Below are 72089 nucleotides of genomic sequence, written 5' to 3'. Positions count from 1 at the left end.
ATTTACAGGCTTAGTATGCCAGGTTCGCAGGTGTTCAAACTACCCGTGAATCATTTGGCCTATCTTTCTGGAAAACATTATTAAAGATTAAAAACAACAGATAGGGAACATGTTTGATGGAGCAACTGCTGAAAGACAAGGCAACAGACCAGGGGCGCCTTCGAGATAACATTTTGCACCCACAAATACTTTTTGTATGATGTCTCTCTGTTTGTTTTGTAGTGCATTCATGTTTGGTGAGTAAGTCGTCCAGTTATCAATATGAGTTGTTATTTGCAGGTAACAATTTCACTCACAAAACCAGACTCGATGGAGGGTTGACTGAAAGTCAGACTCTGAGACCAGACTGATGTTCCAAATAGGTCGTACAGGTAATTTGTTATCGGAATATGTAGGCATGTGTATTTCCTGTGTGCTGCTTTGCAAAGTAACCACTCATGAATGGCACAATGACTGGAGGTTACCCAAAGTTCATTAGAGAGAGGAGGGGACAAGATAATGGCTGGGCTATTGGGCTGCCTTCCTAGCCTGCTTGAAGACTGTGGTTCAAATTGTTGGGTCTCAGCTGTCACCTAGAGCAATACATTGTTTTCACCAAACATTGATGTTGATTGGTTTTATTTGTTCCCACTAAATGAGAGAGAACACCAAGGAATCCACTTATAACCAATTTCTAAGGCCCTGATCTAACACTAGTGAAGGCTCCCATTGAATCCAATAGGCTCTGGATTCTTTTCTGTTCTATTCCAGTTCTTATACTGCCCTTATCATCATAGAATCTGACCATCTTCCGGCAATGCATTAGGTGAGGAGACTAACATCTGTCACATGTGGTTTGTTTTTTCTCTCATTCTCTCCCCAGAAAGAGAATTGTGTGTGCCTAGATAAGTTCACTAGATAAGTTCATGGAGGATAGGTCCATCAATGGCTATTAGCCAGGATGGGCAGGGATGGTATCCCTAGCCTCTATTTGCCAGAAGCTGGAAATGGGTGACAGGGGATGGATCACTTGATGATTACCTGTTTTGTTCATTCCACCTGGGGCACCTGGCATTGGCCACTGTCAGAAGACAGGATACTGGGCTAGATGGACGTTTGGTCTGACTCAGTATGGCTGTTCTTATGTGGAGTGTTTTCTTCTGGTTTGTTATTTACTTGTTCTGTATGTACATGCTGTTATGCATTTTTATTGGAGAAGCAAAGGCTGTAGAAGTGTGCAAAGAGAGACAATGAAAAACAGGATTTATAGGCAAGGCCCTAAAGGCCCGCAGCACTGAAAGGACAGGCTGGACTCCTGGCTAAAGCCCTAGGGCTGCTCATCCAGTGCTGCTCTGTTACAATTGTGATTGTTTTTAGCACTGTATTCTGCAGCATCCTTTATTATGCCCTTCCTGCACCATCACACTGCCCATTAGGTACTTCATTGTGGTCTCTCTTACTCTGGTGTAACAAAACATGAGTTACTTTAGTGAAGTCAGTGGAGGACCAGCAGTACAAACCCTGGCGTGAGAACAGACTCACATGCCAGGAGTGAGAGTTCAGACGTTCTGCATACATGAGCACCAAGCAGCAGGGCTACCTGTGAAATAAACACGCTTGACCAAATTGATCTTCTTTGGATTTACAGCAGGGATGCATCTAGCCTCTGGAGGTCTCACTTTCCAGGCACTTCCCCAGGGCCCCAAACATGTCACTAAAAATAACACGAGCAGCATCCCTGATCCAGAAGCCACAGTCATGATGCAAAACTTGTCACAGCCTCCTCTTTCTGTTTTTGACAAGTGCTGGATTTACGATATATGGAGAGAGGAGTATTAGTAAATACCTTTCCAAATATACTCTTGGGAATCTGTTGGGAACTGCCTTCACTGTTCTGCTCTTTCCGGCCAAGTCTACACTAAAAGGTCAGGTTGAGCCAGCTACATCGTACAGGGGTATGAAAGATTCACGCCCCTGAGCAACGTAGTTAAGCCAGCCTAACCTCCAGTGTAGACAGCGTTGGGTCAACAGAAGAATTCTTCCATCGACCTACATACCCCTTCTTGGGGAGGTAGATTAACACTCTAGTGTCTACACCGAAGTGCTACAGTGGCACAGCTGCAGAGTTTCCAGTGAAGACATAGCCTCAGATGTCGATTTATATCTGTACACGTTCCAAGGGGCATGGAATAAAACTAATAAGTGACTTAGGAGCCTAAGTTCACTCTTAAAGTGACCTAGGGACAGATTTTCAAAGATATTTAGGTGCCTAAAGATGCAGATAGGCACCTAATCTTCTTTGACACTTCTGAAAGTCCTATTAGGTGCCTAACTCCCATTAATTTCATTTTAATTTAAGCACTCTTAGTCACTTAGCCATTCTTGAAAATTTTGCCTGAATTTCTTTGCCCATATTTCCTACTCTACGGAAATCCAATTATTTTGATTTCTTTAGAAAAATATGGATTTGCGATACTGCCCTAATTGATGTTTACAGTGTATCCAACGTTCTTTTCTTATTTTTTGTCAATAAAAGTAAAAATTATCAAAGGCCAGCAGCACTTACTGATGACAATGTGTTGTGTGTGTACACAAATGTATAATCAGAATGAAATGGAAGGCTATGTTACTGCAAAAGATAAAATAAAATAAACTTGATTGTATATAAGCCCCTAAGGGTATAATATCGTATATAAACTTTTTGAAAAGATATTTAATCCTTGTGTTAATCAGCATTTTTTTGTCTAGAAAAAAATAAAGAATAAATAGAATTTTAAAATGACTGCACAAGGAGCTAAGGAAATGCACAGAGATTTTCCCAACATATCTCAGGATCTTGGAAGTGCTACGGCTACACTGTAGTTTCTTTGTTACGGCTCTGTATACATTTATACAAAAGAGAGATGAAAGGAGGAGAGAGTGGTTGATATGGGTTGTGAGAAGTTGGGGAAATTAGATGGCTAGGGGTCAGGTTACAGACAATGTAAGCCAAAATGGATCAAAGGATATGAAGCAATGGACTACATCAAAGTCTAAGAAGCCAAGTACAAGAATAAAAGAGTGATAATTGTAGGCAGGGAGAGAAAATACTGGAATAGAAACATGATAATGGTATGACCTCATGACTCAATCTTTTTACAAGTCACCAGTTCTCTCACACACCACACAGGCTAGAGATGGCAGGACTGGTGTGCGGGGGGGAGAGAATTTGAAATCCACTCAAATGTTGCATGTTCATAAATTTCCCAACAGGATTGTGTTTATTGTGCTGTTCCCTTTAAGGGTAGCTGGCATGGAAAAGGGTGTTTGGATGACTCAGGTCTGAAGCTGAAAAGGGAGCCCCAGGAGCACTGTGGGGGGGTCGAGAGGTAGCATGACTGGATGGTGAAGGCAGAGATAAACGAGCCGAAGAATAGGGCTCGTTCTCCTCTCACCAGAGTAACACTATAGACTTCAACTGAGTTGTTCCTGATGTACACTGGTTTAAGTAAGAGGAGACTTGGCCCCTGTTAAAGAGATATATTGGACCCTGGAGGCTTTGCACTACTCTGTGACGAAGGCACAGGGACTGGGAAAGCTCTGGGGCTTCAGAGAACACCCTCGGGGATGCTGCTACAGGTTTCTTTACAAAGGAGAAGGTTGGCATTAGCAGTTCACTTTGGTAGGAACCCAGTAAGTCCCCCGAAAAGGATGAACTGCCCTGTAACAGCTTGATTCCAGAGACCCTGCCCTGCGCCCTGAGCACCCAGCATGGCGTAGCAGAGGCTGTGGCTCCCCCAGTTTATAGATGTGGCAATGCGGAGACCTCAGGTCATTGACAGCGCACAACCTTGGCCCAATGAAAGTCAGTGACATCACGCCCATGGACTTTGGTGAGGCCAGGACTTGATGCACAGTTTCTGGTGCCGTGCATCTGCCCGTTGGCGAGGTTTTTAATTGAGTCGTTTTAACAAGAATCATCCATCACCAGTATTCAATCACTGAGGTGCTTCCTGCTGTCCTGAAAGGCTGGGGCCAAGGCCGCACCAGAGGGAAAGCTGCTTTTGTGCATTTGTCAATGCATTTTGCTCCAGGGGTTGAACTAGGCTTGGTAACAAATGAGAACTGCCAAAGAAGGCCAGGCTCCTTCTCGATGACCACAGCATTGATTGCATGCCAAGACCTGAGCCAGTGCTCCAGCAGCATCAGGAAAAACTAACAGTTGATGCCGGGGAGTGAAAAGCAACCTCTCTGTTGTCTCCTCTGCAATGGAGACACGACATTCTGTTTTATCTGGCAGGCCCAAGAGACACCATTGTAGCTCACCCTCTGTCTTTACCCTTACAAACAGACGATGTACCCTCCATTCAAACTCTTGAGTTGGGTGAATAAATCAAATCAAATAGCTTGCTACATGGGCTGAGCCTCTTTTCCCACTTGCAGTAACTCCATAGTTTCCTCAGATTTATTTTCTATTGCAGCTCACACAATGAATTCCTTGGCAAGAATTTTTCTTCTCTATGGATAGGTGTCAGATAGTTTTGCCTGTACTCAGGACAAGATTATGGGATTTTGAATCTGTCACAAAGAGGCAGAGGGGAGCAGATTATGGAGAGGAAACAGATAGAGATTAGGGAGCTTTTTCCTTTCGGGGCCACAATACCTTGCTCAAGGCATCATTCCTAGAAAAATTAGACAACTGTAAGTTTTATTGGCTGGGTGCAAAATGCACTCTACACACAAAGGCATTGCGTGTATATGCACAGTCTTAGCTGTGGAGGGTGCGTTCATCTCATTTAACTGTCTCCAAGCCAAGTTTCATGCAATGGCAATGGAAAGCATGTTCCATCCTTGTAGAGTATATCATTTGTGGTGAAAATACTCAATCAAGTGGGCTTAAAAGTAGCTTTCTGTGATCATTCAGGCAAATGTGGTCACTGAGGTGTTTGAAAAACAAACGTTAACACTCATAGCTCATCTTTTCCAGCTTTCACCCTGTTGAATCTCCTTTATTATTATTATTATTTCCAATTTATACAGCACTAGGGTATAGTGACATTAACCAAGTCAGTGAACCAAAGCATTGTACAAACATAAGCGTCTGCAAGTAGCAAAGGACAGTCCCTTCTGCATATATCGGATAGTCTTTAAAAGATCCAATATTCCACCCACTTCCTGGCTGATCAAGCCATAAATAGAGATAACATCCAGAAACTAAACAGAATTGCTGGTGGCAAAAACAAAAACACAGCCACAAATTAAAAAAGAAATTTGATCTAACCCAGACCAAAAAAGGGACACATGGCTACCCTATTATGCAAGTCACTGAGGATTCATTTCACAGAACATCCAGGCATTGGTGTATGCTAGGTGTGCGCCTTTTCATTCCATAAACTCCATATAGTAAAATAAAGTATAAATGCAATATTGAAAATATAAAGAGTTTATTTTCCATCGGCAAGTCCTGTATCAGTTTTTTCCCAAACTGCAGTATGATGAAGATCATAACTTGAGCATGGAAGGTTAGATAAATAGATTAGATTAAAACAGACACAGTCTGTCATTGAGTGGTTTATTTTGCTAATGCTTGTGCAAAACCTGCTTCTGTTGCCATGCTTTGACCCAAAGTTCTGGACCTGAAAATCTCTAGACTTTGAAGGAATAGAAATTTACAGCTCAGGGTCATCTACTCCGTAATAGAGAATGATACTGTGCTGGAATTTGTCTCTGTAATAGTTTGTGCTATTACTAATTGCTTTGAGTTCTGCATTTAATTTACATATTGACCGTGTCTTTTCCTCCTTCCGGGAGAAGGTTCCTAGGGAAGGAGAAGGCAAGTCTTGTGACAAGGGCACAGAACTAGAGTCTAAGGATTCTAGTCATAGATCAGCTACACATTTCCTGTGTGACCTTGGCAAAGCTCCATTCTTAGTCCATTCAAGTTATTCAGAAGTGCAGTATGTACTCAGTATGCTGGAACCAAAATCCAATAATGCTTTGCACCTTCTTCCATGTCACCCCTAATAGGACTGATAAATTTTTTCCAAATTCAAATTCAAATCAAATCTCAATATTTTGATGAAATTCGTCATCAACATTTAAAATGTTACAACAAAAAAGGGATGCGTTTTTTTGCAAAACAAAACAAAAACTCGTCCCATTTTTCAAATGCTATAGAGCTGATCAAAATATTTGACAAAAATATTGAAATGTTGATGGAGCAAAAAAACCCAACCTGCATACAGTTTTTATTAACAAAAAAAATCACTAACATATTTTCCATTTTTTTGACTGTCTACAGTTGGAACAGGTTTTCCCTTCCCATGTGCCCAGCATGCTCACTCAATAAATATTTCTGTTCTTCAATAAATGTTTCTGTTCTGTATTTGGAGAAAAACAGATGATATAGTCTCATCATATGGTGATAATAACACACTTTCCATTGCATTAGTATCTCTGGAGGATGTTAAACAGAAACTACTAAAGTCAAACGTTTTTAAATCAGCAGGCCTAGATAACTTATACAGAGGAGGACATAGAGGAGCCTATGCAAGAAGTGTGGGCTCCACCTAAACCAAAATGGAACCAGGTTGCTGGCATATAACATTGAAAAGGTCACGGGGGAGTTTTTAAACTAAGGGCTGGGGGAAGCTGACAGGTGCACAGGTTTAGGACAGACACATCCCATAAGCGAGGATTTATTAAAGGGGATTCTCCATATCCTAGTAAAGATAGAAGTTGATAATGTACAAGTAGGAACTGAAGAGAAATAGGAAAACAAAAGGGAGCCCTATGCAATCACATCACATGAAGGCAGACAACTAATATTGACAAATTTTATAAGTGCTTGTATACAAATGCAAGATGTCTAAATACTAAGATGGGTGAACTTAAGTGCCTGGTATTAAATAAGGCTCTTGATATAATAGGCATCATAGAAACTTGGTGGGATGACAATGATGGGACATGGTAATGCAAAAAATGTAAAAAATATATAGGAATGACAGAGTAGGTTATTCTGGTGGGGCAGTGTCACTATATGGGAAAGAAAGGATAGAGTCAAATACAGTAAAAACCTTAAATGAATCAAACAGTCCCATAGAATCTCTATGGATAGAAATTCCAGGCTTGAATAATAAGAGTATAGAAATAGGAAGATTCTACTGACCACCTGATCAGGATGGTGATTGTGATTGTGAAATGCTCACGGAGATTAGAAAGGCTATAAAAACAGAAAACCTAATAATAATGGGGGATATCAACTATCTCCATACTGACTGGGAACATGTCACCTCCGGATGGGATGCAATGCAGAGATAAACTTTCCAGAAACCTTTAATGACTGCTTCTTGGAGCTGCTAGTCCTGGAACCCACAAGGGGAGAGGCAATTCTTGATTTATTCATAAGTGGGCACAGGATCTGGTCTAAGAGATGAATATAGCGGAACCATTCGGTAATAGCTACCATGAGGTAATTAAATTTAACTATCTTTGGGGAGTGAGGGGAGGTTCAGAGAAGAGCCATGAGAATGATTAGAGGATTAGAAAGCATGCCTTGTAGTGACAGACTCAAAGAGCTCAATTTATTTAGCTTAACAAAGGAAGATTAAGGGGTGACTTGATTACATTCTATCAGTATCTACAAGGGAAACAAGTATGTAATAATAGGCTCTTTAATCTAGCAGAGAAAGATATAACAAGATCCAATGGGTAGAATTTGAAGGTGGACAAATTCATCCTGTCAGTGGCGGATTAGCCAATGGGGCCCATGCCCAGGGGCCCCAACCAATTGGGGGCCATCTGGAAAAATGGGTGCCCCCCCCAACCCGCTCTGCCTGCCAGGCGCTCCTGCCAGGGACCCGGGCCAGGGCATGGGGGCTTCTCCCGCCCACCCAGCGCTCCTGTTAGGGAGCTGAATCAGGATGCAGGGGCTTCTCCCGCTCCCCAGCAGGCGTGCCGGGTGGGCAGAGCAGGGCAAGCCCCCTGCACTCCAACCCAGCTCCCCGGCAGGAGCACCGGGGGAGGGGGGCAGGGGGCACTGCAGGTGGAAGGGGTGGGGAGGGGCCCCCCCTTGCGCTGGCCCAGGTGCTCCATAAGCCCCTAATCTGCCTCTGCATCCTGTAAACAAGGCATAAATTGTTAACAGTGAAAGGAATTAACCACTGGAAAAATTTACCGAGAGTCCTGGTGGATTCTCCATGACTGATAATTTTTAAATCAAGATTGGATGTTTTTCTAAAGGATTGCTCTAGGAATTATTTTGTGGGAGTTCTATGGCTTGTGTTATACAGGAGGTCAGACTAGATGACCACAGCAGCCTTTTCTGGCCTTGGAATCTATGATTCTATGAATTTTCATATCTCTAGGAGCTTCCTTAATGGATGGTGGAAATAGGGGTATTGCAGCACCCCTTGGCTTGAAGTGGTTTCCATTATATACAGAGTTTACAGTTTGGTTCAATGGCTCTCAGCACCCACTCTGTACAAATTGTTCCAGCACCTCTGGGGAAGCCTTGATATTTACAAGCTGATCAGCTCTCTGACAATATCTTCATCCCTTCTTACATCTGAGTAGTGGTCTGTTACTTTATATTTGTACGAGTCAGAATAGGTGCTCTTGAGAGTGAAGATCTCTTCTGCCTACATGTTTTGAAAAGTGTTGTGTAGCTCTGCAGTGCTGTATAAGAAAGAAAGAAAGAAAGAGAAAATCTGCCTTGATCTGTGTTGGGAACATGAATGCCAACAATGCTAAGCTGGAACTTGCTTCCCAGAGCCATTTTATTACTCTGTGCATGTCACTGCCTGGGTTTTGTTCTTGCTGACAGTACAAAATCCCTCAATCCACGTGTCTAATTTCATTCTGGGTCCAACACACCAAATCAATATTTTCAACATTTTTTCATCAATGTGAATTCTCTCCAATGGCTGGGCTGACAGGATTACTGGGGAAGAGTGAAAGCACTACGAGAAGTATATTGGGGGATGTCAGGGACAGACAATGTAATTTATTTTCAGGGTGAGATGGACCACTGCTGAGCATATGTCTAATGAAATGCATAGCTATATGACCTCAAATGAGACAATGAACTTGACAAGAAGAGGGCAATTTTTCAGGTTTGTGACGTCTTTGGGTGCCTTGAACTTTTGGGTTCAAATCAGTGGGTTGAATCCAGCCCTGTGTTGTGCCGATGTTCTAGGGGAAGTCTCCTTTCACTATCTTCCTGAACCCAGCACATCTGTGGGGTAGAAGGAGTCAATTTCCTGCCAGCACCCAAGAGGGTATGATCTGCAGACTGGAGGTGCAGCATGCATTAGCCAGAGGCAACAGTAAAGTGCAGCTCACTATCTGTGGCTCCTTGCCCACACTGAACAATCCTGTCTTATGCGAACCCCTACAGGGCCTGCAAGGCTCTGCTTCCCCACGCCCAGTGTAACTCATGTGAGCACAGGAAGGCAAGTGAGTAAAGTCATAGAAACTTCCACCATCCCACCAAAAACATGCAACTGTTCAGAATTTAATATACAGCAGCTGTGCCTTAGGTTCTAAAACTGCTTCTAAAGCCTTGAGAGGGCACTAATCACGGCGCTGCAGACACTTTATGATGGCTCCACTGGCATAAAATGGCCTCAGAGCACCTGCAGTCCAGTCTAGTGAATTCCCTTGGGCACAGAACCAGCTACAGCATCTCTGCGGAACCACCTAGTTCAAGGAACAGCTCGGAAGTGTTTCATGGGTGGAAAGAAGAAAGATGCGACCGTTTGTCACAGATATTTAGAGAGATATCAAAGCATGCCTGCGAAGTTTGGGGGAAAGGTATGGTACATTGAATACTGTGTTAACATTACAAGCTACCTCTTTAAATTGAAAAGGGTTTCCTGGTCCTGCTTGCAGGCTGAGTGGCTCTGAGGGAAGCCATGTGATCTGGTTCCTCTTTGGAACACAAAGAGCCAGCCTAAAGGTGGGTTGAGTTGTGCCTCTCTGCTTTAGGGAACAGCCTGCCACATCTCTCTCTGTTTATGGTTTGTGTGTTAGGGTTCAAGAGTTTAAAAAATAAAATAGTAGTATGTTGCAACCTGTAAAATCTCAAGGGAAGGAGCCAGAAAGAAATATTCCCAAGTTTTAATCACCTTAAGTGCTGTGTCTTTAAAAGATACGAGAAAAGAGTTCTAAATTCTGTGTTAGAAACCCTGAGAATTCATATAGGCAAGTTATTGAGCAAGAGTGCTGAGCTTTCACTTTTCAGATAGTTTTGCCAAAGTCTTCAGTGAGATCTTTGTTAGGGCATGGGGAATAATATTAGTCACCACTCTATAGACAAAACCCAAGGAGAAGGCTTTGATTGGCTCTGATATTATAAATTAGATGTAATCAATTATTCTGTCTGGCCAATGGATTATTTAATCAGCTAAATCTGGTTATGCTGGTTTGGGTAAAATTTCTGTGGCTAGATATAACTAAAAAGACAGCCACGTCCCTGGATTTTTGCTTAGGATTTGTAAGGATTGAATATTCTCTGTATTAATTCAATGATCTAACTAAATGGATGATTTGATACTAATTCAATACTTTTGTTAATCCACTGGTTCATTAATTGGATTTTAGCAAACAGCTGCCTTGTATGAATCATTTTTTAGTCTGGTTGTTGTTTAGCCCTACTGATATGCTTTCTTGATTTTATTTTTGCAGTTTTATTGATTTTAATACACTTTTTAAAAGAATATTATGACTCATTTTTCTTTCAATAAGAAACTTGGATCAGAATCACTGAGAACCTAAGTAAAGTGTCTGGTTTACCTAACAGTCTCTTTAATTTAATCCTTTGCATCTCACAGTGGTCTTGAGTCCTTTGCTGCCAACCTCATAGAGACTATGGGAGCAGGGAATGCAATTTAGGGCCACCTTAGCTCATGCCCTGGGGTGAAGTGGCCCTCATAGCCCTTAACAGAGAAGATACAAGTAGCCTCCCCCGAGTCCATGTGTCAATGCTAGCCCAAGGTCACAAAGGAAGTCAGTGTCAGACCCAGGATTAGAATTCAAGGGTTCTTAACTCCCATCCCTGTGCTCAAACTCACTAGACCGCTTTATTATGAGAGGTTACTGCTCCTTAAGCAATGCTATGAGTAGAATTTCTTAATCTTCTTATAAAGATATGCAGTTACAAAAGTGTTGCTAGAAGATGAATTAAGGCAGTAATGCATGGAGAAATGATGCTTGGATCCTCAGCTCTTTCTCTGCCATGAAGGAATCTCAAGTTACAAAGGAATGTACAGTATTCGTAAGGGAACCTGTCAGTTCTACGCAGATTTGCCTCTAGAAACTCCGTGCTTTGGAGGTTTTCTAATATTTGTTATTTATATTAGTTGAAGCCTTTCCCAATAGTTCCACTGCTTTGAGAATTTCACTCAATGTACCTCTCAGTGTGGCTTCTGGTTTCTTAAATAACACATAGGACAGGAAAGTTTGACTGGGCTCACTCTTCTGTCTGTTGAAAATGAAATTCCCTTTTCACTAAGCTACATGGAAATGACTGCAGTCTATATGCAGAAGGAACATTGCAGAACTGCATTCTGGTTTGAGTCACCTCTAGCAACTAGCCCAAACCACAGCTTCTGAAAGTGTCCAACCCAAACCTCTATAAAGTTACTGACTGGTTTGGACAAAAAAGAAAAAAAGCAGCATAAAGCCAATCCCTCTTCTCTTCCCACCCATCACCGAAACCCCTCATTACAAATATTCTAGGCCAGTCATGCTTTCTATCAATCATTCAGCCAGCTCCAGATACTCAGCCACTTCAAAGGAGTGCAGGAGCAGCTCAATGAATGTATGGAGCACTCTGAGTGACTGAGGCGGACAAATTGCAAGTGACTGAGCAGACAGGCTTCATTGGAAGTCTGAAGACAGGGGATGTAAGGAGGCATGCAATTGCTCCAGACAACTGCTGCTGCCTCTTGAGGAACATGACCCAAAGGTTTATAAAGACTCTCTTAAACATGCTTCCCTTCTGAGACACTTGCTTCAGTGACATCCATCGTGCTCTAGAAACTTCTGTGCTTCCCCATTGGGGTCAGTTTTCATCACGGGCCTCCTGAGAAGCTCTGCTTCCTGCTCTCACGCTTGGGTCTTCTTTCTTCTGTGGCTGTTCCTTCTCACTTTCCACACTCCAAAGCAGCCCCTTGAGCCGGGGCAGAACTTTTGTACAGTGAGAGAAGCCAAAAGACAGGTTTATTTTGAATACAGAGGACAAGATACATTTGGAAAGTAGTGGTCCAGGCTAAGAAGTGTCCCAGAAGAATTTAGAGTCAGTGGGAGTCACTGTGGTGATTTTTGCTTCTGGAATCAACATAAGGTTAGATAGCAATCAGAACCTTTTCACGCTTTTCTTAGCATCTAGTTCTTTTGGGATTCATCCACTGCCGTTTCCACTGGGTGATTTTCTATGCAAGTTTAAAATATGTGGGTAGATGGCAAGGTGATTTAAGAACTGTATTTAATTGTCAGTTGTCCTGATAGCGACTTTTAGGTACTAATTCAGTGCCAGGCCATGACTTTATCATCTCACAAAACTTGATCCCACATTCCAAAATCATTTGTGACTATTAGTTAAATTCAATACTGTTGGCAGTTTCTGTTAAGCAGATCTGCAGCAGGCCTGACCTCATAAAAAGAATGAATCACTTGTCCCCTTGGGGCAGGAATGTTTCTTCCAGGAGAGGATTGAAGCTGCTCTCTCATAAAAGCAGTATCAATGGAGCACGGGGAGTTGGAAGCTGCCTGAGCCACACACCTGGCTTGTAGATTGTTTCTAGGCCTGCCAGGCATTTCCCAGTGGAAAATATACATGTTTCATCTACTTGATCTGAACTTTGTCAAAGTGTGGGGGTTTCAGTTGGAGGTTTTGGTTCAACCCAGGACAGAAATAAGGGCCGGTAGCAAAATACAGGATCAAGATTCAAGTCTGATCAATGCCCAAGTCCAGGAGTGTTGAGCTTGTGAGTGTTTGATTTAGGTCCATTGCTAGCATTTCACTAAGGGAAAAAAACAGGGAAAGTAAAAGGGTAGGAAGGTCAGTGAGAGGATAAAGAAGGAAGCAAGACTGATTCACCAAACGTCTTAAGCATGTGCCCAATTTTAAGCATATGAAGTCAAAGGAACTAGTCATGTGCTTCAAGTTAGGCATGAACTTAATACCATGCTGAATCAGGCCTAAATAAGAACACACTTTCTAGGTGTACATCCAGAGATAAAGTATCAGAGAGCTCAATATTTTTACATGCCTGATCCCTATCTTACTCCACGATAAGAAGCCTTTAAGCCATTTTTAGCTGATGAGACGTGAGCAGGTGGTCCAGTTGTGAGCACAATGTGAGAATCCCTTCCCAGATACAAAACCCCACTTAGAGAGACAGTTAAGCAAGGCTGATAGACCTGCAGTAGCCTCCAGCATCACCAGCCCCCAAATCTCTACTTTCAATGCTAACATTAACTCTAATTATGTTAGTCCTAAATCTGCTTCCAGTCTGTTTTCATTACCTTCACTCCAGTTACTTTGCTACCTCTTGCCCCTGCTTGCTAGCTACCCTCCCCCATAGCAGGGTCCCAGAGCCCAGGCTCCTGCCCAAGCCCAGACATCTATAATGGGCCTAAATCATCCCTGGTGCAATTCCATTGGCTTCCATGTAGTTACACCTGGGATGAATCTGGTTAAATAATATCTATCTATTTCCCAGGGGTGGTGTTTACAAGGCTTAACCAAGGATTGTAAAATGCACTGAGACCTTGAATGGAAGGTGCTATAGAACTGCAAAATAGAATAACAGCCGTTCATTATCCTTAAATTGATTAAAGTATTTACAGGCTTTTTTATAAGTACTCAAGACATATATAGGGAAAGATGACATTTTTAACACACTTTTCCAATGTAGTTGTCATAATTGTATCACAATGACTATATTCTTTGGCAAGAGGATAAGATGTTTTTAAAAGGATAATTATTTAACTGTTGTTCACTGAAGAACTCCCCATACCAGGGTTAGGTTATGTGTAGTTTTTATTGACAGGGTGTAACTTCATAGGTTTCTGATATTTAATAGAGCATTCAAATCCTTTTTTTGCAGCCATTTGATAAATGTCCAGACACTGCCCATCCTAAACACTTTGGAAGACTATTGCTACCAGTTTTTCTTCCATTGGCATCCTTAAATGGCTTTGAATCTTGGATGTTAGCTTTTAATTTCAGAAGAAAAGGTACCACCAATGGCACTAGGTAGAGATGTGGTTGTGAGTGTTTTCTATACATTACAGTCCCTAGGCCATAGTACAGTCGATGGCTGCCATCACCTCTTAGAATAGAAACTTCCATCAGAAAATCAGACCGGAAAGTAGCTCTTGCAAAAATAGATAAGAAGACAGAGTAACACCTCTCCTTTGCATCCAATTCCTGCAGAGAATAGGGGAGAAATCCTGGTCCCTATTGAAGTTAATAGCAAAACTCCCACTGGTTTAAAAGGGGCAGATTTCACCCTAGATGTTTAGCAAAGAGTAATGCCTGTGGCTTCTGGAGAAGGGTCAGGTTGTAAAATCTCCCATTCTTTGAACACTACATGTCAAGTATCAAAGTGCCAATTATAGCATCCTCAATGGAAGCTGTATCCTGCCCTCCAGGAACAAACCCAGGTCACTCGCTACATACCATAGGGGAACAATGATCCCAAGGGTCAGAATGAGGTACAAGGAGTCCATCTGAAGAACTGATTACAGGAGAGTGCTCGGTGGTCACACTCAGGCTACATACACACTATGAGCTGGGGGAGTAATTCTCACCTCCTACAAACATATTCTTGCTCGTTCCCATCTGAGCTAGCAGGCGAAAAATAGTAGGGTTACCACATAAGCAGTAGCTGAGCGGCTCAGGGCAGCCACCCCAAGTACAAACCCACCTGAAGCCCATGGGTACATTCTCGAGGAGGCTAGCCCATGTGGCCACTGCCCACTGCTATTTTTGGCTCCTCAGAAAAGAGCTAGTGCAAATATGTCTATGCAAGCTAGGAATGACACCCCTAGCTCATAGCATAGACTTAGTGAGATACTGGCATATCAGTAACCCATTGGCATATAATGGGCAAATACAATGTCATCTATCTTTTGATGCCCGGCAGGTCAGTTGCCCACAAAAATAAATGTCTTCAGAGCAAACACCTATGGTATTTTAGATAGATAGCTAGAGTTAATTTTCACCTGAGTTAGTTATCTCTATAGAGTTTGTGTTGTTTCCTGTGAAAATAAAAGCAACACCTTGTTAAAATTACAAAATCAAGCCAAAATGAATACTATCCCTCACATTTGTGAGGAGGAAAGGTAAAGTTTACGAGAAGCAAGTATTTTAAAAATGTGAATCCAAGTGCCAAGGCAGCTCCTCTCTTCTTCAGACTTTTTGTGAGCTTCAAACCGACATTCCTCGTTATGCTGTTTGGTCGGTTTGTACTGGGCCTAATTAGCAGCACAAAAGGCATGACTTAGGACCTGATCCTGAGAGCTGCTGAATGCCTCTTGCAAAGGTGCTGAGCAGCCTCAACTCCACTGATTTTCAGGTGGTTGGCCCCTTTCTCGAGTTGGCGATCCAGGGTAGGGGAGTAGTATTCAGTGTTACTTTTGAGAGAGGATTAATGCTGTAAACAAACAACTAGCACAGAGGGAAAAATTGGCAGATGATGTAGAATTTCAAGCATCCTTGAAGACATAAGTAAATATGCTTTATATTAGCTAAGATTAGCTATGTGTGTGTTGGTCCTATGGAGCAGTTTTCACTGTTTGCAGTGTTCATATTTCTGTGTAAATGTGTGTCTTACAATTAGTCTGAGGATGTGCTTACAGTTGCTTTTACAAGTTCTCTCTCTTGACAGTTTTACGGATGTTTGCACTAAGTAGCTTTTAGAGGCATACTGGTGAAACTAGGCACCTTGTTTTCCTTTCTAAAGGCCCTTGGTTCTAATACCTACAAAGGCTAATCCATTTGCCTCAACTAATCCAGTCTAAAAGTAGTCCAGTGCACTTGAAAGGATGTCCTGGAAGCAAAACATCTCACCTTGAGAATGGGGGAAAACTTGTTTCAGAGGCTACTTCTCTCTGAAGATGCATCTCCAATTGGCTAATCTATTTAGCAAAATTAATTAGAGGGCCATGGATTGAGTTTCATGGCAGACTAAAGCCCAGCTTTCTAAAAGAAAGGAATTCATTGGTGAACCTTTGATGGTCTAAATGAGGAGAAGTGCATTCATATGTTTTAGGTAACTCCCTCATCATTACCAAGATGAAATAAAAAGGCTTTAAGCTTTCTTTCACCAATCACCCCACAAGTTGGCAATTATATGGGATTACCAGTATCCCATAGACCTGAGTTACCAACAGCTATTTTATTCACCCATGTAAGGTATTTTATGTCAATCACAAAAGAGCACTTCAGGCTATGTTCCATATGAGTTTTGAGGGAGGTTTTTTATTTTTGTTTGTGTTTGTTTGTTTCTTATTTTTGTTTGAAAGAATGAAATGAAAGGTTTCAGTCTTGTTCAGTTCTCATCTAATCAAGTCTAGTCTGAAATTCACAAGCGCTTAAGGGGAGAACATATCTCAGTGCTGGAAGGCAGCACTTTTATTTCTAAAAAATGTAAAGCAATATCCTTTTTGGCTTCAGATAAAACAGCAAAAGAAGCATTTTCCATTTCTTAGGGTTTGAATTAATACTCCACTGACTAGCTGGTTTTATGTTTATTGGAGGAATTTTTCTAGAGAGCTGAACAAATTTCCAATAATTTGACGGTAAGTATTCTGGTCTATTCTGGATCACGGTGAATGAAAAATGTAGGATGAGGAGGTCTATCAACAGAAACTAAAATTCCATCTCTTTTCTGCAAAATTGCGTCCTAAAACCTCTTCAGAGCATACCAGTTCTTCCTATGTGCCATTTTCCATTATATCTTTCATGCCCTAGTCCAGGGATGGGCAACCTCTGGCACGCGGCCCGTCAGGGAAATCCGCTGGCAGGCCGGGATGGTTTGTTTACCCGCAGCATCTGCAGGTTCGGCCGATCGCAGCTCCCACTGGCCGTAGTTTGCTGTTCCAGGCCAATGGGGGCTGCGGGAAGCGGTGTAGGCCAAGGGATGTGCCCGCCGCCACTTCCCGCAGCCCCCATTGGCCTGGAACAGGCCGCTTGCCAAAGGTTGCCGATCCCTGCCCTAGTCCTAAATGGCTTTGTATTATTCCTGTGTGCTGTTAATCAATTGCCATGTTGGACTCCAGAAGCAGATGCATTTCAGTGATGAGAGTCCTGGATCCTGGAGTCACCTGATGACACAGCACAGGAAGAGAATCAGGGGGACCCCATTTTGGGTTACTAAGGGCCCCAGGTTGCCTTAAACTGACACTGGATGCTATTGTGATGGTTCCCAATACTACCCTAGATTTCTGGGGCACCTCACTACCACTGGCCCTTAGCATGACTTGTCTGTGCCTGCCAGGATCAGCTCCCCAGCCACAAGCAACACAAGCAACTCCAGGCCTACTTGAGCTCTGCTCTCTCTCTCCAGGTCAGCAAGCCCTCCGAATGTCTGTCTGGAGTGACCAGCCCGTTTCCTTGGGCACTCACAGAATTCACAGATCTACTATTCCCAAAGGAATAGTACCAAACCATCCTATCAGTTACACCTCAGGATCGCCTCTCTGTTCAACTTACAGCACTTGGATATGTTTACGGTGAAAACAAGCCTAAGCTAATTTGACAAAGAATGGAGATTCGAGAAGAAGCAAGTAGAATTAATGGAAACAAAGTGCTATATGTAAAATAAAATTATAACGTGCTTTCTAGAGCATAAACTTATCTAACAAGGCAGTCTCCTAAATCATAAAGGTTAGCTCACCCAAAGTATCTCTCCCAGCATTAAACAGCCAGACTGACTGTGATCATCAATTCATAAGACAAGCCGGCTGGCAGCTTGTCCTCTAGATGAAGGACACCTGGGTGTACCTCTGCACCCCCAGATATAGTTCCAACAAGCCACTGTCTTCACTTGTAAACAGGATAACCCCTGCTACTTGTTTTTTCTTGTAGAGAATCTCCCCTAGAGACTTCACAATCTCTTGATTTGCATGATGATCAGTCTGTAAATGTGTATCCATGGTGAAGTATACAATACTTATTTTACATATAACAGACATATAGATAACTAACCCCAGTTCACAGACCTTACAGCATAATTTTCAATATTTATGCATCGCTCCTTACATATTATCCGTATGTACATTTTGGGATTATTATGATGTAGAGACCTTACATGACAACACTTGGTGCCAACTGGTAGAGGGCACAGAAGTGCATGGTATTACAGAGATCTGTAAAACTTCACAAATATATTATTTTAACATACTATATGTATATATTATATTTATATTTAATCCAGAGTGTGGACCCAGGTCTTTTTTCTGGCAAAACATCAAAACCGTGAACTGAATACAGAATTATTAATTTCCTCATTGGCTTTTCTATGGTGCTCTCACTACAGTGTCTGAGTACTTCACAAACATTCACAGATTCATAGATATTAAGATCAGAAGGGACCTTACGATCATCTAGTCTGACCTCCTGCACAATGCAGGCCACAGAATCTCACCCATCCACTCCTGCAATAAACCTCTCACCTATATCTCAGCTACTGAAGTCCTCAAATCATGGTTTAAAGACGTCAAGGTGCAGAGAATCCTCCAGCAAGTGACCCATGCCCCATGCTACAGAGGAAGGCGAAAAACCCCCAGGGCCTCTTCCAATTTGCCCTGGAGGAAAATTCCTTACCGACCCCAAATATGGCCATCAGCTGAACCCTAAGCATGTGGGCAAGATTCACCAGCCAGATACCCAGGAAAGAATTCTCTAAAGTAATTCGGATCCCACCCCATCTAACATCCCATCACAGGTCATTGGGTCTATTTACCATGAATAGTTAAAGATCAATTAATTGCCAAAATCATGTTATCCCATCATACCATCTCCTCCATAAACTTATTGAGTTTAATCTTGAAGCTAGATAGGTCTTTTGCCCCCCCCCCACCGCTTCCCTTGGAAGGCTATTCCAGAAATTCACATTAATGAATTGATCTTCACAACACCCCTGTGAGATAAGATGATATTATTCCCATATAGGGAAATGAGTCACAGAGAGATTACGGCCAAAATTGTCCACTAATGCTGAGTGCCCAATATGAGATGCCTAGAGCCTGATGGACAGTGTCTAGCAATATTATAGCTCTCCATAGATTCAAAGCACAGCTCCCATTGATGTCATTTGCAGCTGGGAATGCTCAGCACGTCTGCAAATCAGGATCCAAGTGTTTCCAATTGGGCACCCAGAAAACGAGGAACACACCATTAGTGATTATCTGTCAAATGGTTGGTTTAAGTGACTTGCCTAGCATCAGCCAGGTATTCTGTGGCAGAGACAGATTATCCAGTTCCCTAGGGCAGCATTCTGCTGCCTTAACCACAAGATCACGCACTCCAACGGTTCCCAAATGTCATTGATTCATGTGCCACCTTCTTTTAAAAAATGGTTGTGAAATAAATGCCTGGAACATCAAGCTCACAAACCACCAGCAGGGGTAGCAGTCCCCATTATGGCCTACACCGCATTTCCATAAAAGACAAACTGAAGTACAAATAGGCAAGACAAGCATCTGAAAGTTAGACTTCTTTCCCATTCCAAAAAGGCAAAACAGACCAGCTGCTAACATGTTGTAAAAGAAAAGTTCCTTTCAGATTTGAGGACAAAGCCTGATCTCACTAAACTCCTATTAACTTCACTGCGGGAAGGGCCATTACAGAGTCAGGTTATAAACAGCTGAAAATCAGGGAGATGCTGACAAAAGTTTCCCGTGAAAGAGCAATTGCAGCATCTCCTGAATTTAGAGACTCCAGCTTCTTTTGATTTCAACAACAATTCATTAAAAATAAACAGGAAAAACAAATAATTAACCAAGTCAGATGTCAGATGGGCTAGAGGGTAGGAATCTATTTCTAAGTATGTTGTTGCCATCATGTAGGTCAACACATGGTGCAAACATTTGTAGGATGTAGGGAATCATAATCTCTTTAATAAAAAAAAAACCACTGTTAAAACACAGCAAGTGTCCGTTTCAGAGAAAACCTCCCGCTATGTGTCTACCTCAACCACAGGAGCTTTTAATTTGACAATATGCACAGCTTCATGCCCAACCCATCTGAAACTGAAAAATTCCAATTCCAAAATGAAAACTGTATCAAATTGCCCTTGTTCACAGCATGTCCTCCGCCAGCAAGCGAGGCAAAATTAGGAGTTCAAAGTCAGATCTAGGCTACAAACTTCAACACTCCTGAAATGGCTTAATTTTTTTAAAGGTATACAGTCAAACCCGTTTCAGCTAATGCATTTATAACTGTGAAAAAGAAATGCCAGAGGCTGGTCTTTCTCACCTCTTTCTTCTCAGTTATCTTCTTTGGAGACCAATGGACACACGTTTGTGCTTGGATTTATCATTCATTCATACACAAGGGTACAGCAATGATTAACAGAACATTTCATGCTCATCGTGCCCTCTAGCCTCTCTATAAGGCCATCTGTCCCTCTAAATAGTTGCCAGTGATCTGTGGTTTATCACAGAGCTGTTTTAGATCATATCTGTTATACACAGATCTCAAATGTTAGATAGAAGGTAATGAAAATGAGATCTCAATATATGGCTACCAGGCAGACAAATTGCTTAAGTCTAACAATGCCACATGGAAAAGTGTAGCTTGGTACAGTATAAACAACTGTGATCTGCTCCATTTAGCGATGCACAATGCCTGCATTGTATGCCCCAAAACAACAACTGGAAGTATCATTTCTGGATTTTTAAACAAGCCTGTTGCCAAAGCTGAATGGGAAAGCCTGGGGAAAAAAGGGAGCATGTTTTAATGTGTTCAGTGAGAGCACTCCAGCAGGGTTATGGCTAACACGGTTTTAGGATTTGGAAATCAGATGGTGTGCCCCTGAAATTCTCATTTTGTGTCGTTTTGGAAAAAGTGGAAGGGAGGGGGATTCACACGCAAGCTATATACAGAGACAACTCTCACACCACTGGAGCATATGTTTAGATTAAATTTTACTTTTCTTTCCCCATTTACATTGTTGTAAGATTTCAGGCAGAGGAAATAGGTACATCAGGTACAGTAGAAAGTTCAATTCATTAATCTAAACCCCCTTCATTTTCCTTCTCACAAAATTCTGGGGGATAGCTGAGGGTGTATAAAAAGAATTGATGTTCACAATGGTAGGACTCCCGAACAGGAAGGACTGGGAAAAAATGTCTATTCTACTTTTGAGATTGGGTGCCCGCAGTACACCACATGGAACATCACTCAGTGCACAGGGACAGAGTTGTATCCTACCTCCTGTGTGACAAGTATATGAGGCCACTAAGGGAGTTAATAAGGAGAAATATGCCGCGGTGTCTTCAGTTAGCCAGTGATATCCAGCTTTCTGGCTGCATCTCCACTTGGAACTGAGCTATTAATAACTGAATCACCAGTGTAAGTACTCAGCGTGTAATATGTTCACACTACCCATGCTGTTCTCGCTGGCATTTTATCTCACATCCACATTTGTACTGTACTACAACACAATTGTCATTGCACTTCGCTCCAAATACTATTCCAGAGTTCTCCACACAGCTTCTCTGAAGCAGTGGCTTGTGCTAGATATTGAAAGGCCTTTTGGGAAGTGAAAGAAATTATGGGAGAAGAGACCAAATTCTCATAAGACCCAGGGAATCAGTACCATTTCCAACAGCTTTTGGCAAAACAGTCAACATGATTATTCCTCTCCTGGAAGAAAGGTTTCTGCTGGAAAAGTAGTCACAAGGTATCCAAGGCAAGGGCAGCAGGGTGGTAAAGGTGCTTTGGTAACACTTGTAGAGACCCAGAAACCAAGACCAGCAGTTCCAACAGTATGTTCTACACTCTAGGGCCCAGCACTGGGAATGCCAGCCTCTGGTTCCCCAACATTTTGCACAAAGAGTTTTATTTCTTAGAAATCTTAGTGATGTAGGGGTGGAAGGGACCTCAAGTCCCTTCCCCTGCATTAGTCAATAGTAACTGATTGAAAATAAGAGGGTACATAATAAATATATAAAATTAAGGATGGTCTACAGAACTTAGATTGGAAGCTTCTGTTCTTGCTGGCTCATAATACAAAAACAAGGGGACAATCAATGAACTTAAAGGTGGCAAATTCAAAAACAAAAGGAAATGTTTTTTTCACACAGCCTATTATTAGACTGTGGGATTCACTGATCCAGGAAGTTGCTGAGGCCGAGTACTTAGCAAGAGTCTAAAAGGGACACTTATATCGATAACAAGACTATCCAGAATTATAATAGTTAACATTATCAAAACATTTAGATGGGATATTAAACTTCATGTTTCAGGGCTAAAGTGAATCTCTATTAGAGATCAGGATGAGATGTAATGGCTGGGGGGTGGGGGAATTATTCCACATCTGCCTCCTACAGAAGTCTTAAACCTTCCTCTAAAGCCACTGTCAAAGACAAGATACTAGACTAGATGGACCTTAGGATGAGGAAGGTGGTCTGTGAGGTGTCTGGTCCCAGACCAATGAGGGACTTGAAAGTTAGGATCAGGATCATAAGAACATAACAACGGCCATACTGGGTCAGACCAATGGTGCACCTAAGCCAGTATCCTGTCTTCTGACAGCGGGCAGTGGATCATTAGAGGGAGCTGCAATCAAACAGAGTGGAGGGTACGGAGTACTGGTGTGCTGTGCTCTTTCATTGTTCCAGGAGGATGCCATTTTTGTTATACTTAAAGAAAATGGAATGCTGTTTGGTAAAGTGGAGAGCTCTGAAACTACAGCTGGGAAAGGGTAGAAATTGTCAAGGAGCTGAAAATTTTTACTCCACAAGAGTCAGAAGATGAGCAGCTCTTTAAAAGTAAATTGTAGGGCAAGACTATTGATTTGGACCCTTTCTACCTTTTTTGACTAGAGTGACAGTGTACTACAACCATATTAACTTATCTCATCTACATCCATTGCCTTCCTTCTTTAATTTGCACACATTTCATGTTACACATTTAATGTATCCAACCTACACTCAGAAGCCTGAACATATTCCTGTGAGGAAGAAATAAACATGGACCTCTCTGAATTATGGACCCATGTCTGTTTCTTCATGCTAGTGACTGTTGCCACCTGGGTTCCATAATATCTTTGTCAAGCTTACTAACTGCAGGCCGGTGAAGGCTGCCAACTGAGTGCCATCTCAGAGGGCATATCAGCCGAGTACATTCATCCAGACCTGGCAGGAGACTATTAGGGGGAAGTTACAGTCCTTGACTTCAGGGAGATAGTGATCAATCTGTAGATGTGAGGTGTTGTCTGTTAGGATTTGAATCAGTTCTGGAGTTCTATAAACTAATGCTGATATTGCCAGAGTTCATTGTAGAATATAAGTCATGTGGCCCACCATTCCCCTCCCATTAGATATAAATCATGGAACAAGTTCCTGCAGGGAAATGTGAACAAAAGCAGGTTTGACTGTGGTTATCAACAACTGTTTGACCCTGGGAGGGAGTGTCACATCTTCAACACACCTTTTACTTTTGTAAAATCTGGAAAGCAGCACAGGTCTATCTATCAACAGATCTGTTCCCTGCTGATAGATTAGATATTGAAGACTTCCACAGAGCAAACATTAACAAAACCTAAGTTCAAATGACAAAAAGGAAATGGACCCATCTATTATCAGGGTATCTGAAAGTTCAGCCACCGTGACTTCAAACCAATGGGAGAGTAAGGGCGACCATACAGCAATGGTTGCAAAATTCAGATTAAATAAGGCAGATGAGGCTTGGTTTGTTTTGGGTCCCACAGCATTACAGTACTTAGAGAAAGTTCTATGGTAGATTACTGGGTATTTTTCATAAAGTATCTTTGATTATTTTACTCCTGATTAGACCTAGGTGGAGAACGGAAATTCTGTTTCATGGAGGATTTTGAAATTTTGTTTTTGTTCCAATTTGAAACGAAACTCCAAAATCTCTAAATTGTCCATGCATGAAAATTCTGAGGGAAAACACCATTTCAAAAAGACCTAAAATATTTTGTTTCAATTTTGACTTTTTAAACTGTTGTATTATAATATAACATTTTTAAAAAAAAACTGAAATGAAAGGTTATTTTGAAAGGAAAAAACAAAATGTTTCATTCCAAAAATGGGGACAAATTAGGACATTTTGACATTCTCAGAACATTTTTTTTTCTGCAAAATGATATTTGGGCAATATCAACACAATTTTATGCAGCTTTTTTATTTCAATAGAACTGCATTTTCTGATGGAAATTGTTCCATCAAAGTTCTGCCATGCAGCTCTACCCCCAGAACAGCTCTACTCTTCAGTCAAACAGGATTATGGCAAGGAAATCTTTGAGGTGAGAGACTATTATGCATAATTGAAAAAGCTAATTCAGGATCAAATTCTGATCCACGCACAAAGCTTGGGTAAATATGCTGAACATGCCTCGGCTGAAAATCAGGCCACTTCAAGGTGTTTCAAGTTGGCCACCAAAAAGTAGAGCATCAATAGGCACTTTTCAAAATCTTGGTCTATATATGTATGTGTGTGACATACACATACTCTGTTACTATTCCTGGTATTCCTTGAGGGAAATTCTTCAGGTGATCATTTTAGGAATATATATGTTTTAATGCAACGGTAAATACACGTATGTTTTTCATATATTTGTACTGGCTTCTGTTTCTTTAATGTTATTTTTAAAAACAGCATTTTGTTTACATTGTGGAAGAGACTTTTAGAATCCTATGACCAGATTTATCAACAAAACTTTGATGCCAATGAACAGTATAATATTGGATATGCCAAGAAAATCAGCATATAGTTTGCCTATCTCTAAAAAGTTCTCCATAGGATTATTATGGAATGTTGAAATAACTCTCCGTTTATGAGATCATGGCAATTTGTGGATTACCCAGGTGCCCCAAGCAGTGAAGGGGTTAAGAAAGTGGCTGTGAAGCTAAAACTGCAATTTCTTGAGTATGATTAATTATCTCCACTCAGACAACTTTTATTCTTAGGAAGATGGTAAACAGAAAGATGTCTGTGTGTTACTGAATTTCTGAAACCCATAATGCCCAAAGATTGCCTAAGATTGTTTTTCTGATAACATCTTGCCACAAACTAGAACAACATGATACATATCAAAATATTGCAAGAGATAACTGTTTTGGGTAAGCAAAAGCCAGTCCTAAGAGATGAGAAACACAACAAGCTGCTGTGATTTAAGCTGTTCCTATAAATAAGATGCAATGGAAAGAGGTTGCCTAATTAACCTTCTGCCCTGAATAGACAGCATTTAATGTACCATCTATTTAAGATAAAATCGCTGTCAAAACTGGAGATTTTTATTTTATTTTTCATTTATGTTCGTAGCAAAATAAAGTCCTGTCTGCATTATTTCCCTACACACTGAAATTGACGGTTTTACCTGTTTTCTTGACCCGTTCTGCTATATTATGAATGGACCAGCTCTGTTTAAGAGATGTGGGATGCAGCTGAGGAACATTCAGCATCACTCATGATGTAGTAGTGCAAAGATGACTTTAAACCAATTCTGTGCTCCCCCTTTCTGGGGCTGTCTAGGTCCAGACAGATCACAGACATAAATAGAACAGCCTTCGGGAGTTGGGTCTGACCCACAAAAAAGGATAGGTTTGATCCACTCTTTTTAAATTAACTAAATTCAAGTTAAGAAATGATTCGTGATATTATTATTTATATTATGGTAACACCTGGAGGCACCTGTTGTGCTAGGAAATGTACAAACTCATAATAAGAGGCAGTGCCTGCCCAGAATAGTTTACTATCTAAATAGAGCAGACAGACAAGGGGAGGGGAAACACAAACACATTGAGGAGAAATGAGTTGCTCATGGTCACACACCAGGTCAGTGACTGAGCCAAGACTTGAACCTACAGCTCCTAAATGGTAGGCTAAGACCCTTTGTACCACACTAAACTGCCAGTCAACATGGGCTTCCTTGTTTGTGATCTATGTCATTGCTTGAGTATGCATCTGAAGAGCTCTATTCTAGAGAATGGCAAGGTTCTGAACCTTCAGGATAGCAGTTCCTTGGGTGCAGGAAAAGGAAAAGAAAAGCTTCTAGGTTGATTATTAAATAAGTTGACAAATTATGTAATTGTTACTCTTTTTTCTCCTCCCTTCCCAGCCTATCCAACATATGTTGTAATAAATATTTCTGTTTCATATATATAATTTGGAGAATAAATATTTATCCTTCTGAAGGTTCAGAGCCCAGCAGCACTGGATAATTAAAGTTCCTAATGTATTTACTGGCAGTGTAAGCCTAACCCATTGCTACCACATGTCTACTTCATCTTTGACATGGAGAGACCACCCTCTCCTATTCATCCTCCATTCTGGCCATCATGTGAGTGGAGAATGCCAATCACACCAAACTATGCTGGACTTGTGGTAGGGTTTGTGTTGTGGTGACAGCTATCCTCTGGAAGCAAGTAAAAGGCTTCTCTATAGGTGGTCTTCCAAAAAAAGGGTGGATTTTGTGGTAGGTGAAGGTATGTTTAGCATCCTCTGTGCCCAAATGACAGAAATATGTTTAAACTTGTTTTTAAAAATGGTCCAAAGGGACAAGCAGCAGATAATACTAATGTGAGAACAAAAGAGAAATAATTACCCACTAGAATGTCTTCTCTCCATCAAAAATTATGATGAGACCAGGTAATATTTCAGGATCTGCAGAAATGCAAAATATCCGACCATACCCTTAGCTGGTGTAAATCAGTGTAGTTAATGGAACTATGCTGATTTATACCAGCTGAGGGTCTGGGCCATTATTTACTGAGTATTGGTCATACTTGGTGCTATACCAACATAACAGAAAACTAGGGTCTTGCCCCTAAGGAATTTACAGTCTTAAAGGTTCTTAAATAAGTGTAAAGGTTCCTATGAAAAAATATTTTTCTGCTTGTAAAGAAGCTTGATATATGTCTCTGAAGTTCTGGTTAGCTTAAAACTGAAGCTGGAATTTAATCCAACAATAATAAATTGTCCTGTGAGAATTTCCTAGGAGAATTTTAGTCGAATCCAGATTATACACTCTTGCAACTGTATGTTCTTTCTTGAAAGTGGGCATTGTAAACTACTGGGCTTGATTTTCAATCTGCAACACCTGTTAAGTCAATGGGATGTGCTCTGCTCTTTTCAGGCTTATGGTAAATTAAAAATCATCTGTTATCCTGTACCAAATATCAAAGTAGCAATAATTATAATAAATTTTATTATTAAAAATAAATTTCACTTTTTATCCAGAGATCCCTTTACAATGTGGGTAAATATTATTACCCCCATTTTACAGATGGAAAAACTGAGGCACAAGGCGGTGAAATGACTTGACCTACAATGAAACGTGCAATCCATTTATTTATATACAGTAATCGCTGTCCTAAGAAATAGCTGACCATGTGATAGACATAGCATTTAACTAAAAGCAAACACAACTGTAATGGAAACCTTTGTGTTATTTTAAAGTAGGGCCTCTTGTATTTCACTATTCAATGACTATGGAATTTGCTTCAGAATCCACTGCCTGTTGTAGAATTTTGGTCTACTCTGTTCTATATAGGATCCTCTATCAAGCTCCATATAGGCAGTAGTACATCTGAGCACCTTCCAATAGTGCACTAAGCACTGCAACTAACATCTGTCACATGTGTTTTTTTCTCTCATCCTCTCCTCGGGGGAAGAGTGTGCAAGGAGTGTTTGTTTATGTAGGGGTTTTTGGTTTTGGAGTGCATTTGTTGTTTGGGTTGGGACTGGGGTTTATATATATATATATATATTGCTATATAATATATTGCTATGTGGTTGTAGTTGAGAAGGCAGAATGAAGAAGGTAGCCTTACACTTGGAGTGGAAGATGGTGAGATTTACGATGGCCCTTAGTGCCTGGGGGCATTCATTCCACAGCCTCAGGCTGGCCCACGAGAAAGCTCTGTCTCCTGCACAGACAAGATTTATCTTTATGGTAGAAAGTTTCATTGTGCCAGAGAAGCAGAGCAGTCAACCATGGTCTGCATCTCGGAGCTTTTAGGCAATTGTTTTGGTCCAGGTCTAGAATCTAAACTTTAAGTTTGAAAAAAATGGGTTTTTTTCAACCTTAAGGCTGTGAAGAAAAGCTTGCAAATGTGAAACTAATGTAAAACAATGCAGTGCTATCTGCCTGAGTCTTCAACCAGATCGTCTGACGCAACAGACTCTGAGAGTGGTCAACTGCCCCCTTCATGTCTGTGGGGCGTTAACTCTGAAATCTACTTGGAAGCTAGCTTTAGAGTAGTTACTTAAGAAGAACTGCCTATTTGAGGTAGCCGGAGTACAGTCTAAACACAACAAAATCACAGGCCCTCAGCCTATTTCAATATGGTATTAACACAAGCCTACTTTAAAAGCATGTTAAGGTTCCAAAGCAAGCATCCAAAAGCTAGGAAATGTCAGGATTAAGGTTGCCCATGCCAACCAAGACACAGGTGACGATATAGCCAGGCCAGGTCTACACTACCCGCCAGATCGGCGGGTAGTGATCGATCTATCGGGGATCGATTTATCGCATCTAGTGTAGACGCGATAAATCGATCTCTCTGCCATCAACTCCGGAACTCCACCATGGTGAGAGGCGGAAGCGGAGTCGACTGGGGAGCGGCCACCGTCGATCCCGTGCCGCAAGGACAGGAAGTAAGTGATTCTAAGTCGATCTAAGATACGTCGACTTCAGCTACGCTATTCTTGTAGCTGAAGCTGCGTATCTTAGATCGATCCCTCTCCCTCCAGTGTAGATCAGGCCTCAGTCCTTTTTATTATCAGGAATAAACAATATTGCCTTAATTCACTGGGAATATCTCTTGGAGTCAAACTTCACGCAGTAAGAGGGACAGTGTCAGGGAAAGGATCATGAGGGCAACTAACAAGATTTTGCATGTACCCACGCTAGTGATGGCTCAGATTCTATACCCATTTAAGCACAGCTGCAGTAGAGCTGGTTGGAACTTGGAATTTGGTTGAAACTTGGAATTGTCTGTGGAAAATTCCAACATTTCAAAATTTGTTTTCATTACAGATCAGAACAGAAAGTCAGATTTTCAAAATTTGCCATAAAAAAAGAACAAGTCTGAAATATTTCATATGGGAAAGACATCAAAACAACCTCAGTGAAACATTTCATTTCAATATGGTTGGAACATACTTTTGTTTACTAATATCATATCCTAGAAAAATTGAAATGATACTGCTGAAACAAAATGTTCTGACCTTATCAAAATGGTTTGCTCATATTGAAATCAAGAGTTTTGACGCTTTGCCATTGAACATTTCAACATAATCAACACGTTCCCATGAAATGCTTTGATTTAGTTGAATCAGCATTTTCTGTTGGCAAATTGTTCTGTTGGAAAATTTTCAATCATCTATAGTATGTAGTGTTACTCATTAAGTATTACCATTGAATTCTATGGAACTACTCATATGAGTAAAATTTTGCAAGTGTTTAACTGTTTGCAGGTTTAGGGCCTATGGGCACAATAGTAGAGTTCCAAGGCATTTAATATTTTTTCTAAATATATATAGACAAACTACTATCAGCAATCTCCCCTGGATATCTGCCTAATCGTGCTATAGGGAGTTTATCTGAGTAAGGAAGGGCTTCAGTATTTGGTCCGTTTATTGTGTTTCTTTTCAAGGTATTTGCACAGGAAGGTACCTGAGCTGTTCAGAAGATAATATCCCATTCAAATTTGGCTTGGTTAGCAAGTCTCCTAAGGGCACCCATTTGCAGATCATCTGTATCAAACTGTGAAACAGATGTAAACAACTACTTAGCTGCTCTGTGGCGCACTACACTGGGAAGTGCTGAAAAGTGAAAATTTTCACACAGAGAACTGATGTGAAGGGCCCTTTTTCTCCATTTTTGATTGTTCATCACACTCCACTTCTTTTGCCCTGTGCAGATTTATGAAGTTTCCATAAGCAGAAAGCAACTTTCATATGTCAGTCTGGCTATTTATGTTAAACTGGAAGGTAAGGGTGCTCATGTGGTTAAAGGAAGAAGAGAGAGAATTTCCTAGAATTTCATTGCCTTTTACACAGGATTTTGCCCCTTTTGACCACAATCCCCACTGTTGTTTTGTGAATTTCATAAACATTTTCCTTTTCATCATGGAAGTCTCATATTTTTTTCCTTTTCGCCTCTGGGGTCAAGGTTGGCTCTCCCACCAAAGATTCAGCAAAAGGACAAGCATTAGGATCACAGGGACTTAGCCACAATTACTTTTATTCCCATCAGTCTCCCCATATGACTTCTGCTTTCTGATTCACCTGTCCAGGTTTATTAACTAATATAACCCCATCCTATATCACAGTAGCCAGCTGATATGAGTAGAGACGATACAGCTCGTAAATAAAACTTGGAAAAGAAGGGTCTGCAGTTTGGATTGCACTCCATAAGGAAAGGAATACTTGTGACACCTTAGAGACTAACAAATTTATTAGTACTCCTTTTCTTTTTACGGATACAGACTAACACAGCTGCTACTCTGAAACTCCATAAGGAGTAAAACGTTCAACTCCCATTAACCAAAAAGAAAAAGAAAAAGAAGAAGCTTCCCATGTGATCTCCTTATCCCTTCCACAATTAAAATCCATCCTTAAGTTAGACAACCATGCCGCTTAACATGACATCATTTAGCACTTCACTACACTACAGCTATTTGCAGCTGTTGGACTGAAATGCCCTTTCATCTGTGCAATTTCATTCAATTGCCTAGCGCTGTAGAGACCCAGGCAAATCTCTATAAATACCTGAGCCTTTTAATGTCACTTGATGCAAATACCAGCCACTTTGAACAAGCTGACCTTTCTTGAGGGTTCTGACCAATCTGCATTAAAAGATGGTTGATATCTTTTAGCATTTTCCATGGTTAAGATATATAAAAGTTGCTAACTGTACGTGTGTACTCTGAGTGCTTTGTGGCCTGTTTAATCTGGCTGTGACACTTTGTTCTGTGGTTTGAAAAAAGGAAAGTAACATCCCAGCTAATGATTTTTGATGAAACCCATTATTCTCACAGCTATTTTTAAACACTATGGAAAGCAAATCAACGCAACACACCTATAAGACTAATATTTTAATAAACTAACAGAGACAGTGGTCTAAAACCTCAGTATTTTCTTTCTGAACTCCTGTTTTTAAATGAAACTCTGTGAGGTTACCTTGAAATTCCTCTGAGTGAAGAAAGCAAAGTCTAGCACATAAACTGCTTTTGGTGTCTCCTGAAATTCATCTTTAGCTCTAAAAAAAAAAAAGGGAGGGGGGCAGAAAGGCTTCAATTGCAATCAGTTAGCAACAGTTGTTATTGCATGAGGAATTAAATGGTTATAAGAACTTCTTCCCCTTCCTCACACCTGTCATCTGATATATTATGTGGGTTGTTTTTTCCCTGCCTCACTAATATCTGATGAAAAGAGTCAGTTCAGACCTGACCTTGACAAAAGAAAGTCCATTCATTCCGTACGTGCAAACTAGAATGTGGGACAAATTGTACCTAGGGGGGACCAAACTGAGGCCAACTGGTATCCACAGCTCATCACATATGCAACACAACTAGTGAACAGTGAGGTATGAAACAAAAAACAACAAAAAAAGCCTCACCAAAACCACAACCCTGGAAATAATCCAGATTATAGATTGTTCTAGAGAGACCACTTTTTCCCTCCAGAAATGGCAACAAAGCTCTAGAACATTTAGTATCCTGCAATCCAATTGTGTCATTGTTGGAGCCCTCACTTCTAGGTGCACTGCTTATGGAAATCACAACCCAGAAGATGGCAATTCCCACTATTTGAACATTCAGGACAAGGTAGCAAACTACTGAAATCATTTGGGCCTATTGATAGAGTGAGGTACTATTTAACATGAGCAAACACGGCAGAATCTAGCGCACAGTAAGCAAGCTTTGCCATGCTTCTTAAACCGCACTCCCTCATGAGAGTAGCACCGTTCAAGTATAAATGTTTGTTTCAATATGACTACCAATTTTAATAACAGAATGCCTGGCTATATGCAAGGTGCACAAGTGCACTTTGGGTTGATATTCACCAGTAATTATCTTTCCACTCTGGGTTCACGCTCTCCTGTCTTGCATCTTTTCATTTGCTGACTCACTGTTCCTTCAGGAATACTGCATGTTACAAGAGTGCTCACATCTGTATACATGTAAAGAGTTACTATAGAAGGTGCCAGTAGATGGTGCTCAAAACAGGCAGCATAGTTCCTTTGTTCTGAAGGACCAACCAAACTTCTTGTGCACTGCAAATGGCTTCCTCTAGCAACTCTTTACAACCACTCTTAAACTACATACAGGGAAGCGGATCTGTGAAGTACTTATCTGAATGGGGAGGAGCAAGATAGTGTGACAGGCAGCAAAAGAATACTTACCTACTGGCAGTTTAGTGGCTTGCTGAAGGTAACTAAATTATCATGGGATGCCTGAAAATCTGTAGAGAGATGCCTTTTTTGTTTCCAGATATGGTGGATGTTTGGGTCTGGGGGAAAGAGGGAGATCTGCAAAAGCCCCTCACGGGTTTAGAAGCACGAATCCCATAAACACACTGTGCTTGTTTTCACTGCAAAGTTAATTTGTGTTAACTCAAGCCCCTTCCACACACAACAACCCTTAATCCAGGTGTGGTGATGCTTTTAACTTGCCCAATTGGAGGGACAGGCTAAAATTCAAGTGAATACAACTCCGCTAGCTGTTAACACAACCACTCTGTACTGTGGATCCAGGCTAGCACCACCTAAGTGCTCCACGTTCTCCAAAGCCTTCCCACAATTCCCCTTGTGTGCCCAAAATGGACAGGCAACTTTCCCCCCACAATTCACTGGGAAAGAATTTATTGAATGGCTCAGCTTACTGCAGCACCAAGAACCATGGGATGCGCCCCCAGAAGTCCTAGAGCCAACCAGGGTTATTCACAGTCTGGCTGTTCTCTCTTGAGCTAGGCTAACTCACAGTTCTCCCTGGTGCATGAACAAATGACAGTGTTCCTCCGTTTGCCCCTTAGCAGCGAATAGATGAAGTTTTCAGATAAATTCCACAGCACTGTATTGTTGCAACAGCCAAATGCAGAAGTGGTAGCAATGCTCACAGAATGACCTCCAAGACCAGCCCCAGTGGCACTCACTCAATTACATACAGCATGGAGAAGAAGGGAGAGTCACCGAATGTCAATTAAAATGCTTCAGTGATTTAAGCAGGCAACTTGCATGTCCTGCTTTGTAACATTATACCATGCAGTCTCTAGTTAACTGCACTGCTCTTATAGCAACCAGGACTAGATGGATTTATGCAACCACACTGACCTTAAAGGGGGATCATTAGGCCATCTTCGTTGCCTGAAATTAGTGGCTGCATCTGCCTCCTCTGCAGGAGGGGATGAAACAAGGAGCGGGGAGAAGGAGGAGTTTATTGGCCACCCAGATTGAAGGAAGGATCCACAAGTTACTTTCTCAGATTAAACTATCCCTGGCCCATGTCTTAGGACAAGAGTAAGAGGAAACAGATGAAAGAAGGAAAGAGTTAAAGAAGCATTACCAGATACAATACCTGCAGTGAACAGCAGCTTTCTGAATCTCAGAGCAGCCACAGTGCATGAGCCAGGGGATCCTGATTCCTTGACTGACTGAGTAGTGCTCTTTAGCTTGGCACATGTCCTTTTGCAAGCAATGTGTCTCTCCTGTCACTGAATAGGAAAGACAATGGCTCTCTTTATCTTTGTTGAGCTGCATGTTGTCAGAATGTTCTGATGGCCATAGCTCTGATTCAAGCAGACACCCCCAGAAGCCAGACGCAGAACCAGCGCTCTCCACACCAAAATGGAACGAAATGCTACAAGGTTACATAATGCCAGCTAACAGTAAGCCAATGGTCATTTCAGCAGCTGCTCCTGTTAACTCATGGGAAAGGATGACTTTTGTCACTTTACTCATTTCAGACACGCTACAAAGTGAAGCTGAAAGCTTTTAATGGTCCCTTGACGCTGAGCCTAGAGATACAGACAGATAGGGAGCGTGACAAACTTTCAAAATATGATCCAACTGAGTAACACATCAAATGTGTATCTTAACTATACTCACTGTAGCTGAATGGAATCAGACACGCCATTTCAGTCCAGACCACACACAGCAAGATAATGTACATGACTAATTCTGATGACTGATTTCATATAAAATAATGCACCAAGATTAGCAGATGCAGTATAGTAACATCCCTTTAATTAACTTCTCATTAAGGCTCCAATTGGAAGTAGATGATTGAGAAAGTGTCCGCTTTCTACTGGTTAGATTAAGGGTACATCCTTTCCTAACTGCTAACGGAGAGAAACCGCAAACAACCTGGGGAACAGACTTTTTAATAAAGAAAAGGCGTACTTGTGGCACCTTAGAGACTAACCAATTTATTTGCGCATAAGCTTTTGTGAGCTACAGCTCACTTCATCGGATGCAGAGTGGTCACTTTGGATGGGCTATTACCAGCAGGAGAGTGAGTTTGTGGGGGGGGAGGTGGGGGGCGGAGGGTGAGAAAACCTGGATTTGTGCTGGAAATGGCCCAACTTGATTATCATACACATTGTAAGGAGAGTGATCACTTTAGATAAGCTATTACCAGCAGGAGAGTGGGGTGGGAGGAGGTATTGTTTCATGGTCTCTGTGTATATAATGTCTTCTGCAGTTTCCACAGTATGCATCCGATGAAGTGAGCTGTAGTTCACGAAAGCTTATGCTCAAATAAATTGGTTAGTCTCTAAGGTGCCACAAGTACGCCTTTTCTTTTTGCGAATACAGACTAACACGGCTGTTACTCTGAAACCAGACTTTCTAATGCCATCCAAAATAATGCTGGTGTTACTGCTGTTAACTAATAGGAAGCAAAGAAGGAAACAACAGGTGTAGATAAGGAGTGGGAAGAGTACAGTATTATGGTGAGCACATATTGTGAATTGCTATGGGAACCAAACAGTTTTGTTCCAGACCCATTTGCCACCTACATAAAAAGGGAATAAGACAAAGATAACTGTACAGCTGATTTCTGTTCCTCTGATGTCTGGCAATGTTTAAATGAACTCACGAAGAAAGTGTTGAGTAGTGAAAGACAAATGACCTTTTCCATCTGGGAAAGGTCTTAAAATCTTAAAGCTACAACGTCTGCCTTTAACAGAACAGAAAGAGGGGGGGAAAGTGCATGTAAGGGAGGGGGAAGGCCAAGGATTCACAAATTGAATTAAAAGAGGACGATGGTAGGTTACTAAAGAGCTAGTGACCTTGAAAAAATCAATCCCAGGCATTAATAGATGGCTTTCTGGAGAAATCTGCTAACTAACAAGTCTGCTGCTGTCTTGTCACGGTAGCAAGTGAAGAGGAGAGATTTTCTACCAGTCCAAGGGCAGAAATTTAAGCCTGACTTTGAACAAGACAACTCTAATGAAAATTGACTGTGCCTGTCATGCTCTCCGCAAAGCATTTTGTTACAAGAAGTCTGTGTCTGACTCACAGAGCAGCATAACATTCAATTGTTTTGCTTCCTGGAGGTACCCACAAATATTTCATTTGGTTTCACTCAGTGTCAGTTTGTATCTGCCTATCCCAGCTTTCACTGTAGGATCTCAAAATGAAACCCAGTGGGAAAAGGCCTATAACACCTTCCATCTGAGGGTTTCAAACCATTTTACAAACTGTTTAACTAACCAAGTTAGTCTTACATCCCTCCAATGAAGCAGCTAAGTCATGTTATGCCCATTTTACTGATGGAGAAACTGATACAAAGAGAGATGAAGTGACTTGTCCCGGGTCACATAGGACGCGTTCACAGCAGACCCAGGAATAGAACTGGCATAGTTCATAATGGGGAGCAGGGGGGCCAGATAGTTCAGTGGTTTGAGCTTTGGCCTGCTAAACCCAGGGTTGTGAGTTCCAATCCTTGAGGGGGCCATTTAGGGATGCGGGGGGTAATTGGATGATTTACTTGGGGATTGGTCCTGCTTTGAGCAGGAGGTTGGACTACATGACCTCTTGAGGTCCCTTCCAACCCTGATATTCTATGATTTCCCAGTCCTGTGCTTCAACCCCCTAATGAGTTTCACCTGGTTTCACATTGGAACTATACAAACCAACAAAGTTCATATGTTTTCAATGCAAAACTGTAAATTAGCCCAGGTTGACTCAAAAGAGGGCCCAGATGCACTTGAAAGGTTTTAAACCTTAGAGAACCTGTCTGTGATCTTGGGCTGAGTTTCAAGTTTTTAAGGAAAAATGAAACCCAGACAATTTTCTCACAGCTTCCATTTTGAAACAAAGTTCTAGCAATAAGTGGAAATAAGCCTGGGGGCAATGTTTGAATCTGTTTCAATTTGAAGATTCTGAGCCCCAGCCTATTGGGATTAGGGCTCAGAAATCTTGTGAGCAGTTCTCATGAATTTTTGGGCCCAAAGGATGGAAGTCTTCTGAAGTCAGCTGACCTTACAAGAGTTACACTGTCTTGACTCGCAGAGATGTTTGCTCACAACATGGAGGCTACGTACCTGGAATACTTGATTCCTTCCACTTGTGGACCCAGCCTGTAAACAAAATAGTGGTAGGGAGTGGCTCAGAACTGGGAATTCAAATCCACACGATGCTGTAATTCAAAGTGGTAACTATTCTAAAGTTCTGGCTCTCTCCTCTAATAATGCTACCTGTCTTGGATCCCAGCTCGAGTACATTAACCTCTTTTACACCTCTGTTATAACAACGTCTCTTTATAACAGTCACAATGGTAGGCTCCTTGTGATTATAATAATTTAGGGTGGGATTTTCAAAGGCACCTAATGGATTTAGGCACCTTTGAAGAACCCATCCTTCATACATAAGGCACCCTTGTCACAACTGTAATGCAACACAGCAAATCATTATTAAAATAAAATTAAAACATGATAAATTATGCTAATAGAGTATAGTAAAAAGCAAGAACTATCCTGTAATTTATGGATTATGGAATGTTTCCAGAGTGACAATGGCAAAGACATAGTTATGAAAGTTTCATTCAGATTATTATGGGAAAACAAGACACATGCATTTAAATTAAAAGTTCTCCATATGTGTAAAAAGTCCGTGGTCCAGATTGTCAGCTGGTGTAAACTGGCATAGCTCTGCTACAGCCAATAGAGTGGTGCCGGCTTACAGTAGCTGGGGGTCTGACCCTAATACTTTCATAGCTTCTGTTAAAAAAAAAAAAAAGTAGTACAAGAAATATAACAGAGCAGGATGAAGGAGTCAAGGTGGCTATGAGGAAATAGTGGAATCTTGCAAGAAAACAGACCCAGAAATGAGAACAACTACTCTGTGACTACACTTGGGCAAAGGGAAGGTTAAGGAGAAAACAGAACCACTTATGAACAAACCTAGTGTCATTCTACGGCAGGATAAAGAGGAACGGGACACTCATTTGGCTGGCACCTTTAAAAAATATACTGCCAACAGATCCCAAAGCGCATAATAAATTAATGTACAAAGTATATACAAAGATCACTTCATCCACCACTGAAATGTCGCTACCCATGGCTCAGAGTAAAAAGCAATAACTATTCAATAGCACTCAACAATACTGTTCAAAAGTTTAGGACAGGAAGTGAAAAACAACATAGCCATTGAAACTGCAGGACGGATTTCTGGTTGGCAGAATGTAATTACTCAAGCAGGAATTTGGCCAGGACTCAGGGGTTTAATCACCCTTACTCTTGTGAAAATTGCCATATGATTTTTAATGACCACAAGTGGTCAGGACCTTGGTTTTATGTCTAATCCAAATGATGAATCATAATGTGATAGAGAAAATATCTGAGGATAGTCTGATAGGGGGTTGGACTAGATGACCTTCAGGGGTCCCTTCCAACCCTGATATTCTATGATTCTATGATTCTATGATCATAAACAGAGAGGACATACAAGACATCTTCCAGATCGTGGGGGGAAATGGTACAGCATTCTCTAGACAGAACAAACATGAATAAGTCACCATGATGGGATGGGGGTCATTCTAGGCTACTATGTGAGTTACACAAGGAATTGGCATTGCTCAGGGCATGTTTTCATGAATTTCTGCATAACACTTGAATGTCACCAGGAGAAATGGAAGACGACAGACAATGACAAAGCTGTGTCCACTATTCAGAAAAAGAAATGAGGGAAGCAATAGGCATCTAGACATTTTTAATTCTGATTTCATTTCCAGGGACAATTTTAGAATCATGTATATAAGATAAACCGGTGGGGTTTTGTTAGAGAATGTTAAATCTTTCCCCAGATGAGGTTTACAAAAACCAGATATATGTGACTGAGTTCTTTGGCTTCAAGGCAGTGAGTGTATTTCACCGGGATTTCAACAAGACTTTTATCAGCTCTAAGAAACTTGTCCGAAAAATCCAGCATTTGGGAAGCCATGCTACAGGAGCAATTGAGGGAGCAAGCTAGCTGGAGTGCTGGGTGCAAAAATAAATGGTACCAAGTCCTCTTGTGAAGAGGCACTACAATAGCAGGCCTCTGAGGTATAAGCATCAATGTAAAACCTAAAAAGAAAAGGAGGACGTGAATGCATCCGATGAAGTGAGCTATAGCTCACGAAAGTTTATGCTCAAATAAATTTGTTAGTCTCTAAGGTGCCACAAGTCCTCCTCTTCTTTTTGCGGATACAGACTAACACGGACTGCTACTCTGAAACCTGTCAAAATGTAAAACCTGTAAAGAGAGATGGGTTGATAGGCAGAACATCTTAAAATGCATGGCATAGATATTTCTGATGACATCAAAATTAGATAAATAGTCAGTAAGCAATCACACAGTATGACTAGCAAATTGTGAGTAACAAATGCTATAGCAATAGGCATAGTGAATAGTTTTTGGGACACCCATAGGCAAAATTATGTCTATCCTATCTTATTCTGCTTGTCACTGTAGTATCTGAATGCCTTCTAGTAGTGCTTTAAACAATGTCACCACTCATTCTATCATGTGTAGATTGTTCTCTCATCCTTTCTCCAGAGGGAGAAATGTATGCAGTAAAGTGTCTTGTTTAGATAGATAGACAGACACCTTTTGCTATGTCTGAATAAACCATTCATCCAAACAATGAACGTATTAAAACTAAAGTCTGTTTATGGTTAATATGTGAACAGAAGTATGGGCTAATTTCACCCCATACACCATTAGTCCATCTCCAATACTAACTAAAAGGCAGATCTCAAGGCTCCCTCTTATTATTGAAAATAAGACATTTTGCATTCTGTCCTAACCAACAACCCCCAACTCCCAGTCTGCAAACTATTTACAGGCTTTGTCCCATTCTTTGCAAATCTCAGATATTCTCTGCAGCAACAGGTCCTTTGTAAGTATATATCAATAGTGGAAAGGAATGATGAAGCATGTTAATCCAAATTGTTACTAACCATTTGTGATTCAGAGTACAGGCTAAGGTTTGCAATAATGTATTTGACCCTTAAAAGCTTACCAACCAATTAGCTTCCTAAAGGATATGGAGATTAACTGAACTCTATTAGTATGCATTCATACATTCAACTGTCATGTTTAACAAGGAGGAGGACCACCTACAGCTGCCCAGCAAGCCCTCTGTATACTTAACTCTGAGGCCTGGTATGTAGACACTTGAAAAAAGCACAGCCTGGAATGACTTTCTCAGACAAAACAATGTCATTAACAAAACTGGAGGCTTCCAATCAGCTTCATAAAATATCTGCTGCTGTTCTTCTTAAATTCCCCAGCATGGCTCAGTGAAGAAAAGAAACAACAGCTCTTATGTATAAGGTAGACCTTGTGTTTTCACTCAGTCCCCAGTAAGGATGGAAATGCAGGTGCCACTGCTGGCATGATGCTGATCCTTGACATCTTCACTGAAACAATGTCGCTAAAAGGCCCTGCTTCAATTGGATGATATTTAGGTATTTGTCTTTCAGTCTGACTCCTTATAGCTTTTATGTGCCTTAGTCATTACTAGTGCTTGGCTGACCAGTTCAGGAGGTCATCAGTCTATGACACTTTACCCATATCCATTATTCACACACTTTAACAGAACAGATCTGGAGTTCCTTTCTTTGTACCACGAAACAAGCTATCAAGGGTTTAGGGCACAAAGCAAAATCCGTTCAGGTAAACACTGTAATAGCTTATCACAGGGTCCTTCTTTTCCTTCAGTGGCATCTGATGAGCGGGACAAATTTTCATTTAAAAATTGGTATTAGCATCGTAGCCAAATTCTGACAACAGCTCAGTAATTAAAACACCTTTACATGAGAAGCACCTGTCCACTGCTAAGTAAGCTACTAGTACGTGGTATTTGTTGCTTTTTGCTCCAAATTGGCAAAACATTTAAACTGTATGCTTAAGTCACACACATACTGAAAGTTTAGTAGGTGCATAAGGATGGTCTTAAGCATGGTCTTAATTTTAAGCACAATGTTAAGTGTTTTGCTGACTTATTTGACACCTGTCATATTGACAATAGTATAATATGGAATCATTTATTACTTTCAGTCTGTTTCCCATTATCTTACATAGTATTCCTCAAAAGTACTATAGAAAAATAAGACAGCTAGCTTTCTTTTCATCCCCAGGCCAAGTAGAAATAAGCCTGGTGCAGCTTAACCACATTTAAAGGATGGATCATTATAGAAAGAGGAAAAGTGACACAAAAACAAAAGAGAGATTGGAAGGAGGAGAAGTGTAATTACTACTTTTTAAAAATCTCATATCAGTGAAAAGGTTCAGGATTCTAACACTTGGCAACTCAACAGAAAATCTGTAGAAGTCTGTTGTTGTTGTTGGTTACACTGAACTGAAATTTGATTTAATAATTTCTAATCAGCTAAACCTACAATAAAGTCAGGTACGTCGTTGCTCCTTTTGTTAATTTGTCATGAATTAAAGGGAGGAGTTGACACAGTCTCGTGCTAAGCATGCCAATAGAGAAGATTTGTATTGTTTTTATTCAGATCAGTTAAGCTATCGTGTGATCAAAATATCATCTGCTCTGTCTCCACTGAGCTGCTGTATATTTACACATAATGGCATTTCAGTCTCCTGTAGAGGAATAAGTTCAAGGTCTTTGTTTTAGGACTATGTCCTAATTGATCAGGATCAAATGATGACTGGCTTTAAAAGCATCTCCAGAGAGCTGTGACAGTTTTCACCCATCATGCAGCAAAAACAAATAACTGAAGTCACCCACCTGCTCCAGGGTCACTTTGTCAAATATGATACTTTCTGGGTGTGATACTTACCTGTCATACTGATTTTTAGATGTTGACACAGTGGTTGGAATGAACATCTGCTGCTGCTATTCCACTGCAAACTCATTTAGACTCTCCTACTGCAAAGATGAAAACATATTACTTTGCCACCATGCTGCTCTCCACCTGAAAAAAACTCTGATTCTGTTCTCCTGGGCTACTTAACAGCTGTGACAAGATGGTACCATATAAATCTCTCTTTCCAACATCTCTTTAATTCCCTTCACCCCATTCTCACTGCTGGTGGCAATGTGGGGGAAATGAATCTTCTGTGTGGGTGTACCAGAGTGTGGAGGCCCAATTTTTCTAGTCATTTATGCAGATATATCAGAACCCCAAATCAGCAAAATAATGGCATGTTTGCTGCACAGATGACCCACGCTGCGGAAAATCCAAACTGAAGCCTGCTGCAAACAGGGGAGTGGAGCTCTCAGGTCGCTCTCGCCATTGGACTGAGATTAGCATGTCGGGCAGTGCTAGTGGGTCTGCACACAGGATCCAGTGGACCAAAATGATGCACATAGAGAGAAGAAATGGGTTGCAATCTGCTTCCCTCCCCATAATCTACTACATAATAGCTATAAACTGGCTATTACAGGTTGGGCTGAGGATTCCATTCCTCAGCCCAAGATGTTAGATTGACCTTGCCCAATTCCTTTCACTAGGGCTTTGCTGGCTGGTCCAGCATTTGGCACACAGCTTGTAAGTACTTTGAGGTTCTTTCAGGCAGCAGGCACTTACTAATTGTACAATTGGAACAAACCATCTAGGTAAAATGAAAAATTGTGTCCTAGATTAAATTCCCAGCTGCATATAATGCTAGTGTTGAAGAGACTTAATTATTAGCATGCTTACTTCTGGAGTAAAAGGGTCTCGAGTCTGGTTTATCGCTGGGATTTAGGCTCATTGATAGTGAAGTGCACTACTCAGAGGGAGGGCCAGAACCAAATCACCACATCCAAACAGCCCGGAAAATTTGGGTCTGGATCCAAACTTGATGTCTCAGGCACAAAGTAAAACCAAAGTAAAGTAAAACCAAGTTCTTTTCTGCCCAGTTGCGGCAGCTTTCCAAGATGGAATAAGCGATCTTATAACACTTTACACAATAAGAAAGGATTGTCCCTGTGCTGATGCTTTCTTGGAATAACCTCCTTCTTATTATGCACCTGAGATCAGATCAAAGCCCATGGAAGTCAATGACCATCCTCTCAATTCAAATCCTTCCTTGAAACACATTTCCCCCAAAAGCCTTTCCCCACAGTGAATGAGATTGGATTTGGTCTTCTGTATCTAACCTGTATTGTAACTGCCCTTTGGGACAAGGTCCATGTGTTTTGCTTCATATTAGAGGGAGCTGTGCACAGTGGCACTGGATAAATAACAATAGTAATTAATCATTATTATTTATTATTGGGTGTTTCTAGTCCATATATTTTCTTTCTTGGTAAAACAGCTTAAAGCGTCCACAGCTGTGTACGATTATTTTTGAACGTATAAAGGCTGCTGCACGTTCACTAATCAATGTACCATTATCTAAAGGATCCCTTCCTAAATTGCTTTGGAAGTGATCTCATGAGCATAAAAGGTGCAAGCTCTGGTCTCTCCTGAATTCTGTACTCACCTCTAACACATCTGAGTAGACAGTGAAGCAAACATGGAGCAAAGAATTATGTCTTAATTTTCATTATTAACCATTACAAAGTCAAAAATCTGATTCCAGTTCCCGTTTCAAGCTTAGAATCATAGAATATCCGGGTTGGAAGGGACCTCAGGAGATCATCTAGTCCAACCCCCTGCTCAAAGCAGGACCAATCCCCAATTTTTGCCCCAGATCCCTAAATGGCCCCCTCAAGGATTGAACTCACAACCCTGGGTTTAGCAGGCCAATGCTCAAACCACTGATTGTTTCACATCCACCTCTCCTGACTCCGTCAGAGTCTTGATGCAATGCAGAGTGATAGGCAGCAGCCCTTTACCCTCATGGGAGATTAATTATGTTTTTCCAAAGGTCCCTTCATCCGCCCAAGGGGTCTCTTAGTTGGTAAAGTAACATGTCAGTGACTGACAGGAAGGTGTGAGACGTGACATGACATGACTTTAAGAGAACAGAATATTTGGGCCAGGGGAGATAGCGTTGGTTTAGCTTTTTGCAAGGACACATTTTCTGTTTCTTTCCCTAAAAATACCTTTTTTTTTTTAATCTATTTTAAAATCTGGACGCATGTCAGTGTTTCATTGTTTAATGTCATAGGAAATCAAAAGGGTTGCACCTGCATTGGACTGTGTAACAAAGCCTCCCCCAACATCCAGGAAGCATGAAATGATGTTGATTTCTCCCTGTGTTAATTAATCCCCTTCATCAACCATGTATACCAACACAACCACAGCATTTTAGATTTCACAGGTTCTACAGAAATTGTCTGCCTGAAATCTGTTCTCCCCTCAGCCCTCTCGGTGTCAATCACCTCTGTCTTCAAACAGAATGTGAGAAGAAGTGCTGGTGGATGGACAGAATGTTATTTCCAACATTAGAAGGATGCTAGCTAAGTAATTCCATTTGTCTTTTTTAAAATGTTCTCCCTCGCTTTGATTAATTTTAGAACTGAAATGTGTTTCCGTTGCTCAAATTGTATTTCCTCGATCAAATACATGCTTGCGGCAGATTCACTGGCACGGACACAGAGCAGGATGCAAATTGTTCCCTGCATCCATCAGGACAGCTGCACTGGCCAAGGGAATTCACCCCGGGAGAGGGTAGGGGATGGTCTAAATGCAACCGTCCGCTGGGGATTCTGCCTCTGGAGGATAGCTTTATATTTCAGCCAGTGTTGCATCAGAGCTCCACCAGCAAAAGCTGTTAGGGGGACTGGCACACCTTCCTGCCATCCTGGCCTTGCCCTTCACCATGCCAGCCTGCCTATTTTGTTAGCTGCCCTGACCAACTCCAAGTGCCCCAGAGGAATGATGGTTGCAGACTGCTTGTATGACTACAGCCACACTCTTCTGGGCCTGCTGCCAGTAGAGACTTTAAGCCAGGGTTCTGTCACTACAGAGGCTGAATCCCGCTCAAGCAAGGGCTTGTTGCTGAAGGCTGCCCATGATGATAATTATTTGATGCTGGCATCAGGTTTTAGAGAATTGTTGAAAGAAGGAAGCATTAAAGAATTCGGTTTTGGGGGGCAAATACATCACAAATACAGAGACTTGGCAAATAATAGGTAAGTAAATGGGGCTGGTGGGGCTCTACATGCAAAGAGGCTACATGTCTCTTTGGGATTTACCATGATGATGGTGTTAAATTTTGGCATTCCTAACCTGGCCAATATTGCTCTGTGACATTCGCCATAGAACTGAAATTTGTCCAAAGAATAAAAAATTGTTAACTTGGTTGTCTTCACAAAGTTTTTCCTATTTCCGTTTTCTCTGCCCAGAAATAGAACATGCAATTTATTTTTATGGGGAACATGATTTTATGGCTTTTCTCCTGTGACAGAGTAATCTGAGCATAATTACATTCTGTTGACAAAAATAGATAAAAGTGCATTGTGTCAACACTCTGAATTAACGGGTTTGTTCTACACTTTAGCCCCAATAACAGAAATAAGAAAACCCAACCTCTTTTAAAGTTATGTAAACCCCAGCTCCACGCTTAGTCACTGTATCTTCACATTCCCCCTCTCGCCATAAAAAATGTCTAGCTGTGTTTTAAACTCAAGGGTGCAGTTGGCTTTGATGGACTTCCACTGGCAACTTAAACGCTTTGATGAAGTAACTTGATCTCAGCTCACTCTTTATTTTTAGCTTTCTGACTTCTATATTATTCCCAAGGCTTTTGAAAACCTCATCTTTGCTGAATATAGTACAAACCCCCATTTAAACTGAAATGTCCCTTTATGGCATCTGAACAGCAGTGGTGTCTTAGAATCTAGCAAAATATTTTGCAAAAATTGTGGAAATCACATTAATTAATTAATCTTACCACTAAAAGGCTGCCTTTTAGAAAATTGTTTTGATAATATTCTCTGTAGTACATCCATCCCCAAATTCACTTATTTTTTGCTTGTGGAAATGGCTGTTTGACATCAGCTATGGACACTCTGCAATACCATACAAAAGGAAATCTGGTTTGACTGGTGACGAGGCAGAATGTTCCTACTGAAGTGTTGCACTTTTGCATAGTGTCTAATGCAAGTCTGGATCACATGCAATTTAAGCACAGATGTATGCCTGACACCTGAAAAACATCTTCACATCCTCATCCTCATCTTGCTTGTGCTAAACATGCCTCATGTCCACTGAATTAGTTTAAGTTGAAGGGTAGTCAGTAGTTCACCAAATCGGGCCCAAAGAAAGAGGCTGAGAATAATGCCAAAATTAAAGCAAAGTTACTTTTAGCACCTAGAATCATGGATAGGTGAATAGCCACCGCATTCCAATGAGGAATGAGTCAAGAATTCTATTGCATGGTAACATATAAGCTTGTGGACCTAACATCTATTTGAAAAGCTCAAGAATCTTGGCCCCACTTAAGATTGGTTTAAGAGGCCAGCTGAAGATGTCCCTGGCTTACAGCGGTACACCTCAAACCACCAGCAACCCCAAGTGTAGGAGGTATGTCAGGAGTTTGAACAAGGGAAAGAAGGCATCACTGGAGCACTGTTGTGTTCTAGAAATCCCCAACTTCTGCAAAGGCCCCTTAGGGTCCACTGTAGCCAGACACAAACTACAGCCGCCATAGGGCTGTTTCAAATGGAGGCCGAACCAGGATCAAGCCAATCCCAGGATCAAGGGGTGCAAAAGTGGTGTACAGGCAACTTTGCACTTCTTCCTCTGTCAGGCCCTGCATGCACCAGAACTTGGTCACGCTCCAGGATATAGCCCTTTGTAAGCAAAATTTAGCATATGCATTTCCATTAGCTTGACACATTTGTGGCCTGCATGGAAAAACAGCAGTCACTTACGCCTTTCTCCACTATTAGCTATGTCTGTGCAAATGAGACTTCCCAAAGTTACTCTCCTTCACTGAATCTCCAAAAATCCCTTCTAATATTTTCTGAGTTGAACTTAAAATAAACGGGTCTGTAATTCCCCACCCTGTAGGCCTGAAGTGCATTCTCTCAGCTCCCCGCCTTTGTTCATTCTGTTGACAAAATGCATTTTGTCAAACCTCTCACTTCAAACCATTCAGTCAATGAAACTGAAAGACATTTCATCCCATTTTCATCAACAGAATGTAATTTTGTTCAAATCATGCTGTCAACAAGAAGGAATGCCAAAAGAAAGAAAGACCAACTAATTTTGTCCATAAAAATACACTAGTTTGCTTTATTTTGTACATGTGAACAAAATGGAAATATCAAAACGTCATCTGTGGACAAAATGAAGACTGGTCCACTCATTCGTAAACAAAATGCCATTAGGTGGAAAAATGTTAACAGTGCAAAGGACATCCGAGGTGCTGAGTCAGAAGAATTTTCCAGAATTTAATAGAGCCGAGCACCTTTAACTGTTTTCCTTGTAACAGTGAAATGCCACCTGAAGTATTAAATCCATGCTGGGAAAATATTCGGTGATGGGGCAACTCAGATACAGAAAAGCTGGTTGAGCTAAAGGCCAACACAGATGTTATTTCATTTTCCAGATGATGAATGTATTTTGTTACTCTGCAGGTGCATGGCGGTTGCATGAAAGTGATTTTGTTTGGATAGCGCTCCCCGCTCGCTGAAGTCCATCAGGGCCTCAAACTGTTCTGTTCTTTGCAGACATGATCAGCTGTCATTTTTGTCACTTTTGTTGCCATGACTCCTGCCTCTACAATCCAAGGGCAGCAGGTTTGTATAATTTTTGGTGCTGCCCAGAAAGGGTACAAGTCCCCCTCCTGCCCCACCCCCACCCCCAACCCCAACACCTGCCTTGTAAGCCAATATATATTTTTTAAAATAATGTAAAAATGGACTGGAAACAATAAGCATTTAACAGTTTCCCATATCGCACAATGCGGCGAGGTGTGAGAGGATGAGGGCTCTGGGATGGGGCTGGGGTGCGGGGTGGGGCAGGGGTTGGGGTGCGGGGGTGAGGGCTGTGGGGTGGGGCCCAGGATGAGGGGTTCAGGGTGCAGGAGCTGGCTCAGGGCTGGTGCAGAGGGTTGGGGTCCAGGGGGATGAGGGCTCTGGCTAGGGTGCGGGCTCTGGGGTGGGGTCAGGGATGAGGAGTTTGGGGTGCAGGCTGCCCCGGGACGGGGGCCAGAGAGGAGGATTCCACCCAGCCCTCTCCCCTCCACCCCCAGCAGCACACTCACCCTGTACCACTGTCACTGCATGTGCACCTAGGACCCCTCTCAGGTCCAGGAAGCCCCCTCACCTCCCCTGTGGTGGGTGCCAGGTGGACTGCCATCACATGTGTGCCCCCTCACTCCGCAGGCGATGGCAGAGCTGCCTCCTCAGCCTGCCGCCGGCACCACTCCCTTTGTAGCCAGCAGCAGCAGTGGCCAGCAAGGGCGCGCAGTGCGGAGCGGCAGGGCAGCCACCCGCTGCCCAGGGTGCAGACAAGGACGCTCCAAGGGAGGCACATGGGGGCGGCAGGCAGGGCCAGGGGAGAGACCTGGCCCTGAACATTGGTGGAGCTGGGCCCTGAATATTGCTGGAGCATGGGCACCATGGGTAGCATGGGTACTCGCCGCCCCTGTCACCATCAAGAGCAGATTCACCATATTGCCCTCTGCTGCCCTATTACTGTTTAGGATTGAACATAAGAACAGCCATACTGGGTCAGACCAAAGGTCCATCCAGCCCAGCATCCTGTCCTCCGACAGTGGCCAATGCCAGATGCCCGAGAGGGAATGAACAGAACAGGTAATCACCAAGTGATCCATCCCCTGTCGCTCATTCCCAGCTTCTGGCAAACAGAGGCTAGGGACACCATCCCTGCCCATCCTGGCTAATAGCCATTGATGGACCTATCGTCCATGAATTTCTCTAGTTCTTTTTAGAACCCTGTTATAGTCTTGGCCTTCACAACATCCCCTGGCAAGGAGTTCCACAGGTTGACTGTGCACTGTGTGAAAAAATACTTCCTTTTGTTTGTTTTAAACCTGCTGCCTACTAATTTCTTTTGGTGACCCCTACTCACCAAAGACCCCTAAGGTTGGCATCAAGCCACTGTTGACCACACATCCCCTCAGCACCTAGAGTAGAGTTCAACCAGAAGTGAGAAATGGGGCCTTATTTCTCTTAATACTTGTGCCATTATTCTACTGTGAATGGAAGTTCCTTTTTAGTGTGGTAATGGTCAAGATCACCTCCTTTCTATTTTTAAAGAGTGGTTCCACATTGCTGTTCTGCAACACCCCATATGCCTCTTCAGTTCTCCAATTACTTCTTAAAATTGCAGTGGGTGGTAGAGAAAGATGACGCTTTCAGTTGGTAGTACTAGTAAAGGGAGGTATAGCACAGAATGGTACCTTTTCATTTCGATGGGCACTGTACAAGGAAAGATTGCAACAGTCCATCAATATTTTAGAGAAGAATTTTGGCAACAAGAAAGAGGCTCCATCATTCCATTTTGGCATGCACTGTACAGCATTAAAAACGTAACTGCTCTGATACACAGGCCAAATCACTGACACCGAAAGCTGGCAGCAAACATGTCAGAGGATCACAAAGCTGGCATGAGAGGGTTTCAGTTAATGCAATTATTTTCAGGGCTTACTGGATGCCAAGTGAGATGTCTAACGCTGGGATCAGAGATAATGACACCAGCTGGAATTGTGAGGAGTCACTTGGGAAGGGCTGAGGCTTGGAGGTATATCAGGTGTGGATATTTATTTGGGGGCACACTAGGGGTCTGTGGGAACTAACTTCCGTTCTGAGGAGAACGGTTATGGGCTTGTCACTGCTGTTTGTGTCTTTACTGGATTATATTTCTAATGGTGCATCGAGAGTGCCTGCAGCCTGGGATAGGCCTTCTTTTCATTTGTATATCAAAACTGAAATAAAGAAATGGAGGGTACTTCATACATCTGCTGTGGCCGAGCCAGTAGCTGAGGTATATGGGGATGAGGTTAGAAAGGCTTTGTGTCTCAACAATCTGAGGATTTTTGCATTATAAGACACAGGATAACATCTTGTCCTTAAATATGCTCTTACTGAGAGTGTTTCACTCAGCAAAACACCACATGCTGAAAAGCTAGAAGTCTATAGCTGCTTTAAGAATGGCTGAATGGTGCAGTGGAAGGGAGTGAACTGGTCAATGTGGAAATGATTTCATACCTTTGGATAGTGGTTAAAAAGGGATTTGGTCCATGTTTCTGTGCTGTACATATTATTAAGGTCCCATCTGGCTGCTGCCTAGTGGGGAGAAGGAAACTGAACCTGTTGTATCCAAGCAGTGGGGCCCCAAAATATCCTGTCTGGAGCAAACACATGCAATCAGCCAATTACACCTTCTCCTTTAAAAAGATGCAGCCAATGCTCCCCCAAATGCCTGCTGCCTAAAAGGAGCTGGGCCATGGTAGTGGCCTGCCTCTTGGAGCTAAGCATGGCCACCTGCTTGCTGGCCTGCCCGGACTCTAGCCCTCACGGTCTAGATTCTTGTTGGATCCTGTGTGGGTGCATTAGAGGGAGAGAGAGAGAGAGGGAAGCCCCCTGCACACTGTCCTCCCCCGTGCTATGGTAGCCAGAATCTAGACCTTGGCCACACCCTGCTAAATGTATTCTCTCTGTGCATGTTGGCTTTTGGCTTGTAAAATACATACATGCTTGCTGCATGGATGTACATAACTCCCAATCCTACCCTGAGCCATGCCCACCCATCCCCATCTTTCTGAGAGAATTTGAACAAGGGAGAGGGACTAGGAAGGGGAACTTTCTTTTTTCTTTATGGCTGATATCTTTCATGCATGTTACACAACTCCTTCACAGGGAAAGACTGAAAACTTATATCAACACGCACCTACAGTACAAGGCTTTAGGTTATGAGATGACACCTGGAAACCAAATGAGCAACTCTGGCTAACCCAAGGCTGGATTATATATTCCCTGCTGGAATTTACCCAGATCTTCATTCAACAGGAACCATAAAATCATGGTATTGTGATCAGAAAAACATATTCTGATTGTAACCTGTGCCTGCTTGTCCATTTCTCTGCCAATTGCAGTCCATCAGCACTTTTCACTTAGAAAGAAAAAAGGAGGCAGAGAAAACAGTGAGAACAGAACATTGGCCGGGGCGTATTCCACTTTCTGCTGGAATTGCTACAAAGCAACGCCTCGCAGAGTGCCGAGGGGAGATGGTGCAGCACCCACACAGACTCTAACTCCCCATGAGAAGCAGACTGGTGATATTACATAACACCGGTGGTTCTGGGAGCCCACTCAATTGCAGCAATTGAAGGAGAGTGGGATGGTAGAGCAGGCAGACTGTGCTGTGGTAGGCAAAGAGCCTGACTGAAGGAAGGAATTCCAAGGAGCTGCAGCCTCCCTGAACCCTTGAGCAAGGGGAAGGGCATGCCAGCCCCTGGACAGTGGAGTTGTTTGAAACACAAGAGCCTAGGACGAGCATGGGGAAAGATTATAGAGGCTGAGGCGAACGTGGTGAGAAAAAGGCAACCTGCTGAGCCAAGCTGGGCTGAAGATTTGGTTGTTTTCATATTTTTGTTGGGTTTTGGTAAAGGACTCAGAAGGGGCTTGGGCCAGGTAACTCCTGCTGCCAGAGTAGGCCAAGGAAGATACAAGGGAAACTGAGGCAGACACTGCATCATTTCATCTGGCCATGAGAGGGTACGGCACCTTTGCTATACAGGCTCACAGAGCTGAATGGGGACATGAAGTATCTGAACTACAACTCCCATGAGGCCCCCCAGTGGTATTTCTGAATAGAGATACTCTGTTTTAAACTGAAAGTTGTCAGCTGAAATTTTTCAGTTCCTGATACTTTGCTGAAAAGTCAAAATTTTCTGCAGAGGGAAAAAAATTCCAACCTGCTCTACTTAGTATACATGTCTGCTTAGGAAAGAGAGGTCCTCCTAAACTCTAGATTTTAAATTGTTGTTTCTTTGCAAAAGACATAGAGGAAATAACCTGGAAACTCTCATTCTCCCTTTCCTATAATACAAGAATTAGGGAGCATTCCATGACATTGAAAGGAGACTAATTCAAAACCAACATAAGGAAATACTCTCTCACACAATGTCATCATCAAGACCAAGAGTTTTGCAGGATTCAAAAAGAGACTAGACCTTCATATGGATAAAGAGAATATCCAGTGTTATAAACAGAAGGTATTATATTATATTACAATGAAAAAAAAAACAGAGTTTTAGAAGGCTTTATTCAAGGCATAACCCAACTTTTCACACTTGTAGATTAGGAGAAAATGTTCTCTGGGAGCAATTTATCCTGGAACCACCTAGTTTTTATTGTGTCTTCCTCTGAAACATCTGGTACTGGCCTCTATCAGTAACATGATACTGGACTAGACGGACCACTGGTCTGATCCAATAGACCAAGACCTATCTTCTGGTTTTCCTTTTTAAGATGTATTATAAATACCAAAGTTAACATACAGAGTGCAAAACATGCTGTTTAATTTCCATGGTGCATATTTAGTATAAGAGGAAAAAACCCAGAAATGGCTATAGTAAAAGTTGGAGGTGCCCCTGGACAATGCTGAATGCTCAGGACTGTCTGGAAAATGTTCTAGATCAAAGTCTTTATATCCCCATTTACTGTCCTCTTGTTAACTCCACACCTGTCTGTGGAGTGGGAATAAAAATTATGTGAATTACAGCAGCTCACGTTCTGCGCAAAAGTAGCACATATTGGTTTGGTTTTTTAACAGATGTCACCACATTTCCCAAGCAGGTCCAAATTCTGGCTCTTTCCATTTCCCCTCAAAATGACAGCAGGAATTTGTGCTAAGGTTCTAATCAGGATAGCCTGGGAGTGGCTGTGTGCCCACCTGCACAGCTAACTCACACCAGCAGCATGACCCAAGGGAGCATATGGGCCACAGACACACAATGCATGACTCTAAGCCTCATCCTGGAGCAGCTCAATGTGCAACAGACCTGCAGAGAGCCAACAGAAAGTGGACTCTGTGGCATGTAAAAGTACTAAGATTGGAGGAAAACTGCTGCAGTCTGCAGTTTGCTCCTGGCAACAATATTTGGGATGTGTGTATATATATGCACTTACTCCATACCAGGATTTGTCCCCTAAATTGTAAGAATTGGACACGTTTGGAGACAGATTTATAAAGTTCACAGTGCGCCAATTTAGCTCTCAGTTACACCAGCATAAATCTGGAGTAACTGCTAGGAAGTCAGTGCGGTTACACAGAATTTGCAGAGAATTGGGGCCTTGTGGGTTTAAAGTGATTTAGTGGATGCTGTACTTAAGCTACCTGCAAACCTTTTAAATGATTAAGGCGTGAGAAAACATTGATTAATTTTCCTCCAAAGAAGAAAGCTTGGGAAGCATTCACAGATTTTGTTGGTTACATTGATGCTTTTGAGGTCTGTTATCTTTTTTTTTCTTCCCAGAATCGGTTCTGCTAATTGCTATTCAGGCTGTGAGATTCATTTCATTTGAGATGCAGTTCAGAGGAAAACCTTACTGGGTTTATTACCACCTGAAAAGATCTGCAGCCGAATTCAAAGATGGACTTCAAACCTCCTACTTTCTTCAAATATAATTCCACTTCTCTTGCGCTGGCAGTTAGATCCAACGCTGATATTACATCAATCTTGATAATCCACAAAAAAACCAGTGCCTTTCAGCCCTTAAACCACCTGTACTCTAAGTTATTTCTTCTAAAAACAAATGTGGAGCAGGTATCTGCTAGAGCAGGGAAATCAGCAAAAGCTTGGCCTCCCCGCTTCACTTGAACAGCTGGCATTCCAGGAAAGACGCCAATACAGGACTCTGGGGCTATTTTTGCCAAGTGAAGTTTTTAATTTGTGTAGTTACGTGACTGAATGCAACATGGATCTTTAGGGTTCAGAAATGAGAAAGGAAAATGGAAGTTTACCTACCTGCTGCAAGCTTGTTGTTGTTGTTGCTTTCCCTTCAATTTTCTCTAAGATCCAGGGCCAAATTCTCTGAAGCAGCAAAGTCAGCCCTTCAGTGTCTAAGCTGAGGTTGATTATGTTCACTCTGTTAAATATTGTATTTTTATTGCCACTGGTTAAACCTGGAATGAAACAAATCAAATCAAAATTAAAATCCCAAAGCTACATTGCGTCTCTTGCGAAACTGAGCTTATCTGGCGAATCGGCAAGAAGGAGGGAGATGCACCACCCCAGCAGGCAGGATAACTTATACCTTTGAAATACAATATACCTGCTGGGCCCTAGGCAATACATCTCATGCTACACCTGCATAATGCACTCCTCAGCGCAGTCATTGCATGGAGGTGGGAGGCAAACCAGGCTATGGTCACATACATGCCTCACCCAGATAGGTGTCATCATGGACTGCTAGCACCTCAGCCCTCACACTCTGTCTTGCACATGGAGCCAAACTATGCCTGCTCCTAATGCATCCACCCAGTAATGAGGCATAATTCAGCCAACGGATGTATCTGTCCATGGTGCAAGCCCTGCGCGCTTTGAAATTACCTGGCACAGTGTAACTTTTGCAATTCTGTGTTTGCAGTGCATTTCTCAGGCAAGTGGAATATGCTCATTTGAGCCAAGTTTTAGGGTAGATGTGTTTCTTTCTCAAAACTGCACAATGGATTTCAATGTAACACTAAATGTAACTGTTTCTAATACACCGAGGCATCCAAAAAAGCATGGCACCGTTAGACTGATCCATGAAAGAACTTTTTCCAACATGGCTTTAGTGAAAGCAATTTGTGGGGAAAAGTATTTAACTTGTCTACTCTTCCACCGTAAATGACAGTAATGCAAAAGGTGACCTGCTTTCTGGTTTATGTGATTTTTGTATTTTATGTAGCCCATTTCCTACATGGAGTTAAAAAAAAAATAATTAAAGTAGGTAAACAGATAATGTGATCGAATGCTCTGAATCAGAATTACTTGAATTCCAATCCTAACACTGCTGTGTCGCCTTTTGAAAGTCACTTAACATCAGCGCCTCAGATTCTTCATGTACAAAAGGAGGAACAATACTTACATTGTAGACATATGGGGTTAATTAGCTAATGTCTGCAAGGGTGTTCTGAAGATGTAAAGCACTATCTAATTGATAAGTATTATTATGTACGTGCACAATTACAAAAGCTGTTGGGTTTTTTTCTTCTACTTTATAAAATGCTGATGCTGCATCTACAAAATTGTATTTTGCCCCTCAAGATGTTGCACTATTACTGCAGCAAAAACTTCATCTGAAGAAGAGCTCCTACAAGAGCCTTTGACGATGACAGTCTGATAAGCCTCCAAACTGTCAAGGAATCGTTCTGGTTTGTGCATACGCAACAGTTTTGTGTTACAGTAGCTACAAGTTACGTCTGCTCAGTGTTCAAGGTCGGTAGCTGGGGTGAAGAAATAGCAAGATCCCATTCCCAGCAACATAAAAAGTAAATATTGATTGCAAATGCTCAGAAGTGGTTGAGTATGTGTGAAAGAGAGAGAAGTCCTTCCCTGCATATAAATCTGATGAGACAAACACAACTGCAAAAAAGGGTTTTTAAACTCCGTCTGTTCTTGAGCAAAGGTCATTTTATAATTTCAGAAGCCACATGAAAGAGACTGAAAAAACCGAGAGAACACACATTCAGTGCAAAATTAAAATTCAAACATAAGATCAGAAAGGGGGGCGGGGGAATTATAAAGTGCTCCTTGGGGGAACACACAAGAAAAAGAAAACTCTACCTGCTGTGGAGGTTTTGAGACAGAAGGCTCCTTCCACCCACTTTCCCTGCCACAAAGTCTCAAACCAGCAGATGCTAAAAAATAGACATTCCTTTTAAAATCTCTTGTCACTTCTCTTTTGCATTTTAAACACTTTCCCTACCCGGAGCCAGTCTGCATTTCCCAGAAGCTGGTGTGTAGCCAGTTCAACTTTGCAAAAGGTCCAGCTGCATGTAGTACAATGCAGCATCCAGGCCGAGGTGCAAAGGATATCCGGTCCTTATGATCACTCCCTGTTGTGTGTGCCCAAAAAGGAAAGACCGGGGCTACAAGAGTGAAAAGTGAAGAGGAGTCACCTACTGGAGGAAGAAAAGGGTGTGATGCAACAAGCAGCTGCATGAGAAGAGGAGAGAGAGGACAGCCTTGGGAAGTACCGGGGTTAGGAAATGCTGGTGAAAATAGCACAGCAGCTGGAGGTACTCCCACATTTCAGATCAAACCAAAGAGCAGTAAACCAGGATAGATAGAAGGAGGGCAGCTCCATAGCTATGAGACTGGGAGGCCAGAGAGCAGAAGAGTGAGGAATAGGCCAATGTACTGGATGCATAGTAAGAGGTTAAGGAACTCCATTAGGGCTGTAAAGTCTGGGAATCACAGTGGTGAGAAATGTCATAAGGATCTTTACATACCAAGGATCTGTGACTAGTGCAATGGCCACCTGGACACAAGAAATTGGTCTAGTGAGATCCTGTTCACCTGTTTTAGTGGAGTCCAGCAGGATTAATACCTACAAATAATTTTTCTTTATACAATCATTCATTTTAGGTTTCATAAATAACACTTTGCATTCTTAAAATGATGTGCTTGCATTCATTCATTAGCCAGCTCTCTGAATTCTTTGTCAGGTATGTAAATATCCTAGTAATGCACAGGTGGATAAACAGAGAGCTTAGCCTGTGACTTGCAGTCCACACGCCAGGTCATTTGCAGAGCCTTGATTAGAATGCAAAAATTGCTGGCCCCCAGACCTGCTCCCAGTCCCCGAGTCTGACTCCCAGTCCCTCAGACTAATGCTCCACATTCAAATGCCAAGTGATCCAATGTTTTTACTCCAAAAGAAGGGCGCTATAAAATAGGGCATTGAAAGAGAGTCATATGAAAATAAAGCCAAGCTCATGCTTTTTCCCCCCATTCTTTTTGTCTCTTTCTTGTTTCCTGTTGCCATGCCATTCCCCATGACGGATACAAAGGAAAGTGCCTCCTCAAGCAAGAAAATTAGATTATTCAAAGAGCCTCTCTGTCTTGCATATTTATTGTGATAGGCCTTGTTAGAAGTGTTTGACAACAACTCAATTATCTGCAATGAATAGAGGCAGGATAGGCAGGCAATTATCCACTTTATCCATGTGACATACACCCATATTCAAATCCATGTTCAGAGAGATCCACATTCTTTCCAAACCTTTTTGCATATTTCTAATTACCAGCTTCAATTTAGCAGGATGCTTATGACTCCAGTGAAGGTTCTTTGGAATAGCTGAGTACTTGGTTTGAAGCCAGCAAGGGATTGTCTCATTTCACATTGACACTCTAATGTGTAGTTTTGGGACTGTTTGGATTAAATTTTGAAAAGCAGCCCCCAAAATGGTGCATGTAAATAAGCACATGCAATTAATGGCAAACTGCAAAGCCTGCATTTTCAAGTACAAACCAAATACTTAAGATCTAATTAGCTTCTCTGCAATACCCACAAATGCCATTTCCTATTGCTAACAGTATTCTTCTGTCGTGTTTACAGGAATAAGCAAAAATGCTGCATCTTGCAATAGCAAACTTGCTGTGTTTCAGAGTGTGACCGGGGTCCTAGTGGGGACCCAGCTATGGTCACTCAATTAGGGTGAACTGCAAAGAATGGGGCAGACAATCCCCATGAAGCTGGTGGATATTCCAATACTTAGATTTACCGAGCCAGCATAAAACAACTTCTTTATTATCTTACTGGTTACTCAGAAGTTCAAACAACACAGTTCCCTTAAAGTGATCCAGTCTCAGGCCTCCATTCAGGTACCCATGTCAAATATGATGAAAATTTCTGTAAATCTTATTTCATCATATAAAAGGAAAGGTTCTACCAATCCCAAAGGATCAGACACATTATCTCTGAGGTTAGTGAATGTTTCAGATCTTACCCAATACACGCTACAGCCAATTCTTATTAACTAAACTAAAATTTATTAAAAAATAAAAGAGCGACCGTATGGTTAAAAGATCAATATACATACAGACATGAGTTCAATTCACTTCAGTGCAGATTCATAGCAGAGATGGGGAGCTCTATAGTTGCAAAGAGTTCTTTTAGAAATAGTTCATAGGTTATAGTCCAATGTCCAAATATCATATTCAGGGCATACCAGCATAACTGGGACCGCAGTCTTGAGACTCAGGGCTTTTCTACACTTACCAGAGGATTGATGCCGCAGCGATCAATGCATCGGTGGTCGATGTAGCGGGTCTTCACTAGACCCGCTAAATCAACTGCCGATCGCTCTCCCATTGCCTCCTGTACTCCACCTGATCGAGAAGAATAAGGGGAGTCAATGGGAGAGCATCTCCTGTCGATGTCACGTAGTGTGAAGCCTGCAGTAAGTAGATCTAAGCTACGTCGATTTGAGTTACACTATTCACGTAACTCGAATTGCATAGCTTAGATTGACTTTTTCCTTTAGTGTAGACAAGACCTCAAACTTCCGCTGATGAAGCCTAAGCAGTTCTGAGATGACAGAATCAGGACCCAAGGATCTTTTATACAATTTCATGTCTTTTGACAAGTTGGAGTTCCTCAGGGAATAAAAACTAATTAGGATGACTTTGAAGGAGGTCCATCACCGGTACTTAGCTATACGAATTAACATAAGTCCATTTGCTTGTTCCACCACCATTCACAATACATTTCAAAGAGAGATGAATACCGAGATATCCTGTGTTTACAATTCATTTAAATGATAGGATGTTCTTTTGACCTCTGAATTATCAGAATACAGCATGGACAGGGACTGTTGATTACATTGTCGACCCTACTCATACATATGTAAATACACAAAAACACAAACATTATCTCCCCGCATGTCTTTTGAGGGTTATTTATTTTGCAGGATGTTTAACCCTTTCTAGCCATGCATCACCGAGAGATTACTTTAAATCCAGCAAGGTTTGTTTGTTTTTATAAGATCTTGCACATGGAAATATCAGTTTGTTCCATGTGCAAAACACAGTGCAAGAGACCAAGATAGGTCCCCACTGAGTATGAGGCCCTTTTTCACCCCTTATTAATGAATCATTCAGGATACTCTTGCCCCAGTTCTTTACCGTGTTGCCATCTCTCATGATTTGATCACAAGTCTCACTCTGTATGATGATTTTCTTAAAGTCCCAGCTCCTGGAAGCATGTGATTAGGTGAGACTCTCATCTTCCATTTCTTAAATAAGTAAGTTTTTAACCTTTATGGTTGGGAAGAGAAGATTGAAAACATCACCCAAATGTAACTTTCAAAACATAGAATCAAATAAAAAGAATCCCAACTTATGATTTTTAACTCAATATCATAATTTGGCAGAGAAGGGGGTTTTCTGGTGATTTTTGAATGCCTGGATAGGCAATAACGTTTCCTTGACTTCAATAGAGTTAATCCGGATAGACATTGGTGTAATGGAGTGCAGAACTTGGCCCACTGGCTCTCTTGTCAATTCAGGAAATTTCTAATTTCCATTCTTTTTGCACCCAACCCTTTGTGCCTCACTCTCTTCCTCATCTCAGATCTTCTTTCCTTTTTATTTCATGCTCTAGATTGTTTCTCATCATCCCAGTGTTGAAAACTAACCTTTTTAAAGAAGTATTTTCTTACTGATGTGACACTGTCATGGTTTTATGGTACTGCAAGAATGATTTTATTGTATCTGTTTAACGTTTTACAGCATCTCAAGAATCGTGTGTGACACTCAATGCCCCAGAGACACTCTGCACCCCATATTCACCATAGTGATATAATTATCATATGTTATGTACAAGGTATGCCTTGTGATGTATCATTCTAAAAGTCTTAATCTGTTGAACATTAATATCCTATTAAGTTGTCTGTGCTATCATTGAGTTAGGAAGTTTTGCTATGTATGTGCTACTGGAACATGTTGTGAGGTTGGGACACCCACAAGCAGCCTTTCAGGTACAACAATAAAATGGCCAAACAATGTTGATGGCCTATTCAGGAAATACACACACTCACAAGGATTATCCCAGGAACTGGGTTCCACAGAAACCTCTCAGAGGTAGCACTACACAATGGGAACTGTTTGACCCAGGTCTCAGCAAAAGATCTTTCCAGCAAGTTGGAAGATGCTATAAAAGGGGGAAGTGACATCATGACTGGCCCTCACTCCCTCTACAACTCAACACCTGAAAACACCTGAGAAAAAAAGACTGAACTGGGGGGAAGTGCAGGTCCCAAGCTGGAAGAGAGGATTCCAGTCTGTCTATAAAACATCTACAAACTGCTTGTACTAGTTAAAAGGGTGAGACACTGTTTGATTCAAATCCTATCTAGTATATTAGGCTTAGATTGTGTTTTTGTTTATTTGCTAGGTAATCTACTTTGATCTATTTGCTATCACTTATAATCACCTAAAATCTATCTTTCTGTAGTTAATAAATCTATTTTATATTTTTTACCTAAAACAGTGTGGTTTGAGTGAAGTGCTTGGGGAAAAATCTCAGCTCAATTAACAAAGGCTATGTGCATATTCCTCTTCACATCAAGGGAGGGTACAGACTGGGTAATAACAAATATATACTGGTCAGGTTTTAGGCAGGGTGGCATAGCTCCAGGGTCCTAGGCTGGGGAGCTGGGGGTATTTTGGCTGAAGTCTCTCTATTGTTGGTTCATGCAGTGGCTCATAGAGCATTCATGAACACAGCTGGGTATGGCCCCTGCCTTTGGATGTTGCTGTGAGTGCAAGCTTGGAGGGCTTTGCAGCTTGTCACAACATCACAGTGTGAGGGGCAACCCAGATTGGTAAAACAAAGGGCTCAGCTGTACTCCAGTTCCCAGTGGCACCCTGGAGGGGACCCATCACACTGTGGTTTGGGGACATTTTAAGAATTAAGATCCTGAAGATAGCCCCTAAATGTGGTCATTTTCCTTATTAATATTTAATGATATTCTAATAGTTACTGTCCCAGAATTTCAATGTGTACAGACCGGTCAGGATCTATATTTGCATATTTGTCAAATAGCATTATAGGTATTGTTGGCTTATATTATTTAATGTGTTTGTTTTGATTGTACATATTCCATCTGCTTTGGAATTTCAGTTATTTGGACTATATTAATATTTACTGTTACGTGTACTTAAAATAAGAGTCAAGTCAAAGTCAAGGCTTTTGGTAACTCTAACTGCAACAGTGGCCTCTGAATAGAATCTGGCTCAGTCTGACAGGTTTTAATTTCTTATGCACAGGGAGAAATGGAGCCACAGGGAGAAATGGAGCCAATGGAGTCTGGCTGATCCATGACCATTTGGATATCGTTCTGGCTAATGTTGTGGTACAGAAGGACTACATAAGTGAAAGGGCTTTGTACAAATCTTGATTTACTGAGATAAAGAACTCTTCAAAATGTAACGGAGTAAATCTCTGCTGGAATAATAAAACAGATTGTTCTATCAAAGCAGTGTATGTTTGTTCTTTATATTTGCTCTTTAATCTTACTAGACTGGGAGTTTAATATGCTCAGTTACTGACAATGTAATAAAATATCATCTCCCTCTCCCCCAGCTCCCCAAAAGGGGAACTTCCTAGATTTCTTTTCATTAAACATTGCAGAAAGATACTACTCCCCCCAGCTTTCTTCCCTTAAGAAACAGGGTTCTCCTGGGTCTTCTAAGTCTCCTGAAATTCATAGCTGGCACATTTGTTTTTAAAAAAATCATCTTATGAAAAGGGTAGCAAGCTTTTTGGCATACAGATAATTTATCAGTATAGTATAGTTCAGTCTATAGATTTTTGCTAGGAAGCAACATGAAAGTGAGTGAGCTGAATCAACCAGCTGCTTTTCAGTACCTCTTTCATTAATCCAGCATATCTCAGCTTGCCTTTCATTCCTTGAAAAGTGAAGAATATCCCTATGTCTACCTTTTGCGAACAAAATGAATAATTTGGCCTTAGGCTAGGTATGTGTTCAGAAGTGAAGGGAAAATGTAAACCAAGCACCTAAAGAAAGAAAAACAATCTTTAGAAAGACACTCATCTTAACAATATAAGGAGCTGGAAAGCTGATGACAAAAAAAAAGGAACTTAAAGTGAATGTGCAATCAACTTTGATATGATATAGTTAAAAAGCACACAAAAGCTTTGTGCAAACTAATGAATTGATTTAAGGCTCCACTGGGTGATATACAATGACACATTATTTATGTAACCTGTAGTTTTCTGTTCACATAGTAATTTCCACCTCCCACCCTGTCAAACAGAAGAAACGTTTTCACCTTAAATCTTAGATGATGATCAGCCCAAATAGCAGGAGAGGATGTATAAATGAAAGTAATTTAGTGAAGTGGGTTTGACTGACATGAAAAGACAATAAAAGTTATGATAATGTTAGGGATATCAAAGTGAAAGCCAGGTGGGGAGACGAGAGCAGGCAAGTTCCCAAGTAAATCTGAAAGGCGTTCTTCAATGCTGGGGAAAATCCAGCCATTTATTTTCCAGCTTATCACTCTGTGGGTCAAAAACTATGTATTAAATGTGGAGCACAAAGACCTGCCTTGTCTAACCATTGTGCTTATTATATGGAAGGGGGAGACAGCTTTTTCTAATCCCAACAAATACTTTAGAAAAGATGCTTGAGTTTCTTTTTTTTTTTTTTGAAAGAAAAAAATGGAGCAAAACAAAAACTAAATTGAATCTTGCCTTTTGGGATCTTAGAGGTGGTGTTTATTAATACATGTTGCATCGATATTCCCGCTTTTGTTTCTCAATTCTTTGGTCCACTGGAAGTCACTGGGTTAGAGACTGCTTAACGTCCCACAGGAGCAAACTGCTTGTGTCCTGATGTTTGTCCTCACGCACCTAGGTCACTGAGGCTGGAATTTTCAGAGGAACCTATCTGAGTTAGGTGCTCAAATCCCTTTGCAATCTAATGGAAGTTGGGGTATCTATAGGCTCCTTTGGAAATCCCACTAAAGAGCCCAGTCTATCTTCAGCTGAAGTCAGTAGGAGTCTGATAAGGCCCTACTCAATAAGGGCCAAACCCTGTGGGGCAGCTAAGTCTGTGGGTAGGAGCGCAAGGGTGGATGGGGTGAAAGCCCCTGGCTGCAAAGGAGCTGCACTGAAGCCAATTTTGGTGCTACGGTGCAATCCAGAGTGCATCCTGCTGGTTCAGGGGCCTATGCCATCTGTCACCTCCCCCCCACATACACACACACACATAGCCCCACACCTGAGTGCTGTTAGGTGCAGATCCCCCCCCCACACACCTGCCTCCTGCCCACCTCTTCCTCCAGGCCATTTCCGTGACTTTCAGAACCACCATCTTGCACAGTTAAACCTTGTCTAGCCCCCCTCCTCATTCGATTTTGTTTTCCTTTGGCACGCTCTGTCTCTGTGGAGATTGTGAGCTTCTCAGTGAAGAGACCGCAACATTCTGTTTTTCTCTAAAGTGCCTGGCTTACTTTTGGGTGTTGACTAAAAATAATAAACCACAAGCACATTAGTTTGGCCTGGGATGCTGTAACACCAGCCATCTTCTGGTGCCTTCCACTCCGATTCAGTGACAGTCCCGTCCACGCTTTATGTCTGTGCCCCTCTAAGTGATGTCAAAGGGCACAGTTTTCAAACGGGCCTATTTCCGTCCTGTGCTCCTATCCTGCCAAAGAACAGCCATCTCAAGCTGGGAATGGGACAAATGACAGCCCTAGAGATTAACTCTTTTCTTTTTGAACATGCAGTCAGGTTTCAACATTGAACTGAGCCCTTCTAGCTGAATGCTGCCAGGCTGAAAGAAACAAGAAGTACTTGCCTTTTTTTTAAAAAAAGAGACATTATTCTCTAGTCTGGAAAGAGAATGAGGGCTTCTGTTCTTGAACTTCTGTTTCCGGAGCTGCTCCAGTGAGTCAGTGGCTAGCCCCTCAATGTGCTGCCATGATAGATATACCTGCTTTGGAACTCACATCTGTGCTTAGCTGGGAACAAAACAAACGTGATGTTTTCAGCAGTTTGGACTGCTCCCCTGGCTGGTGGGCACAGAATTGGAGTCTATGGATTAGCAGACCCACAGGATGAAAGGTGGGTTGAACTGCAAGGCTGGAATAGTATAGTGCAGCTCCCCTGTGGGCTGGGGTGTGAAATTCTATCCTCACCCAACCATTGTTCTCCTCTCCAGTAGTACACCGCTCATTTACTCCGGCTCAGCTGAGCACCTGCTCTCCCCTCTGCTGGGTGAAGGTAACTGGCCCCTGCCTTGAGGAATGAGATTAGATGTTCTCAAATGGTGGGTTGGATCTCCATAATTCCAGCATTAGACTTGCTGGGATCCAAGGCTGAAGCTGAAGCCCAAGCTCCGCCCCCACCCGGGGCGATGGGGCTCAGGCTCCGCCCCTCTTCCAGGGCGATGTAGTAACTTTGTTGTCAGAAGGAGGTCGTGGTGCAATGAAGTTTGAGAACCCCTGGATTAGATGCATACTAGCAACAGGCAAAATACAAGCACCAGAATTGTCTGGTCTCTGGGATTTTACATAGACACTAACTGGATGTGACCTAGTTACAGTGCCATTCTCCCTAGCAGACACAAACTTAGGGCCATTCCCTTCCTGGGCTTTAGCTGAATCCAGAACCAACTCTGAGACAACTGCACGACCCTCAACCATCACAGGCTGAAAGGCCCCTTCTGTCTGCTCCACAGACAAAGAAGAGCTGGACACACTTTCTCCTCCCAGACACACAGCTTGGGGTCTCATTCCCCTGGTTCCAGCACACAGGGCTGTTCACAGACAACTGCTTGGAGACCGGGGTAGCTCCCTCCATAGGCAAGGCAATACCCCTGACAGACACAGGCACATTTCGTTCACTGTCACAATTCTCCACCCAGCTAACAGGTAAGGTCCAGGGACACTCATCTTCCACTCTCCTCGCCTTCCCCCACTGCTGACTAGACAAAGCCATCAGCTCACAAGGCTGCCTAGGCTCATCCAGACTTTCCTTACCAAGCACCTTGCCACTCCCAACAGATACCCTGCCCTGCCTGTGTCTCTCCCCACTCAGCTGGGGTCTCAGCTCCCACTGTGCTCAGCTCTGCCCTTGCCGTCCCAGTGAAGTAGGCAGCAAGCTCGCTGCTTTCCTCACTGCATCAGAGCCAGTGTGAGCCCCCTCTCCGGTGTGCAAGGGGGCATTTCAGTGGCACTTTTGGAGATTAAAATGAGCTTTTTCTATAGATCTGTCCAAGACTCTGGTCAAGGGACACGTGTGCAGCCCCCTTAAAGAAAATATCCTCATTTTTATTACAAAGGAGAAAGGGGACTTATTCTAGTAATGCATCGCTTTTGACCTCTCCTCTATGGCGAAGGGCAGACTTTAGACCATCAGAAGAGATTCTTTTTTCATGCACAACCACATCATGGGCATGCACATCTGAAACAACCCCATCCACTTGTAGAGCTGGGGGCATTTTGTGGTTCTCTTCGGTGAACTTTTTATTGCTAGCATGAGCCTATAACAAAGTTCACAGCAGAAAAGACTGTACATATACCTTAAAAGTCAGCTTAGAGACAAAGCCAGGGAAATCAGTGGCTATTTAGGGAAATACAGGAGTCCCATACAAGTTCTGGACTAAACCTGCTTTTGTTTGCTTCTGAACCTAATCTTTTGCTGCAGAAAGGACAGCATTAAAGTCTTGAAACTTGAGCTCTGGTTATATGTAAACATCTGAAGGCCCACAACTGCAAAAGGCTGTAAATCATTCTGTCTCTATCACTGCTGTACAGATCCATCATGACTTTGTTAAATTTATTCTTAAGGGGAAAAATACCATCTTAATGGGGTTACCATTTTCATTGTCCAGTATCCAAAATGAATTCCAGGGAATTAAAGATGACTAAACTTTGCCAAGATAGTTTCAAGGGAAAACTCCAAATCATTTAGTCCAATTATGAGCAGATCTTGGTTTCTTCACATATATTAAATAAATATTTAATACTCGCTTTTGAATTTTTCCGTCTATAGCCTGATTGTGAATATTCTAATTTTGAGCTGTGTTGCTTAGCTGTGATTGATCAGATAGGTCACATTATATTGTTTTCAGAGTAACAGTCGTGTTAGTCTGTATTCGCAAAAAGAACAGGAGGACTTGTGGCACCTTAGAGACTAACAAATTTATTTGAGCATAAGCTTTCGTGAGCTACAAGCTCAATGCATCCAATGAAGTCCTCCTTTTCTATATTGTTTCTGGCAAGTGTAATGGGAGCGTGATGTGGGACTTCTGGCTATAACAGCATGAAGCTCTACTGCATAGCTAGAAACACCAGGTCCATTAACTGGGAAGCAGCAGCCAATGCATAAAACTCTTTATGTGAGCCAGCCACTAGAGGAGGACAAAGAGACACTGTGTTAGCATGGGTTACACAAGCATTTCCTGCCATGAACTGGGTTTATCAATCAAAAGCTCAGTTTCCGTGACTACTTACAAAAGTGACTCATTTGGATGTTTGCTTTCTGTGAACATTCGTGCCAGTAAAACACTATCACACAAATGCTCATGGAAAACAAATGCAAAGGGAATATGAAAATGGCTGAGCCAATTCATTTAAAATAAAAAAAAAATATTCCTGGGGATAAAGATTAATTATTCATCCAGGCCTAATTGAATCAGTGAACTCCTTCAACAATTATTGGGAATATTGGAATGAAATGAACGAAGTTAAAATACGAATGCTGGGCTAATGCTACTGATTTAATACTAGGATTTAATGCAAAGATTCCTCCTCTCTCCGTGTCACTAGAATAAATCTTCTCCGGCATTCTCGTTTGTCCATTGATGGAGTACTCTTTTATGTAATGCTTTTTCAGTGATCAAGGTTATACTGTACCTCCTTGGAGCACCAGCTCGCTGTGAGGGATCCGTTAGTGTCATGACTTGTTGATGATGTATTGCTCTAAAAATGATGCCTTCTACAGAAGAACAGGTCCTGGAGCAGATTTAGCCTTAATTACAGGAAGGAAGGAAGGAAAGAAGGAAGGAACAAGAGAGGTATGTGGATACCAGGAGATTTATCATGCCAAAATAGAATTTGCATTGCTGTAAGCAGCAGAGTTTAAATAGCGAAGCTTTGGAGAGGAAGTCGTGCTAAACAAATACATGTCCTCCATACAAATACAAGAATCAAGAGATATGCTAGCTGAAAGCCTAAAATACCTAGTTCTCTCAGATACCAGACTGTTTTCTAGCCATATAGAATTAAATACCTATGTGCTTCCTTCTCTAACACAATCCAGTGCACCACACTGAGTTCATGACTCAGTGTCACATGTTTGTAACTTGTTTTTATGAGGGATTTTAGTTTTAAACAACAACCAAAGAGGTGTCTGTCCATTCCCCTCCCCACCCCACCCCCGGCTGCCTTTTTGGGTAGAGGCACTTCTCAGATTCCCTATATTGCTAGTCACCTACGGATAATTATGTGATACCCCTTGTAAGTGTAAAGTATCATTAACAGTCCCTATTTTAGCCTGATAATGATGCTGCCTTGCACTTCTATAGCAGCCTTTATCCACAGATCTCCCAGACAAGTCTGTGAGGTAGATACATAATATATCCATTTTACAGAAGTCTAAACAGAGGTTCATTGATGTTAAATGACTTGTCTAAGGACAATCAGCAAATCAGTGGCAGTCCCACAAATAAAATCCAAGAGTTCTGATTTCCAGTCCACCATTCCAACCATAGGATCAACCTATTCCTCAGCAACCGTATTTCACATTTCTCCAGACTCGTAAAAATACCATCTCTGGGAGCCAAGCAAAGGCAGGATTTAAGTTATTAAAGGATCTTATCATAGAACAGACATCTCAGTGCTCAGATTTCCTCTATGAATCTGTTTGTTTTGCTCTATCTGGAGAATAAAAGATGTGGGCATATGAAACATTTATCTGCTAATGAATAATTATCAAACAGTAATGAAGCTGCTGTGTTTTAAAATATGTGATAAGATGTCTGATTTCATGATTCATTTAGAAATATGACAGGGAATTAGGTCTACTTTGTAAGAACTCAATTTTATAGCAACCTGTATGAATGGATAATTGTAATTCAATTAGAAATAGACAAAGTGCATGATGAAAGCAATGACTCTTGCATATACGTCTGAATGCATGTCTATGTATAGACACAGGCAGCAGGATGATTCGCTTTGGTCTATGGAAGCACTAGTATCCCTACCTAATTCATTTAAACACATTCAAATGCTGTTGGGCGGCGGGGAGCTGGTTCTGTAATTAAGTTAATTAAGCAAAGATTTTATTATACTATCCCCTCCATAGATGATGTCAAAGAAGTCTCACAATCATACAACAAAATAAAGGAATAATTCATTTTTGCTGTTTGTTCAATTGTATTGCTTAGGGCTTCGGTTGCTTAACCTAATGGGCCACACCAGCAGATAGGCAAAAGAGCCTAGATCATCTTCTTAATACCATGTGATGAGGGAAGAGGAGGAGAAATGCCTCTTGTTTGCAGCTCTGTTTTGCTTGCCACCAGTTCCAGATGGCCAAACCTATCTAATGTGTGAACTTCAGCCTGGTAGGTCTTGCTGATCCTCAAGAGCCAGTACACACCCACTCAACCCCCAAGCCTACATAAAAACCCCACATTCAAAATTCTACAGCAAGTCATGTAAACTCTTGCAAGTGTGGTAGCCAAGGGAGCAGCTGAGAGGGAAAAAAATCATGTTCAGCCTAGGATCGCTGTGTCATGACTTCACTGAGAAGTTGATTACATTGGTGGGGGCAGAGGAGCTTGCTAACTGCCTCAGAAAAACTGAAAGCTAGAGAAGAGAGAGCAGGGCCTGGTACCCCAAAATTTCCTTTAAAGGATCCCTCCAAAGTGTTCAAAAGATAGAGGAAGGAAGATAGGAGAGGAAACATGTGATGTAGACCATAGGTAACACTTTTACGTTCCTTTAAAATATCTGAGAGATCTAAGCCCCAGGCCAGTGCCCTTCTACCGAGGTGCAGTGGGCCTGTGACTGGAGGGGGCTAACTGTGGTACGTTGCCAGGGACACACTCAGAAGGGATTCCAGGACCCATAGAGAGACTCTACACCCCCAGAAGAGTTCTAGCCCTTTTCAAACACAACAGGGTAGACTGGAAAAACAACTAGACTGATCCTCTGAGTCACCCCCTGCCAGAGGGCAATGCTATGATCATGGAGTCTAGTCCAGCACGTTAATTGCTAGTGGGGGAGAATTGCAAACCCTTTTGTCCCATCACAGTTCCCAGCTGGGCAAGGGAAGGATTGCTCGGGAAAGGATTTGAGCCTAAGAGAGGAAAAGGGATAGGACACCACAGGTCAACACAGTTCTGAGTAGTTCACTAATTTTATTATTATATGTTATGAAAATCTCTGGCATTCTTCATATGCATGTGTGTTGCTGGGCAGTTTAAAACAATGGTTAAAAAAACCTGATCCTCATATGTCAAGCAGTCAGCCTGGCAAGACAGAGTTGGAAAAGAAAAGAAATAATCCAACAAAGAAAAAAAGCTGTTGGAAAAGGATCACATAGGAGCAGGGAGTGGTGTGAATTGGAATCCTACAGGCAGACAACAAAGTATCTGACTGACATTCTCAGGAGGGGGCCACACAGATGGGAACCCTGAACCAACAAGATCCTATCTCTAACCTGGTACAGACCGAGCCCGGATAACTGAGGCAACTGTAATTGCTTTGGAAGGCCACCAACAGGGAAAAACAGAGGTTCAGGTAAAGCTTCAGTCATTCAGACCTAAATCACTATGGGCTTTAGGCACTAGAGAGAGGACTCTGATTTGAAGCTTGGATCTAATCATCTCTCTTAGGTTTTTCTGGGCACCTATCCTTACAGTACTGGATGGTCAAATAGCTTAATAAAGATTCACAGACTCATCCATAGTTAATTCCAATGTTTCACCTTTGCTTACTGTGCTGTGGGATTTTTGTTATTGTTGTAACTCCATCTTCACTTATTGTGGGAAGGGTTTTCTGCAACTTGCTCTGAAAATGGCTGGGCCAGGCTGAGTCATTCCACAGACTTTGGTTCTCCGCACAGCACAGTATGCCTTGTGGCTCTTGAGAGCTTCTTCTTGGTCGTCACTAACTGCCCTGCACCACAAAAACAGAGCTGGCTTGGTGGGTCGTGAATACAGAAACCATCTCTGATATAATCAGGCTCCAGTCCATTGAACGAGTCTGACCAGGGCTTTGAATTGGCACCAGAAATGAACTTGGGAGCCAGTGAAAGGAGCATTGGGATGGTGTGTCCTCAGCATTTTCCTGCTAAGGAAGGGAGGTATTGCATTATGTATGTGCTGGAGTTTCTGTGTTGCCTCCCCCTTCAGCTCCAGATACAATGAGTTACAATAGAACATTGTGGTGGAGATGTTTATCCATTACTGCAGCCAGCTCCTCATAGCGGAAAGGGTGAAAGGGTGGAGTTTTCTGGCAAGCAGGAATTGGATGCATTTCTTACCATTACTGCTGTCTGAGAATCTAAGATTAGGGGATGAGTCCAGTAGAATGCCAAGACTTCATATTGCCTTCACGAACAATGCAGATACCACCAATGGATGGTGAGAGCAGTGTCCTGGCTAGCTCCTTGAAACCTTTCCGCCTTCCCACCAACATAATTTCAATCTTGCCTGAGTTCCTTCTCAGCCAGATGCTCTTTATCCAGGGATCAATCTCTTGTAGGCATGATGTTTTCTGTGTGACAGCATTGATCACATCTGTGGGAAGGAGCCATAAAGCCAGCTGTCATAGAACTATAAAGCTGGCAGTGGAGTTGTGGTATCTCACAACCTCTCCAAAGGGGTGCACATAAATATGGAAGAGGAGGCACATCCAAAGTTCCCAGAAGTGCATCAGAGAAAGTAAGATGGGGAGAAAGAATTAGAGGTTAGAACCTGTAACAGCATGTTTCTCCCACAAGGTCCTCTGAGTTCCGTTCTCCCCTTCACAAGTGACCTCTAACATGGCAACCAGCTGCAGGACTGTGCATTAATAAAAATAAGCACTGCAACAAGAAATAATTGAATATTACATATTTTGCCTTATTCGTGGCTTCCACCAGTCCTCGCATTTTTCTCTCCCTGCTGATATTTCCTGAGGCTCTCCCAGGGCTTCAGACCCTAGCAAGCTGGAGACATTTAAAAATAAAAATAGCCAGCTTATTCGTCAAATAGATTTTTCTAAATTGAAGGGTTTTGAAAGTTCTGTGTACATTGGACACAACAATCACACATCCAATTTCATTACTGAACCACGTACTGTGCTGACAACCAAAGTGTTCCAGACCTTTTTCCTTAAAGGCAGATTAAAGGAGAAACATATTTCATGTTATCTGGGTGCATTGGACATCAGTTGTGCTTTACTTCCACATACCGAGCTACCCTGACAGCAAAGTCACAGACCTATTTCATAACATGGGTGTTGGAAGCAGGTGTGTTGACCTTATCTGGCTCAGTCCCTATAGGAGTCTCATAAGGGAGCCTAGCATCCCAGATGTCCCTCCACTTCCAATAATATCATCACCAGCTGTGCTGAGAGGGAAGTTACTTCACTGTGAAATAAACAGAAGAAGCAAAGCAGAAATATATGTGGTGTGGTTTCTGCGAGTTCTCTCTAGGTAAACTGCACATGTTCCATCTGACTGCATACCACAATTTATCTGCAACATCCCAGCTATAAGAACTAACTCAACAGCAAGAAGCTAACACAAGCTTTTCACTTACATTTTCTTTTGAATGTATAAGATCTGTATATGAGGCATATCTCAGGGAAGTTCCTTCTCTCTAGTCCACTGCTATAACGTACTAGATTTTTAACAAGTCCCAGCGCCATTGCCTTATGAGAGAGTTGAGCACCACCCTCCCCACCCCACAAAGGCTGCCTATCAACATGAGAAAATCAGTGATGCCACTGAAATACAAAAATGACCTACCATTAACTGTTCCACAACTAAATCTTCCAAGGAACATAAGAACCAAAGAAAAAGCAGCAGTATGTGTGCAATATCTGAGCATAATGGATTACCCCTAGACTCAACCCCCAAATGACCAGTCTAGTTCAAGCCAAAAACCTGTTACCCAATGTCGTGCACTAAAAACAGTGTTAAAAATTGTAAGCTATCACTTTAAATCCTCAGAGGTTGTCCTGGTCCTGCTAGCAGGCTAGGGAGCACTGTAAGGAAGCATGTGATTTGGGTCTAGCAATAGTCAATCTGCAACGAGCCAGTCTAGAGTGAGGTGGAGTGAGTTGTGCCTCGCTGCCTTAGGGAGCAGCCTGCTTTCTCTCTCTCTGTTTTTGGTTCTCGTATGTTAAGGTTCCAGATTTTAAGAAACAAAGTCATGTTATGTTGCAACCTTCTAGAAAGAGAATTTTATATTTTTATCTAACTTTTCATTTTGTATGCTGTGACCATAACACCCAATAGCAAAGAATATTGTAGACTACCAGTTATTAATCACTGTGGGAGTAACTGTAATTGTTCTGAGCCCACTGTTGAGAAGA

This window comes from Lepidochelys kempii, chromosome 10 (genome assembly GCF_965140265.1).
Source record: "Lepidochelys kempii isolate rLepKem1 chromosome 10, rLepKem1.hap2, whole genome shotgun sequence".
NCBI classification, from domain to species: domain Eukaryota; kingdom Metazoa; phylum Chordata; order Testudines; family Cheloniidae; genus Lepidochelys; species Lepidochelys kempii.
Note: the sequence above shows the minus strand (reverse complement) of the source record.